At 51.0% G+C, this 70,512-nt stretch overlaps 4 protein-coding genes across 4 annotated transcripts; all 4 read right to left on the minus strand.

Annotated features, from left to right (window-relative positions):
- Positions 1–1,814: 1,814 nt before the first annotated feature.
- LOC141477717 (olfactory receptor 14A16-like) lies at positions 1,815–2,750 on the minus strand. The gene has a single exon (XM_074166968.1). The coding sequence runs from the start codon at positions 2,748–2,750 to the stop codon at positions 1,815–1,817; it is 936 nt and encodes a 311-aa protein (XP_074023069.1).
- A 6,666-nt stretch (positions 2,751–9,416) lies between these two features.
- On the minus strand, positions 9,417–10,471 carry LOC141477716 (olfactory receptor 14C36-like). The gene has a single exon (XM_074166967.1). It carries the CDS (start codon positions 10,469–10,471, stop codon positions 9,503–9,505), a length of 969 nt encoding a protein of 322 aa, XP_074023068.1. The 3' UTR covers positions 9,417–9,502.
- A 23,073-nt stretch (positions 10,472–33,544) lies between these two features.
- LOC141477715 (olfactory receptor 14A16-like) lies at positions 33,545–34,480 on the minus strand. The gene has a single exon (XM_074166966.1). It carries the CDS (start codon positions 34,478–34,480, stop codon positions 33,545–33,547), a length of 936 nt encoding a protein of 311 aa, XP_074023067.1.
- Positions 34,481–41,147: 6,667 nt separating this feature from the next.
- LOC141477718 (olfactory receptor 14C36-like) lies at positions 41,148–42,202 on the minus strand. The gene has a single exon (XM_074166969.1). The coding sequence runs from the start codon at positions 42,200–42,202 to the stop codon at positions 41,234–41,236; it is 969 nt and encodes a 322-aa protein (XP_074023070.1). The 3' UTR covers positions 41,148–41,233.
- Positions 42,203–70,512: the final 28,310 nt, after the last annotated feature.

Genomic DNA, 70,512 nt, shown 5'->3' on the forward strand with positions numbered 1-70,512 from the left:
GCAGGTTGATGATATCACACTGCCACAAACGCGTGAAGGCACTTGCCATGCGCTCACAATGGTGGAGGCAACCACCAGATGACTGGAGACATACCCCGTGCCCCATTCCACCACCCAGAAAAGCATCCTGGGCCTTGGAAAGCAAGTTTTATGGTGACACAGAACCCCGGAGAGAATTGAGTCAGACAACGGGACTCATTTCTGAAACAGCCTCATTGACACCTGGGCCAAAGGGCAGGGTCTGTCACATCCCCCATCACACACCCGCCTCTGGGAAGATCAAACGATACAATGGACTGTTAAAGACTACACTGAGAGCAATGAGTGCTGGGACCTTCAAACACTGGGATACACGTTTAGCCAAGGCCACCTGGTTAGTCAACACTGGGGCATCTACCAGTTGAGCTGGTCCTCCCCAATCAAAACTTCCATGTACTGTGGAAGGGGATAAAGCCCCCGTAGTGCACGTGAAGAATATGTGAAGGAAAACAGTCTGGGTTATTCCTGCCTCGGGCAAAGGCAAACCCATCCATAGGGTTACTTTTGCTCAAGGACCTGGGTGCTCTCGGTGGTTGATGCAGAAGAATGGTGAGGTCTGATATGTACCTCATGGGGATTTCAATTTGGGTGAGAATAACCAATAAACTAAATTGCATGAAGTTAGTTGTTTAATTACTCCTATATATATCGTCGCTGCTAGGGTTGCTATATGCCACATCAACGGTATTGCAATGAGAATTGCTGAAATGAATGAAGAATGAAGTTTGATGAAACCAAGTCAAGTGCAGCGATGATGGAACCAGAACTGGCCTCAGCAACTGGTACCTGGCAGTTTCCATGAGATCGACAGACCATGGGCATGGGCTGTGCCAGATACACCAGCTGCGAGCTCCAGGTGCAGCATACAACAGTTGTGCACCACCCCATCTCTCCTGCCCTGAAAGACTGTTCTGACAGATGGAGCCCAAAGTCATGGACCAAATGAACTCAGCGGACATTTCAGAGGAAGGGCCCATAGACTAAGGGAATGATATCTCTATGTGTGTATAAATATATATATCTATCTCTCATAGACAGGAAAAGTGTTGGTGATTTATTGAAAACTGCAAGACCTGAGCATGACGTAGATGGTAGTTTTCTTCCTTGTAGCTGCTCAGTTTTGGATTTAGTATGAGAATAATGCTGATAACATATTCTTGTTGCTAAAGAATATTTGTAATTAGTGAAGGACTTTTTTCAGCTTCCACAGAAGGTGGAGGGAGCACAGAGAGGACAAGCTGGCCAAGGGAATATTCCAAACCGTAGTAATCGTGCTCATGACTATATACATGGGGGCTGGTGGGGGGAAGCAATCTGCAATCACTGCTGAAGACAGGCTGTGCAATCGATCATTGGCTGGTGACAGCAATTTGTGTTGCATCGAATATTTTATATCTTCTTTTACCATTATTATTTTCCTCTTCCATTACTGTTCTATTAATCTGTTTTGTCTCAACCTATGAGTTTTTTTAAAACTTTTTCACCCTCTTCACCCTATTCTCCTAGGGATGGGGGGGTGAGGAGCGTGTGAAGGGCTGTGTTGTCCTAGTTGGCGGCAAGGGTTTAACCAAAACAACCTGGGAGATCCCATTTTATTGAAGAGCTGTTATCTGACAGGACACATCAGACACAGTGCTGTGCAAGAGTCAGGCAAAATAGGATCAAGCCTCAAGACAAGTAGCATAAACCCAGAAAATTATCAATACATAGGAATATCACAAGAGAGACAAAAAGCAAGACAAATGCTGGGGAATGTGCAGAGAAGCAGAGGCAGGTTATTGTTGGTGAAATAGCGTCCCTTGGGCCAGTTTCCAAAGGGCAGCCCTGAGCTCCTGGTTCTTCATGCTGTAGATGAGGGGGTGCATTGCTGGAGGCACCACTGAGTACAGAATTGCCACCACTGAGTCTGGAACTGTGGAAGAGATGGAGAGGGGCTTCACGTGGGCAAACACTCCAGGGCTGACAAACAAGGAAACCACGGCCAGGTGAGGGAGGCACATGGAAAAGGCTTTGTGCCGTCCCTGCTCAGAGGGGATCCTCAGCATGGCCCTGAAGATCTGCACATAGGACACCACAATGAAAACAAAACAACCAAATACTAAACAGGCACCAATCACAATAAGCCCAGCTTCCCTGAGGTAGGAGTCTGAGCAGGAGAGCTTGAGGATCTGAGGGACTTCACAGAAGAACTGATCCACAGCATTGCCCTGGCAGAGGGATAGTGAAAATGTACTGGCCGTGTGCAGGAGAGCAGTGAGAAACCCAGTGCCCCAGGCAGCTGCTGCCATGTGGACACAAGCTCTGCTGCCCAGGAGGGTCCCGCAGTGCAGGGGCTTGCAGATGGCAATGTAGCGGTCATAGGCCATGACAGTGAGCAGACAATACTCTGCTGTGATTAAGAAGAGAAAGAAGAAGAGCTGAGCAGCACATCCTGCATAGGAGATGGCCCTGGTGTCCCAGAGGGAATTGGCCATGGCTTTGGGGACAGTGGTGGAGATGGAGCCCAGGTCAATGACAGAGAGGTTGAGGAGGAAGAAGTACATGGGGGTGTGGAGGCGGTGGTCACAGGCGATGGCAGTGATGATGAGTGCGTTTCCCAGGAGGGCAGCCAGGTAGATGCCCAGGAAGAGCCAGAAGTGCAAGAGCTGCAGTTCCCGTGTGTCTGTGAATGCCAGGAGGAGGAACTGGGTGATGGAGCTGCTGTTGGACATTTGCTCTCCGCTGTGCATGGAGGACTGTCAACAGAAGGAAAGACAGAAGTTAGGGCAGACGCCTCTCAAAAAAGTCTCTTCAATTGCTCTTAGAGACCCATGGAACTGCCCCTCCCCTTTGGGGAAGACCTTTGGATGTCACTTTTGTACACACTGTGGTTGGTTCTGGCTCATTATTCTTCGGGGAGCTATACTGCCATAAGTAATTAGGAACACGGAGTGTCCTCAGATTAAATCCACTCATGGCATCAAAGGGCTTTTCAGCTTTGTCACATCCAATTCACCCAACCACAGAGCAGAGCTGAGGGCACTTGTTTGTTTGTTTGTTCTCTTCTAGTTTCCCCTCCACACCTCAGCAGTGTTTTTATGGCAGAAATACTTGACATTTCTGGTTTGCTGCATGGAAAACCTTGTGGTTCCTAAAAGCCAAGGGGACTGTCCCTCAGTGCAGAGTGAGGACAGCCCGTCTGTCCATCAGTATTGCTCTCAGCTGCCCTGTGCTGGTACCTCTCTAGCTAAAGGATGATCACAAGGAGAAAGCTCCTCTGAAAAAAAGTGCTGAGAGTAGGAGAGGCAAATTTACAATTGCAGGTCTCCCAATCGCTCATCCCCATCTCACTGGACCCGAGGAGCATCTCAGCTCTCCCCTCCCAGCCAGGGACACAGAGGCCCCACCACAGCTGCCTACATTCAGCCCTCCAGCAGGACTGACATGGCCTTGGCACTGTCATCTCTACTCTGTGGGGCTCCGAGAAAACACAGAGATGCCACAGGAAAACTGTGCCCTTCTGGTGGGCGGCGTGGCACCCAACAGGACCCTCCAAGGGAAGGGTAAACTGTCCTAATGATGGGGCATCCTGATGGGATGGTCAGCTTACTCCCAGCCCCACACACTGCAGCTCCCAGAGACCCCAAGGGCATTTGGAGGCTTTTCCTCCATGGACAGGACATGCAGCATCAGAGTCTGAGCTGCAGCTGAATCCTCACCCCCCACCACGGCCAAAAGAAGGGGAAGAACAAGGGCAGCAGGGCCAAGAGGGGAACAGGCCAAAGTTCTCCTGCCAAGAGAGGCAGGACAGGGAGACACAGTCAGACACTCGAGCATTTCTCCTCCTTGCTGGTTGGGATGCTGGGAAGGAGTCTCAGGACTAAGCCCCTGGGATATGAAGGGGTTGGGGGCTCTACTGTGTGGGAGAGGAGACCGGGAAGTTTCTGCAGGGAAGGCATCTGCGCTGCAGGGGATGGCAGGGAGGTGCTGGAATCCCCCCTCCCATCGCCTTTCCTGTAGCAGCTCCCTCTCACTCCCTGCCCATGGCTCTGCTGCCTGGACTGTCCCTGCCAGGGGCTGTTGCTTTGTCCCCAGGTCTCCTCCCTTTCAGTGCTCAGAGACTCCATCCCACCTGCTGAGGGCTCAGCTCTGCCCTGCAGACACCTTCTGCAGCAGGGAATGGCCCAGGGGCATCTCTGGGTGTGCACGGGGTAAGGAGAAGCTCACACAAGTGCTAACCAGAAGACTGAGGCAAAGAAGTTGTTCAGTAGCTCAGCCTTATCCATATCCTGGGTGGCCAGGTCTCCTGTTCCCTTCCGGAGATGGTCCACCACTTCCCGAGCCTTGCCTTTATCCCTGACATATCTATAGAAGTTTTTCTTATTGTCTTTCTTGACATCCCTGGCTAGATTTAGTTCTGCCTGGGCTTTCGCTTGCCTGATCTGGTTCCTGGCCACTCGGACAGTCTCTCTATATTTTGCCCAGTCCACCCATCCCTGCTTCCACCCTCTATGGGCCTCCTCTTTGGTCCTGAGCTTGTCCAGCAGCTCCTTGTTCAGCCACACAGCCCTGCTGGCTATTTTGCCCGACTTCTTCTTTGGGATGCACCTCTCCTGAGTTTGGAGGAGGCGATCCTTGAATGCCAAGCAGATTCCACCGCTTTGAATGCCAACCATTCCGGGATCCCCAGGCCCAGCCCCATAGATTCAGGAATCCCCCAGCCCCATAGACTCAGGAGTCCTCCAGCCCCAGCCCCATAGATTCAGGAATCCCCCATCCACAGCCCCATAGATTCAGGCGTCCTCTATGCACAGCGCCAAAGATTTAGGCGACTCCCAGCCCCACAGATTGTGGGCTCCCCCATCGCCAGCCCCATAGAATCCCAGAATCGTCTGGGTTGGAAGGAGCCTTTAAGATCATCGCCATGACCCATGTCATGGGGGGATCTATGGGTCCTGTGGGTTGAAGCTATGGGTCCTGTTGTTGGATCTGTGGGTTGGGCAGGGGGGGATGTATGGGTTCAGGAAGTCCCATGGGGGAATCTATGCGTCCCAAGGTGGATCTATGGGTGCCAGAAGGGATCTATGCGTCTTGGGGGGGGGGGTGGGGGTTTCGCGGAATCTATGAGTCCCAAGATACAGGTTGGATCAATGGGCCACGGCCAATGGGATGAGGTTTAATAAGGCCAAGTGCCGGGTCCTGCATTTTGGTCACAACAACCCCAGGAACGCTACAGGCTTGGGGAAGAGTGGCTGTAAGGCTGCCCAGCAGAAAAGGACCTGGGGGTGTTGGTGGACAGCCGGCTTAACGTGAGCCAGCAGTGTGCCCAGGCAGCCAAGAAGGCCAACGGCATCCTGGCCTGTATCAGGAATAGCATGGCCAGCAGGAGTAGGGCAGTGATGGTGCCTCTGTACTGGGCACTGGTGAGGCCTCCCCTCGAGTGCTGTGTTCAGTTCTGGGCCCCTCACTCCAGGAGGGACATTGAGCTGCTGGAGCGTGTCCAGAGGAGAGCCACCAAGCTGGTGAGGGGTCTAGAGAAGAAGTCATATGAGGAGAGGCTGAGGGAACTGGGCATGTTTAGTTTGGAGAAGAGGAGGCTGAGGGGGGACCTCATTGCCCTCTACAACTGCCTGAAAGGAGGGTGTAGAGAGGTGGGTGTTGGCCTCTTCTCCCAAGGGAATAAGTACAGGACCAGAGGAAATGGTCTAAAGTTGCAGCAGGGGAGGATTAGATTAGATATGAGGAAGAATTACTTTACTGAGAGGGTGGTCAGGCACTGGAACAGCCTGCCCAGGGAGGTGGTGGAGTCGCCATCCCTGAAGGTATTTAAGAACTGTGTAGACATGGCACTTCAGGGCATGCTCTAGTGCCCAAGATTGTTGCTTTGCGTCTGTTTGTGGGTGGGTGTGGGGTGTGGTTGTGCGTGTTTGTTTTGGTTTTGGTTTTTTTGTTTGTTTGGTGGGTTTTCTTTTGGGTTTTTTTTGTTGGTGTGACTCGATGATCTCAAAGGTCCCTTCCAACCAAGAAGATTCTGTGATTCTGTGAATGTATGAGGGTGATGAAAGGGAAGAACTTAGAAGCGGGAAAGAGAGAAAAGGAGAACCAAAGGTTCGGCTCAGCATGTGATGAGCCCAGTTGGGGGTTACCTGCCCAACAACCTTGAGTCAAGGACTTGAGTGGGCAAAAAAAAGCTCCAGCTGAGTGAACCAAACTTATGTCTGCTCATTTCTATGGTCACGGGGGACCTGAGCGATCTCCTTATCATTGTCAAGGGAGGAGCCATGGTGAATCATTCACTCATGCTGGATGGGGCCTTGGGAGGTCTCCACGGAGAGTTGGAGAAAGGAGAAACGTGGGTTGGGCTGTATGTATGCTGGCTATGTTAGTTTAGGCTGTGTACTTATAGACACGCAGAGTCTATAAGTTTCCCTTCAGGAGCTTGTCTTAGACCCTCTGTCTATCTGGGAGCTGGCCCCAGGATCCCCTCATTTCCCCAGTCCCCCCACGCACCTACAAACACACACGCAAATGGCTCTCTCCAGCGCAGACTCTCAGCCTCATTCAGGCTGGAAGGTGCCAGCTTCCGCTTTCTCTGTGCTTCCTCTTCATGCTGGATGTTAGTCAGGAGCTCCTTTCTCGCCCATTGCTGCCTCCTCCCACCCATTTTCTGCATCTCAGGGTGGACAATTCTATATCCTGAAGACGTGAGCCTTGAGCACAGAACACTCTCTGTGCACCTCTTTTCCACGAGGCTGCATCCCATAGCATTTTTGCAAGCAGGTCCTGCAGCAGGCCAAAGCCTGCTCTCCTGTGTCCTGCTCTTTGCCTTGTTCCTTTATGGAAGGGCCTGCAAACATGAGGCTTCTTCCAAATTGTCTGAAGAAGGGTTCATCTACCTCCTCTTCCAGATCAAGAGATCCATAGCAGACATCTACCCACCACAATGTTGCCCATGAGCGTCTGCCCTCTCGTGCCGCCCGCTGACTGCCCGTCCCCAGGCAGAGCTGCCTTCCTGCTGCTCTCTCACAGAAAGAGCAATTTCCCCCTCCACATCCAGACACGTGGCTTTATCAGTACCAGACCCCCAAGACCCTACCGCTTCTCCAGGAGGTGGTTTGGGCCACATTATCTACCCACAGCCAACCTGCAGACTTTCTGGGCTCTCCAGTATCCACTCCAGGCTTAGGGACTCAAAAATAACTAGCTCTCAGGCCTCTTCTGCTTGCTGGCTGCTCTGGGGTGATGTTTGCTAGTGGTTACACCTGCTGACACATACACCAACACGACATGCACACACACACAGGTCTCTCCAGTTGCTGCCCCCCCAGAGAATCACAGAATCATAGAATATCTCAAGTTGGAAGGGACCCATAAGGATCATAAAGTCCAACTCCCTGCTCCTCACAGGAGTACCTAGAACTAAACCATATGACGAAGAGTGTTGTCCAGATGCTCCTTGACCTCTGACAGGCTTGCTGCCGTTACCACTTCCCTGGGGAGCCGTTCCAGTGACCCACCACCCTCTCAGTGAAGAACCTTTTCCTCATGTCCAACCTGAACGTTCCTTGATGCAGCCACATTCCATTTCTTCATGTCCTACAGCTGGTCACCAGAGAGAGGAGATCAGCACCTCCCCTCCGCTGCCCTCCTTGAGAAAGTTGCAGACTGCAATAAAGTCACCCCTCAGCCTTCTCTTCTCCAAGCTGAACAAGAACGTGAGCCCCTGTGACTTGTGGTTCCCACTTGAGTGGCTACCACTTGGACCTCCATCCGTATGAAAAGAGAGAGCCCCCTCCTCCCAGCTTCCCACCCACCATACCATCCACTTCTTCAGCCTAGACAGCATGCATCTGGCTATAAGGACACTGTGGGAGATGATGTCAAAGGCCTTGCGAAAGGCCAGGTCCACAGCATTTGTTCCTGGAGTCACACACAGAAATGTCGGGGTGCTGCCAGGTGCCCACGTCTCAGCTGACCTTGTGCGCTTCTTATACACACGGGGGTGATCAGAGACGGGAGTCCTTTCCTTGCACACGCAGAGGCAGAGCACTGCAGCAGTCCCAGTGTCCCTCTGACCTCCTGCTGCCGCTCCTGGGGGCTGGGAGGCACTGCAGAGCTGTGGTGTATCGCCCTGCTCTGCACTTGCCCTGAGGAACGGACACGGGGACGTGGGTTCAAGGGAGCACATCCCAGTGCTGCATTCGGGTGTTTTGCCAGGGGAGTTACTCTCCAAGTGAAGTGACCTCCAGACACTGTCTGTCCCACAGGCCTTCATGGAACCCCCAGGAAGAGCTGATGGTGTTTGTGCTCACCCGGGTCCATCTCCCCACACGCACACAAAGTGCATGCTTAGGTCTCACCTGTACAATGCCAAGATGGATTCTGACCTCGTCATTCAATGTCCCTCAGTGGCGGGACAAACAACCTCTCCAAGCTGGGGTGGGAGGCTGGTACTGGAAACGGTGGTTGTTATTGGCCGGCCTGTGATGATGGCCCTGGGGCAGCTTCCCTGGGATGCCCAGGGAACACGAGCACAGCCCAGACCCTGCTCTGCTGCTCCTTCACGTCTCTCGCAGGAGCCTGGCAGTGGGAAGACACCGCTGTGTGCCCCCACCCTGCACGCTCCCACGCTTTAGCTGTTCACTGGGGTTTTCCCCTGGAGGACACTTGTCAGCTCAGCCATCCCAGACCCTCCATGGCTCTTGCCACCTCTTTGCCCTCTCCCCAGCCAAGCCCAGCAGAGCTTCCTATTAGAGGAAAAGGAAGCCAGTGAGAATGTCCACCCAGCTGGCATGCTGAGGAGATCTCCACCCCGGGCAGCTTGCAGCCTCAACTGCCAAACTTGTTCCCCAGGACAGCATGAGAGAATTGGCCCAGGAGATGCTCAGGCAGCTCCTTTTGCTCCAGGGACAGGGCAGCCTGCCCCGAGCTGCCACCCACAGCAAAGGGTTTCTCTTTCCATGTCTCCCCTGGACACACACGGTGCCCTGCTCTTCTCCTGGGACATCCCGTCTCCCCAAAGAGGCTTTTCCCTCAAGAGCTTATCTGTGCTGGCCTGGCCAGCCATTCTTGCACCCCTTCCCCAGGCTTCCCACAGCCCCCAGGCTGGTGGTGTTGCTCTGCAGAGCAAGTGGGCTGTGGTGCCCAGGGCCGTGCTGGTCAGGCTGGGAGGCAGACGCAGCTCAGGGTGGCTACTGAGCCCCCAGCTCAGCACCAAGACTCTGACCCTGCAGAAGATCTCGGACAAACACATCGGCACAGGGTCCTTTATTTTATTTAAACACAAAGAGAGAACAGCTCCTTATTTACACAGGCTCTGGGTCATGCAAGACAGGATTATAGTCACATAGAAACAGGAAAAAGAATTATTTCGTTTATTTTTTTTTATTTTTGGAGGGCATGAATACAACCAAGAAAAGATAAAACCAAATATACCAAACCAAAAAAGTCTACAAAAGATAGGTTAGGTGTGTAATGAGTTACATCACGAGTGATGTGCAAAAGAAGATGGGAATTTCACTGCTGCTTCTGAGAAGGAAGCGGTCATCAGTTTCCTTAGGGCATCATTGAGCTCCTTGTTCCTCAGGCTGTAGATGAGGGGGTTCAGTACTGGAGGCACCACTGAGTACTGAAATGATAGGAACAGGTTCAGGGATGGGGAGGAGATGGAGGGGGGCTTTGGGTAGGCAACCATGCCAGTGCTGATAAACAGGGAGACCACGGCCAGGTGAGGGAGGCACATGGAAAAGGCTTTGTGCCGTCCCTGCTCAGAGGGCATCCTCAGCACGGCCCTGAAGATCTGCACATAGGACACCACAATGAAAACAAAACAACCAAATGCTAAACAGACACTGACCACAAGAAGCCACACTTCCCTGAGGTAGGAGTCTGAGCAGGAGAGCTTGAGGATCTGGGGGATTTCACAGAAGAACTGGTCCACAGCATTGCCCTGGCAGAGGGGTAGGGAAAATGTATTGGCCGTGTGCAGCACAGTGTAGAGGAAAACACTGCCCCAGGCAGCTGCTGCCATGTGGACACAAGCTCTGCTGCCCAGGAGGGTCCCGTGGTGCAGGGGTTTGCAGATGGCAACATAGCGGTCGTATGCCATGATGGTGAGGAGAGAAAACTCTGCTGAAATGAAAAAGACAAACAGAAAGAGCTGGGCAACACATCCTGCAAAGGAGATGGCCCTGGTGTCCCAGAGGGAGTTGGCCATGGCTTTGGGGACAGTGGTGGAGATGCAGCCCAGGTCAATGACAGAGAGGTTGAGGAGGAAGAAATACATGGGGGTGTGGAGGTGGTGGTCACAGGCGATGGTGGTGATGATGAGTGCGTTTCCCAGGAGGGCAGCCAGGTAGATGCCCAGGAAGAGCCAGAAGTGCAAGAGCTGCAGCTCCCGTGTGTCTGCAAACGTCAGGAGGAGGAACCGGGTGATGGAGCTGCTGTTGGACATCTCCTGCCTCTGGGCATCGATCACTGAACAAAGAGGAAAGGACAGAGGCAAGGTTGGGGAGAATTGTATGAGCACAATCAAAGCCATTCCTCATCCTACACACTCCCTGCCACTTTGCCATTTCTATGAGATCATTCAGCTCTGTGCCTGGAGCTCTGACTGCTGCTGGCCGAGTGTGCCGGGAGAAGCAGGACGTCTGCCCACAGGCTGATGAGGAGTCAGCCCTGCTCTGCAACAGCAGATTCCTGGGAATGGTGTGGGCTGTCCTTGTTTTCAAATTTCTCAGATAAACCTCTCCTCATGCAAAAGGGCTCGTCACTATCTGCACCCCCATTGCCAAGAAACCATAGTCACAAAAGAGTTTGAGAGAGGCTCTTTTGCAGCTCTCTCCCATCTCAGCTGAAGATTTTCTTGCATTTCAGGAACCCTCATTATTTCTGCTACATTCAGGGACAACAAAGTGAGACCTTTGAGGCAGAGGATCACCTGTGGGTTAGTGCAGAGAGAGGGGAGATGGTCTGTCCCTCTATCTTGCTCCCAACAGCCCTCTCTGCTTGTGCCTTTCTGAGACAGGGGGTCATCACACTCACACGGTGACCTGAAAAGAACTGGGCACTGCTGAGAGCAGAGAAAGCCACCGCCGAGGGCTCGGTGTCTCCCCCTTCAAGGTCTCAGCACCCCACTTCTGGCCAAGGACGCACAGGGTTCATTTCACAAACCCAGCGGCATTTCCTTGGTCGTAGCATCTCTCCGCTTCTCCACAGGGCACTCAGGTAACACCAGGATGCTCTAGGACAGATTTGCATCCTGGAAGGCAGCTCAGTGCTTGGAAGGACACCCCATGGAGAAACCCAAGTGTCCTAATGATGGTGTCTCAGTAAGGGAGAGCCAGCTCGTTCCTCAGGGGATGACACAGCCCCACACCTCAGAGCCCACAGTCACATTGCCCACAGCCCCACAGGTCAGAGGAGAGCTTGGACACTTCGTTCCCATGGACACACCTGCCTGGGAGGAATCACAAGAGCAGTGCCTCACTCGGCTGCTGCAACTCCCATCCCCAGAGAGCCCGACTGAGAGAACAAGATGACAATATCAGAGACAAGTGGAGAAACAAGTTAAAATGCAGGGATGGTCTGGCTGAGAGAGACAAGTGGAGAGAGAGCCGGGCACTCAGGACAGCATTACCCTCACCCAGCTGGGCACACCACCTCCCCAGCAGGAACTTTGCTGGGCCGGTTCTCTCAGCTCCTGTGCTCTGGAGGGAAAAACGGACACACGCGGTTAGGGAGATGTCCCACAGCTCTGCTGGAGCTCTGGCTTCACAGGAGGGTTGTTCATGCCTTGGACCACAAAGCCTTGAGGACAGGGCTTTGCTGGGTGGGACAGGAGGCAAGGGGGCTTGCTCAGAGGAAGGGGTCTGCATTGGAGGGGATCACACAGAGAGTTCTGAATTCTCCCTCCCACAACATTTCTGGTTTAATTTCCTCTCCCTCCCTGATCATATCCCTTCTGCCAGGAGATTTTCCTCCTGGAAGGTGTTTCCCTGCCCCATGACTTTTCCCCATCAGTGCTCACAGATCCCACCCTGACCTCTGCGCACTCACCATGGCCCTACAGAAACCTGCCTGTTTGCAGGGCACTGCCTGGGCGCAGTTTGCATCCTGTTTGCAGGTGGAAAAGGGCTGTTGAGAGCAACCCTGATGGGTCCAGGAAAGGCGATGCTGGTGCTGTCGATGGGCAGAGGAGTGGCTGAAGGCACTCTAGGAGGTTCCTGGCAGACCTACTGATCTTTCAAAGTTACAGCTCCAGAGTCTCAGTGACTTCTTCCAACTTGAGAACTCCTTAAACATTTATCCCTTTTTCCACCTCCCCTCCCCCACAAGTCAAAAAATAAAAAATAAAATCAGGAAAGCTCTTTACCTAAAACTTAATCCCTGCCACGACCTTTGCCTTGAAAACTCCCCTCGGAAGTGTCCTATGGGCAATCTGCATCTGTGAGCAGCCCTGATGCACACAGTACCCTCTTGACAGCAGGACATTCTCCTGCCAGGTGTTGCCTCTTCCCCCCATGGCTTCTGACCACACTGCTGTGGGGAGCTCCCCAGGAAGGCTGAGAGCTGACCCTGCCAGGCGGAAGAGTCCCTGCCCCAGCACACAGTTCCCTGGGACACAGGGACCCTGCTCGGAAGGACAGCCCTCTTACCCCTGGGGAACATCCAGCTTCACACTCCCGGTGTGAAGCCATCCCTGGGAGAAGGCAGCTGATGTGCCCTCTCCCTTTGAAAGAGCCTTAGGAAAGCCGTGCTCCAAAGCAAGTCCTTTTTCTCTACTCTGAAAAAACGGTGAGAGATGTCCTGAGAGATGCCACAGGCTGAGGGATGTGCCATTTCAGGAACCGCAGCTGCATTGCCCTGCAGCCAGAGACTTACCCTGTCAAGGGCTGTGAAGATTTCTCCTCCAGTGAGCTCTCAGACATCCTCCCAGTCCTGACCACCTTTAAGCCCTCTCTCTGCCTGTCTCCTCTCCCTGAGATACCCTGGGAGTGCCCTCAGCCCTGCTGCGCTTGGCAGAGGAGCTGCTCCTGGGCAGAGCTGTCTCTCTGCAGCGCTGCCCCGTGGCCATGAGCTCCCTCCGTCCCAGGAGCCCGGCCCAGCTCAGCAGCAGAGGAACAGCCCAAGGCAGCGCTTTCTTTGCCCCCTCTGGGCTCCCTGGAGATGGCCCTGGGGCTCCAGGGGAACGTGCTGTGAAGCAGGCTGAAGTCATCACTGATGTTTCCTCTCTCAGCTGGGGAGAGGCGCTTCTTTCCAGAACTGTCAATTCTCCTCTCAAAGTTACTTCAAAGGTCACTGGTTTTGGTATCATTTAATAGTAAGACAGGACACCCAGACAGTGACAGGCAGGGATCTCCATTACTCCTGCTGAGAGAAGGCATTCCGCTGAGTCAATAAACCATCTCATCCTGCGTTTCTATTGCTGGCATTTGAAGGAGACTCAGCTCCCTCCCTTGCCTGTCCCAAACCCACTGGAGGTGGGATTCCTCTTGCCTCAGGGGTTCAGGTGGGCACAAAAATAGGCTCCTGCATGTGAGCTCCTTGTCTCAGCTCCCATCTTCATCCATGGAGATGGAGGGCAGGATTGGGCTGTTCAAACACAACACCTGGTGACACGGAAGGTCTCAGGGGTGGTCAAAGATAGGTGTAGGGAACCGCAAGCTCTAATGGAGCAGTTCTTAGAGACAGGGAAACATCTTGGAGATCTCATCTATGAGCCTGGTGGGAAATCCTTTGGCCAAGTGAAATGACAGCCGATGTCCCAAAAAAGCCAGGAGAATATTCTCCTACTCGTTATGTTCATGTCAGGTTTTAGAGGTATTCATATCAACGACTGCTGTCCTGTGCCATAGGGAGAGCAAGGTCCCTCTCTTTTCCATCAGCTGAATTTACCAGCTCTCAAGTGACTACAAGGGCATTTGTCCCACGTTCAGCTCCATATGGCCTGACAGAATTCAGGGCAGCTACTCAATTCAATGTTCAAATCCAGGGCCACAGAGGAACATGAGACTCCAAGGCTGGCCTGGACCACACGGGACCTGCAGGGAAGCAGTTCCCATTCAGGGTGGATGTGTCACAGATGGCCCAGACGGCATCGCAGAGAGTGCAGTAGGGTGTCTGTTCCCTTGACTGATGCCTTCTGTCAGAGGCGCCAGTCATCAGGTGGCATCAGAGAGGCAAGGTCTGTCCCTTCGCTACCCAAGAGCTGCAGGCATTGCATGGACATGGAACACATCACACAGGGATCTTTACTCACTCCCTTGAGGAAACAATCAATGGAAAGACCAATAATTGTCACTGTGGGCCTGGATACATCTTGTCCTCAAGGGCAGCATTGTCCTGGCTCAGCAACGGTCCATATCAGAACTCAATTGAAACTCCAAAGGGAGTTCCAGGGCACCAAGATGAGCTTTTGGTAATTCAGGAAGAGTTAAAGGAGAACAAGAGATAACATAGGGCCACTGCTGAATTTAGGAGGAGAAGGTGTAGATAAATCTGAGATACTCTATGTTCTCTTTCCCTGAGTTGCCACCAGCGAGGCCTCCCAGGTCTTTTTCTTTGAGGCAGGATGGTGGAGGAGAAGAATGAGCAGTGGATGGGGAACCAAGCCAGGGGTTACCTGAGCAAACTACACACTTACCAGACCATGGGACATGAGTGTTGGCATCCAAGGTTGTTGAAAGAGTGGTTATAACCAGGAGGTGCTGGTCTGCGCTGATCCCAGTAAGAAAGGCACTCGGACTCCACAAGGTCTCTTTTAAAATCCTGTTCATGAGGGGAGCACTATAAGGGCAGTATCCCAGAGGCAATCTTATGTCTGTTTAGATGGTGGGAACCCCAGGAGGTGTAGCATTGAATGGGCCTTCGACCCCAATGCAGCAAACCATGCAGACCCCACCCATAGAAGACAGTCTCCTGGTCTGGTCACTCAAGCAACTGTGAGAAATGAGCTAAGTTTTGCTTCAGCTAATTGATGCATTCCTGTTAGTATGTATATACTAACAAGAGAAGCTTAGTGATTCCTATCACAGTAGAGTCTAATCAATTGTAGCCAATTCATCTTCAGAGTTGCCCTTGGTCTGTCAAGGGACCCTTGTCTTGCAGAATGAAATCTAAGTGAAGAGAAACAGATTGGAATGGAACCTTCAACGCAGGAACCCAAGAGATAGAGGAGTAACACTAAGACCAAAGAAACCAGTCTTGGACGGTAAATCTGCCGAGTGGGCTGTGGAGACTGCCAAGTAGGCCGGGTTCATTTAGAGGACAGCTGATGAAGAGGAGGATACGACCACCTGATGAAGCAAACGACCACCAGAGTGCTTGTAGATTCTACTAATGGACAGTAGATGGCGGCAAAGACTGTGAAATAACGTGTAGCATAACCAAAGGCGTGTTTAGGATCATGATTCTTTGAAGTAGGTGTGTTTATGCCTTATACGGCGAAAAGAGGTGAACTAGACCTGTAATAAGTGAGGCGGTCAAGAAGAATGTGAGCTCCAACTTCTCAACCAATGAGAAGAGAGACAGAAACCCAGGCGGCTGGGATAGGCTATAAGTACCTGAAAACTGAGCGAGGGGGTGTGCCTCTGCTTTGAGATGCACCCAATTCAGCACTGTTTCGTATAATATTTTTAATAATTTTTTATTTTTTAAATCCTTGCTTCAGCGACTTTGTTCACTATTAAATTCTAATTGTGAGCAGGTGTTTCTCACCCAACTCTAGGATTTTCTTGCAAGGAAACCACGCTATTCATCATCTCAACAGTCAAAGAGAAAGGACGTTTTCACGAGAACTTCCTGCAGCAGTGCTGGATACAGGGAAGGCCACACAGGAGGCAAAATGTCTGGTATAGAGTGGGAGCTGTCTGCAGGCTCCTGTGTGACAATGTACTGCTGAGGCTGTCCTGTGGCCAAGGCATCTGTGCAGCACAGCCCAGGGGTGAAGGCCACACTGTACGTACAGCCCAGCCCAGCCAAGAAGGAACTGCTCCATGTACAATGGTTCTCCTGGGCAGCATCCCAGCTCAGGTTTCCCTGTGAGAAGTCAGCTGAGGTGCTGTGGCCCAAATGTGCACTGCCAGAAGGAGTCCCACGTCTTCCCAAAGAACTGGGATGTTTTTAGATTGAAGTGAGATGTGGTGGGACAGCTTGCTGAGCTGTGGTGTTGCAACGGAAGGATACGGGCTCTGCTGGAGGGAGTGACAGGGAGGATGAGGATGGGGTGATGCCACTTGTGTGAAGGAGAAGCTCAGATATATGGAACTCCTCAATGAGATGGACAAGAGGCTGAGTGAGCTTGTGTGAGTGAGGATGAGAGGAGAGGCCATTAAGGGTGGCCCTGTCTTGGCCGTTATAATCCACTTGATCAGGCACAGTAGGCACAATAAGTCTTTTAACACCAACCTGAAGAAGTCTCCAAGTAGTCAATGAGCAGGTTCCTATGGGGTACAGTAGTTGCCCTGGCATTCACTGGCCAGGCAAAGAAACAGGATGCCGGCAGCCTGCAGGACCTGCAGGACAACTTCTGAACACAGCTGCCGGGTGGGCAAACAAGGGTGATGCTCACCTGGACCTGGTCCTGGAAAGAAAAAAAAAAACAAAACCAAAAAGAGCTGGTCAGGGAGGTGAAAATCAGTGTCAGCCTTGGCTGTTGTGAGCAGGAACTAGTGGGGTCTCAGGTGCCAAAGAGGAGTGAGGAAGGCCAGCAGCAGAGCAAAAATGGGTGGACTCCAGAGAAGAAGACTTTGATGTACTTGGGACACTGATGCACGTGGTGCCATGGGAAGTAACTCTCACGCGTGAAGGATCATGGGAAATGTGATAAGCCTTTCAGGACAGCCTCCTCCAGGCACCAAAATGATCTCTCCAAATACCCTTGAAAAGAAGCAACCGCCTCAGGAGGCTGCTTGTCGGAACTGACTGAGGTCCTGCAGAAAGAGGCAGCACAGAGGAGGTGGAAGCAGGGAAGCTGCAGAGGAGGAATGGAGAAACCTTGTCCCAGGACATAGGGATGATGTCAAAGCCAAACCTGCCATATTCTTGACAGTTGAAGGGAAGGACAGCAAAAGCACAATGAGCTGATCCAGGCTTAGAGGGTCATGGGAATGAGTCACCCTCTGCCTGGAGGCCTGTAACAGATGCAGATATTTGCATCTTGACTGCCTGCCTCAGCCTGGGAGGTGGGGATCCCCCAGCTGGGGGTGGCTCTGCCAGTCCATCCACATGGGTCTAGGTGATGCAGGCTCTACTTGGAGACATTCCTGCAACCCAAATCCCTTGGCATTCACGCAGAATTGGCAATTTGAAATCAAGCATTTCATGCACTTGGCCTCTTTGCTTGGACATCTTTTCACGTGGACTCCACTCCTGAAAGCTCTCTAATTAATCGCAGAAGAATTGAAGACTAAAGGAAAACTATGCCCCCCGGCTTGGCTCCTCGGGGTGTTTTGCATGTTAATGAGCCCTCTGGTGCCGAGTTCCTGAACTGCAGATCTCTAAGACTGACCAAGCCTCTAGAAGCATAAGAGTCAGAAGCAAACGTCCAGGTTTCTGAGGGTGTTTGCAGGCCCTGCTGAAGTCCGTCACTGAAGAGACCATGGAGGGAATGAGCAGACAAGGGTCCTGTCCCTGGGGGCTTGTGAAGCCGGAAGTTGGAGGCACTTGGTACAGCAGGAAATTTAAATGTAGAGGTGACTGTGAAAGCCCTTGATGTGCTCCTCCAGGCAGGATGGCCACATCCTTACCCACATCCTCTACAGAGGATGGGGCTCCTTTCCTTTTCCTCTTGGAATGTTTGGGGCTCTTGCTGGGGGCAGTGTGATTGGGAGTGCGTGTTGCCAGGTGCAGGTCAGCAGTAGGACACCTCCCAGGATTTATAGAAGGTGGCTGAGGAGGCAAATAGCTGTTGAGTGAAGTGCCCAAAAGAACCAGGTGAGCTCCCCCCATGGCTTTGGCTTCCTGGCAAGGAGCCTGTCCTAAGAAGGGGATCCAGCCTCCGCCACTCTCTGGAGAGGGAAACCAGCAGTGTCCGTGCCACCTGGGGACACAAAGGGTGACTTTTGCAAGACCACCCTTCATCCGAATGGCTTTCAACATGTAATTCAGGATGGGAAATCATACCTTATATGGCAAATACTAATATAATTGGCATTGTCCGGAATTGGTGCTATGGAAGTAGATTGGTGCTATGGAAGTAAACTGTTACTTTTTAAATTTTATTATTATTATTATTCCTTTTTTTTTTTTTTTGCCACTCTAAGAGAAATCCCAGAAACACCAGAAGGACTATTGAAGTAGTGTCAACAGAAGACCCACCAGCTTTGCATCTCAAGAAATAGGATGCCAGAGGTCAAGGGAAAGGTGGTTTGGGCACAGTCATGAGATTTGGGAAACTGAAGCGTGTGCCCCTCTCCCTGAAACCCTGCCCTCCTCCGTGACCTGTGTGAGAAACTCCATCAACTGGGTCTGAACTCACACTCGTGTCAAGAAAGTGGTGTGTAACTGCAGCCAATGTTGTCCTGCCGGCTCAGGATTTGAGCTACTATTTGAGGCCAAGGAGAAATCCGGTTCCTATAGGCCAACTAATGAAAACATCCCATGGGCTGTGGGACTTCCTCTTTGCTGACAGAGAATTTGTGAACTTTTTTTTCCTCTCCCTTTGTAACTTGACTGTCACAATTCCTGTATTGAATCTGCATTAACGCTTTGAAACTGTCTCTGTGAAAAACTAACCCAGCATGACTTTTTTTTTTTTTTTAACAACTGTACTTGGAGAATTGAAGAGTGTCTCCAGATATGGAGCATTTTTTCAGAATGTCTGCTCCAAGAGGGAAAATATCTCAGCCTGCAATTGGAAATGGGTGAAGCTGAGTTGCTTCAGACAGTATTTGATACGCATACAATAAAAAAAGGTTGTGGAGGTGAGTGGGTGTGCAAGAAAGAGGAAAACTGCCCATCCAATGGAGCTCTGCAGGAGGAGGACGGAGCCGTACATGACATGAGGAGATACAAGTGGGATCAGCACAAAGAGAAGACTTTTGTAGGGAAAGCTGTGCAAGGGAGCACCCTGACTTCACCCAGCTGAGAGCAGAGACCAGGCAGTGTGCTGAAGGGATGGGGAGAAGCATCCTGGGTTAAAAGACTGTGGCTGGCAGAAAGCTGGAGAGATTGTGAGCCCAGTGACAAAGCTTAGGTGTTCTCGGGAATCTCAGGAGACATGGGGTACCAGTTCCCGGGTTCAAAGATCCAGTCAAATGAGTCATCTCTGTTTCTGCAATGATGGGATGGCTTCAATGCCCAGTTCATTTGGAGACTCTGTACATGGATGCTGACATTTACTGAGTACCTGCACTGAAAGGGTTAACAGGGTAGGCTGTTATTTTTGGCAGGTAGAAGGATAGTACAAGAGAAGAACTTGGCTTTGGGCAAATGGAAAGGGAAGCCAAGGATGTGGTCAGGCCTGTTTGGGGGCACCTGTGCAGCAGCCCAGCACCTGATGTGAATCACTTCTGGGGTCAGGGAGAAGCTGAGAGCTCTCCCTAATTTGGAAACATGAAAGGGAAAGGAGGATAGCCCCATTCAGGCCCAAAGGCAACTGGGGAGGTGTCTTGACCAACCTCCCACTCAAAATAGGGTCAGATACCGAAAATAGTCAGGGCTTTGTTCAAAGACGTCTTGATCCTTTTCCAGCACAGAGCTGTTGCACGCTCTCTGGGAAACACCTTCCAGTGCTTGACTATCCTCATGCTTGAAAAGTTGCTCCTTATCTGGCTTGACCGTCTCTTTTTTTCACCCATTGCCTCTTGTCCTTGTCTCTTCTACCATGGATGTGAGTCTGGCTCAGTCTTCCTGGTAACTGTGCAACGCTGCTCCATGTTCCCCCAAGGACCTCCTCTCCTCCAAGCTGAACAAGTCCAGCTCTCTAAGCCAATTCCCTCTGGGACACCAGGGCCATCTCCTTCCAAGGGTGTGCAGCACATTTCTTTGTGTTGGTCTTCTTAATGTCAGCAGAACTCTGTCTTCTCACCGTCATGTCTTACGACCGCTACGTGGCCATCTGCAAACCCCTGCACTACGGGACCCTTCTGGGCAGCAGACCTTGTGTCCACATGGCAGCAGCTGCCTGGGGCAGTGTTTTCCTCTACACTGTGCTGCACACGGCCAATACATTTTCCCTACCCCTCTGCCAGGGCAATGTCTTGGATCAGTTCTTCTGTGAAATCCCCCAGATCCTCAAGCTCTCCTGCTCAGACTCCTACCTCAGGGAAGTTGGGCTTCTTGTGGTCAGTGTCTGTTTAGGATTTGTTTGGTTGGTTTTCATTGTGGTGTCCTATGTGCAGATCTTCAAGGCAGTGCTGAGGATGCCCTCTGAGCAGGGACGGCACAAAGCCTTTTCCACGTGCCTCCCTCACCTGGCTGTGGTCTCTTTTTTTGTCAGCACTGGAGTATTTGCCCACCTGAAGCCCCCCTCCATCTCCTGCCCATTTCCAGACCTAACGGTGGCTCTGCTGTACTCAGTGCTTCCTCCAGCAGTGAACCCCTTCATCTACAGCTTGAGGAACTGGGAGCTCAAAGAGACCATTAGGACTCTGATATCATGGTCTTTTTTCAAGAGGGAGAAATTTGCCACCTCTCTCCATAAATGACTCCCACAGTCATTAATGACTCCTGCAGTATGATTCCTTCCTTTTTGTTAGTTTGTTTTGTATTTTTAATCATTTTTTTATCATTATTGCTGTTATTGTTTTTCATGGTTATTATGTTCCTACACAAATGTTTTCATTTGTGTCGCTACACCTGAGACATGTACCTATTTTGTGTCACCTTGTTCCCCTCTCAAACTGTGTTTAAAAGTGGCTCAGAGCTGGCCTCTTTTGTAGCATGTCTGTAAAAAAATGGGATCTCCCTGGTGCCGTACTTTCATGCCGGGATCTTTCTCCAAAGATCTGCACTCTGCAAGATTACAAAGGAGCCGAATTCTTCATGTTCCTCTGCCTCCATGTATTCGGGACTAAAATGCTCTATGTCTTTTTGTGACCTTTCAGAGACGTAGGATTGGGTTTCAGAGTCTCCAGTTGGTGTCTGGTGACAGGTAAGATGGTGAGTGGATCTGAGGGAAGTACCCAGGTGACATTAAGGAGACCCACCTTCTAGGAGGGGACTCTGGAGTGGTCTGGACAGCATGGTGGTCTTCTGGGTCAGCATGTTCCTGGGATTATGGAGGGAAGAAGTCGGCAAAGATGGGGCTTGGGACCTTAGGCAGATGACATGTGCAGACCTCCTCTGTATACTCACCAGGTCCTCCCACCTGTCCACAGCAGGAATTCCCAGAGAGGGACACACAAGTCAAGTGTGGCCCCAGCACAACTCACTGAAAGGGGGACGCAACTCAAGATTCCTGGGGTGGCCGCAATCCTCCTAATGCAGTCCCATATGCAGTTGACCTTGTTCATGGTGAGCATGCACCACTGGATCGTACGGTGTCCCTTGTGGTGTCTTTCTCCTCAGGGTCACTTTTCAGGCAGCCCTGATAGATGGGGTTATTCTTTGCCTTGATGCAGGACTGGCCACTTCCCTTTGTGAGATGTTAGAAGTACTTTTTGTCCAAATCCCAGGGTTTCTCAAGGTCCCCTGGACTTAAGCTCCATTTCGCCAGCTGTTAATGTTTGTGTGCAGATGGACCACCGTGACGGTGGTGAGCCATCACCTCAAGATAACAGCATAAAAAATTGCAGGACGCTACAGCTAATAAAAGAAGCTACTAGTTTTGTACTGACCAATGTAGGAATCGGCACAGCAACCCTCCTGGAAACAGAGAGCAAAGCCGGGGCAGTGGGGAAAGAGGCTCTTTGTTGAGGAATGTGTGAGGATGATGAAAGAGAAAAACTTGGAAGGGAAAAGAAGGAAAAAGAAAACCAAAGGTTAAGCGCAGATGTGATGAGGCCTCTTTGGGGTTACCTGCCCTGCAGCCCTGTGTCGATGACTTCAGTGGGACAAAAAGGACACAGCTGATCGCTCCAAACTTGTGTCTGCTTAATTTCATGATCACGGGGAACCTGAGTTCTCTCCCTGCCATACCAAGGGGAGGCCTGTGGTGGAAAAAATAACACACAATAACTCATCCTGGAAGTGACCTCAGGACGTCTCTAGGGCAAACAAAACCACCGTCAGTGGAGAAAGGAGAAATGAGGGTCGGGCCGTTTGTGTGCTGGGCTGTGTTAGTGCAAAACATAGGCCTATATAGACACACAGAGAGTAGCGATCCCTCCCGGAGCTGATCTTACACTCTCCATCTAGCCAGGAGCTGGCCCTGGGTTTCCTTCACCCCTCCACAGACAAACACACACACACAAATAGAGGTCTCCAGCCCAGAGCCACAGAACCACTGAGGCTGGAAAGTAGAGAGCTTACACTTTCTCTGTGCTTCCTCTTGATTGTTGCCAGGAGCTCCTTCCTCATCCATACCAGCTTCCTGCAGTAGTGCTTGACGTTGTGCATGTCCAGGTGTACTATGCTGGAGCTTGAAGAGGAGATCCTTGACCATCTAATAGCTCTCCTCTCTTCTCTGCAGGACCATATCCCATGGGATTGTGTCAAACAGGTCCCTCAGCAGGCAAAAGCCTGCTCTCCTCAAGTCCTGCTCTTTGCCTTCTCTCAGAAACTTCAACTCTGCTTTCTCCCCCCTGACTGTTACATCCCTGGCCTTGATTCTAAGTACGATGTCCTGCAGGATACCTCCCCTCACTGGCTCCTCGGTCACCCTTCTCAGGAAGACTTTGGTAATTACCTCCAAATTCTCGAGACTCAAGGTCAAGCCCTAGGCTTTTGGAGTCAGGTACAGAGAGGATTCAAAGCCAACTGTACTCCAACTGACAAAGAGATCTTGGAAGCATATGAAGGGGTTTGAGCTTCTTTGGCAGTGGTTGTCAATGAAGCACAGCTCATCTTGGCATCTCTACTGCCAGTGCTGGGATGGATGTAGAGGGTCTCCTCTACACATCATGCAACTGACGCCACGTGGAGAAAGTGGGTTGCACTGATAACATGAAGAGGAAGGAAGGACAGCAGCATTTAGGTTGGAAGGGAACCGAGGAGGTGTCTTGACCAATCTCTTTCTCATTGTGGGGCCAGAAGAGATTACTGAGGGTGTATCCAAACATGTTTTGGTGACTTTCTGGAACAGAGCTGCTGCACACCCCCTGGGAAACAGCTTCTGGTGTTTGACTATTCCCATGTGGGAAAAGTTTCTCGCTGTGTGTACCCTGCCTCTCTCTTGTTTCAGCCCTCTTGTCCTTGTATCTTGTACCACGGACATCAACCTGACGCAGTCTTCCTGGGACTGTGCAATGCTGCTCCAAGTTCCTGCCAAGACTGTCCTTTCTCCAGGCAGGTCAAGCCCAGCTCCCTCAGTCTCTCTTCACAGGGAAAGTGCTCCAGTCCCTGACCATCTTTGGAGCCCTTGGCTAAACCTGCCCCATGTTGCTGACATCTTTCCTGCATTGGGAATCTGAAATCTGCATACAGTAACCTGCGCAATCATAGAATCATAGAATGATCTATGATTCCCTTCATCGCCTGGTTGTGCTCCTGGTCATACAGCGCAGGATGCTGGTCACCTCCCTTGCTGCTAGGGCACAGGGCTGCCTCCTGTCCAGCTCCTTGCCCACCGAGACCTTTCCAACAGGGCTGCTCCCAGCCTGTGCCACTGGCAGGGTGAGTCCCCTGCAGGGGCAGACACTGACATTGGCCCTTGTAGGATTTCCTGAGATTCCTGCCAATAGGAGCTCTCCTCCTCCTTGAAGCCTTTCCCTGAGAACAGAGCCCCGGAGACCTTTTCAGGAAAGACTGAAGCAAAGAAAACATTGAGTGCCTCAGTCCCACCATGTCTCTGCTCTTGTTAACTAATCCTCCCCACTCAGCATGAACCTCAGGCCCTGAGAGGAAGTTGAAGATGACTCTCAACCAGTCCAAGTCAGATTCAAACTCCAAAGTTTCCTGGAGTGGTAATGGTCCCACTGAGGACCATTACTGACAAAGCCTCCTCAGTGGCTGCTTAGAGGAGAAAACTGGAGGCAGAGATGACAGGTAGACAAAGGGAATGTAAAGGTGGGAGAGATCTGAGTAAACCTGGCTGTGTTACATTAAGGCAAAGGGCCAAGCCGTGACCCCCAGCCCCTGGGAAGGGAGATCCTGTCCCTCCCACGTTACTCAGGGCTCTTCCTGGGGCAGTGTCATGTGCGGATGTTCGATGTCAAGGGCAGGACTACGGTGCGATACCTCCCACGCTCTCGGGTGGGGAAGGGGAGGCAATGAGACCCTGGCACTGTAAGGATAAGGTGCTTCCTCATAGGCATAGGTGGCAGAGACAACAGCCAGAACCGAGGGGAGAAAGAGCGCATCTCTCTTGGTGCTTCTCAGACTTCCTTCAGCCCTCTGTCTCTCCAAAATGGGGAGAAACGCACTGGCGCACACCAACGTGTGTGGGGCCACACCAGTGCTGAGGTGAGGGGGATGAGAACCCAGGCTGTCTGGGTGGCCCATGTGTCTCCTCATGCAGCCCCATAGGCACCTGACCTTGTTCGTAGTGTCCCTACTCTGCTGGCTCGTTGGGCATCCCCGTAGTGCCTAGGCCCTTCTCCTCAGAGTCACTGCTCAGCCTGTCAGGTCCCAGCCTCTCCGGATGTGTGCCGTTATTCTCCCCCTCGCTCCCTGCCACCCACCAACGCAGGACTGGCCACTTCTCCTTGAAGAACTTCAAGTGACTTCCGTTGGCAGAATCCCAGAGTTTCTCAAGGTCCCCATGGACTGAAGCACCTTTTGCTCATCTTTTAATGCTTACATGCAGCTGGCTCGTCTTGACTGGGGTGTCTCTCACAAGAGAACAGCATGAGGAGTTGCAGGGCACTACAAATATTTGCTCCTGGAGAAACTGTGGGTCTTGGGGGTCTGGTACCGGCTGAACAGAGAGCTCTGGCTGGAAGTCGAGGGAAAAAAGGAGTTTATGGCCTTTTGAAGCAGGGGGAGGCAACTCAGGAGGACTACGAGGATGTTGTGGGGTTATGCATGGAGAAAATTAGAAGGGCCAAAGCCCAACTAGAACTTAATGTGGCTACTGCTGTAAAAGACAATAAAAATGTTAAAATAAATACAATAGCAACAAAAGGAGGGCTAACGAGAGCCTCCATCCTTCACTGGATGCAGTGGGAAACATGGTGAGAAAGGGTGAGAAAAATGCTGAGGTACTTAATGACTTCTTTGCCTCGGTCTCTACTAGTGGGACCAGTTTGCCTCTGGGTACCCAGCCTCTTGAGCTGGAACACAGGGACGGGGAGCAGAGTGAAGCCCCCATAATCCAAGGGGAAATGGTAAGGGACCTGCTACTGTACTTAGACATACACGAGTCTATGGGGCCAGATGGGATCCTCCCAGAGCTACTGAGGGAGCTGTTGGAGATGCTCACCAAGCCCCTTTCCATTATTTATCAGCAGTCCTGGCTCACCAGGGAGGTCCCAGTTAACGGCAGGTTCGGAAAAGTGACGCCCTTCCACAAGAAAGGCCAGAAGGAGGATCTGGGGAACTAGAGGCCTGTCAGTCTGACCTCTGTGCCGGGGAAGATTGTGGAACAGATCACCTTGAGTGCCATCACAATGCACCTACAGGACATGCTGTAGCTTCTAGGCAGAAAAGGACCTCGGCGTGTTGGTCGACAGCGGCTGAACATGAGCCAGCAGTGTGCCCCGGTGGCCAAGACCAAGAGCATCCTGGCCTATATCAGGAACACTGTGGCCAGCAGGACTGGAGCACTGGTTGTCCCTCTGTACTGGGCACGGGTGAGGCCCCACCTTGAGCGCTGTGTCCAGTTTTGGGCTCCTCACTACAAGAAAGACATGGAGGTCCTGGAGCATTCCCAAAGATCAACAAAGCTGGTGGGGGGTCTGGAGCACAAGTCTTGTGAGGAGCGGCTGAGGGAACTGGGGTTGTCCAGCCTGGAGACAAGGAGGATGAGAACCTTGTTGCTCTCTACAACTACCTAAAGGAGGATATAACGAGGTTGGTGTTAGTCTCCGCACCCAAGCAAGGAGTGATAGGACCAGAGAAAATGGCCTCAAGTTTCTCCAGGGGAGATGTAGATTGGATATTAGGAAAAATTTCTTCACTGAAAGCTTTGTCAAGCACTGGAACAGGCTGCCCAGGGAAGTGGCTGAGTCACCATCCCTGGAGGTAATTCAAAGACATGTAGGTGTGGCACACAGGGACATGGTTTATTGTTGGACTTGGAAATGTGGGGTTTACAGTTGGACTCAATGATCTTAAAGGTCCTTTCCAACCAAAATGATTCTGTGACTCTGATTCCTTTGAGGCTTGGGATGTTGTTTCATGCTCGCCCCATCTTTGGGAGGCCAGGAGGTGTCACAGAATTTTCCTGCCCTGGGCACTGCTCACCCCCACATCCCACTGCCCCCAGGAAGAGCCCTGAGCCACAAGTGAGGGGCAGGATCTGCCTTGCCAGGGCCTGGGGGTGAGGGCTTGGCCTTTCTGCTTCATCAGACAAAGCCAGGCTTTCCTCAGCATTACAGCCACCTGCACTCTGCCTTTGCCTACCTGCAATCACAGCCTCCAATTCTCTGCTCTAACGAGGCCCTGGGGAGCCTTTGGCAGGAACTGCCCTCAGTGGGGCTCATTAACGCTTCCAGGAAATGTGGGGTTTGCTTCTGATTTCTTGAGCACTTTCTTCAATCTTCTCTCAGTATCTGAGGTTCATGGACTCAGCAGCAAATACCCCATGGGGCTCGTTAAAAGACAGAAAGCCTTCACAAGGAATTCATCTCTTTGTCATTTCCTTCAAGACTTGTACAGGTAATTGGGGAGGTTTTGTGGTGTAGTTAAGGAGGAAGATTTCAAAGTGCACCTAAAGAAAATGGCTTCTTGATTCTAAAGGATGTATTTTATCAGTGTTGAGTTTAAAGAGGAGGTGATAGAAGCATCCTTCAAGTGCTACTGAGGCAGAGTGTCTCCTCAGGAGGTCTGGACAGGTCAGGAAAAGCAGCCCCTTGAGGTCCATCACTGTATGGACAGCTTTGCTCCTCACCTCCCCAACCCCACGAGGTCTGACATTGTCCACCTGGGACTGACATCACCGTCCCTTGCATCAGACTTCTCCACTCCAGTCTGGATGTGACAGCTCCATTGCACCATCTCCCACCCGCTCTCCTCAGAGACCTGGCTGCTCACAGCCACAGGGGATTCTTCCTCTTCTTCAGAAAAGAAAAGTAAAGTACAATCAGTTTTCATAAACAATAAAACACTGTGTAATCATGTGCAAAGTACAAGCCACCTCTCATGAGGTTCCCTTTCTACAAGGGATACTCTTAGGAGAAATCTTTGAGGGAGGTAGATACATAAAGGTAGATATAAACATAATGAAAGTGCTGGCTAAGGAGACAATTAGATGACTGAAAGACAGGCAAGGTTTGACTCCCTGAAGGTGAAAGCAGCAGCAGAGGTGAGAGGTGTCTGAGTGAACAAAGAGTAAGGAGAGGAGAAAACCGGATGACAATGGAAATGGCCTTTTCCCAGACAGTCTGCGTCTGGAAAGATGACTTTGGAAATGATCATTGTATCAGGACAAGTGTAAATATATGAAATATTAGAGAAACACAATGCACCATGTAATGCACAAAATAGTTGTAGTGAAGTCACAAGGGAAGAGTGAGATTTCTTTGGAATGTCGCCTTTGAAAGGTGACAGGATTGGCAGAGCTCTCCTGTGAGTGAGGACGAGCCAATGTTGCCCCCACCTTTGAAAGTGCCCCTTGGAAGCTTAGGACGGAGCATTAAGAAAAATAAAATGGGCTGGGAGGAGCATTGCTGTGATGTCCACCTGCCCTGGTTCCAGCAGGGATAGGGTTAACCCTCCCCAGGCTCTGCCAGGGACACAGCTATTCCATCCCATGTGAGCCATGGCCAGTCTGTGTCCAGGAGCTGGCCAGGGGAGGGGGCAGGAAGTCACCACTTGGGAGCGGGATGGGGCGTCCTGGGTCTGGTGGGTGAGCGGTGGTACCATAATGGTGTCTGTACATCCCTCTGTCAGTGGGATTGCTGTTGTTTTCCTGTTCCCTTTGCTGTTCTGTTCAACTGCCTTTGTCTCAACCGGCGATTTTGCCTTTCTCTTCTGATTCTCCCCACAGCTGTGGGGGGTTGAGAGAGCGGCCGCGTGGTTCTTTGTTGCCATCTGAGGCTATCCACGACAGTCCCTTTTGGCGCCCAACATGGGGCATGAAGGGTTGACATAACGACAGATCTGACCTGAGCGTGCTAAAATGAATATGTTATATGCATTTATTATATTAGTTAAATAGTCGCTGGTCACCATGTTGTTTGGTCTGTCTCATGGCTGTTTTATGTAAATTCTTATATGCTCTATGTGCTCCCCATGATGATGTTTATCACGGGGTCACCTCTGGGAGAGGGATCAGGATTATCATGTTGCTGTCTTGTGTCATATCAACTTATGATACGATGACATCGCTGTTCAGACAGTTCAGTTGGGGTGTTTATGTGGTACATGTTGTCTTGTCCATACATTGGCTATCATGTCTCATAATTTATTAAGAATCAAACCCAATCTATTAGGAGAAAAGGAGGGGATACTTTCCCCAGTTCTTTGGCCTTCCTTTTCTCCTTGGGTCCAGGTTTCACAGCTTTTGAGTATTTTGCGTATCCTTTTTTGCATATCCTGAAACCAGCCTGGTCCTATTGGGCCTATTGCTGGGTCTCCTGAATGTGTTCCAGGTCTTGCTTAAGGATAAACAACTATTTCAGACTCCCACCCAGAGCTCTGCCTTGAGGCTGGATAGTCATGGGAGGCATGGCATGTGGGAGAATATGGGCAGGTATCTAGAGAGCTTCTCACCTCTAGACCCTGATGGAGGGATAGAATAGCTGAAAGGAAACGGCCGTGGCTGTTCCAGAGAGGCACAACTCAGCGCCCTGTGCTGGGCCCTGGCCAGTATCTACCAAACACTGCTCGATATTATGCAGCACCCTCAGGGGAAAGAGATGGAAACCAGACAGAGAGACACTGCAGTTACTGCAACCTCTGTGACAGACATTGTGGCTGGACCGGAAATCCAGCCCGTGCCGGTATCAGTTGCCCTTGTACAGAAGAAGAACTACACCAAGAAATCAGTTCACTCAGTGAGGGATGGTGACGGACCAGGGCCATCAGAACAGAAGGAAGAGGCAGAATCAGAGATAATCACCCCATCCCTGTCCCTGAGTGAGCTTTGGGAGATGAGAAGGCATTTCAGCCGACTTCTGGTCGGGCTAGATGCTGGGCTGCTCCGATGCTGGGATAACGGGGCCAGTATCCTGGAATCAGAGGGTAGGGAAGCCAGGCAGCCGGGATCTCGGTCTCGGGAAGGGGGCTTTGAGAAGGCGATTGGGAAAAAGACACAAACTCTCAGCTTCTGGAGGTGATTCCTGTCAGGCGTGAGGGAAAGGATCCCCTTCAGTGAAGATGTTGTATGCCATCCAAGCAAATGGAACACCATGGAGAGAGGTATCCAGTACCTGAGAGAATTACCCATGCAGGAGATGATTCAATATGACCTGGACAATGCACAGTTACCCACAGATCCAGAAGAGGTCCAATGCACAAGAAAGTCTCTCTTCCACCCTCATTGCGGCTGTGGAGAATTGCTAATGCGTTCTTCTCAATCCCTCTGGCAGCAGAGGGCAGGCCACAGTTTGCTTCCACCTGGAGAGGCTTCCAATGCCCCTGGAATCAACTGCCCCAGAGCTGGGAGCGCAGCCCCACCATTGGCCATGGGCTGATCCAGACTGCACTGGAACAGCGTGAAGCTCCAGAACATCATCATTACATTGATGACATCATTGCATGGGGCAACTCAGTAGAAGAAGTTTTTGAGAAAGGGAAGAAAATAATCCAAAGCCTTATGGAAGCAGATTTTTCCATAAAACAAAGTAAGGTCAAGGGACCTGTGCAGGAGATCCAGTTTTTAGGAGCAAAATGGCAAGATGGATGCCATCAGATCCCAATGGACATGATCAACAAAATTGCCGCAATGTCCCTACTGACTAGAAAAAAGGAAACACAAGCTTTCTTTGGCATTGTGGGTATTTGGAGGATGCATATCCCAGATTACAGTCTGATTGTGATCCCTCTGTATCAAGTAACCTGGAAGAAGAACGATTTTAAATGGGGCTCTGATCAAGAACAAGCTTTTGAACAAATTAAACTGTAAATAGTCCATGCAGTAGCCCTTGGGCCAGTCCGGGTGGGAAAAGGTGTTAAAAACATGCTCTAGACCGCAGCCGGGGAGAATGGCTCCACCCGGAGCCTCTGGCAGAAAGCACCAAGGGACACTTGTGGTTGACCCGTGGAGTTTTGGAGTGGGGGATATGGAGGATCTGAAGCCCACATAGGGACATGGGTTATTGTTGGCCTTGAAAATGTGAGATTTACCGTTGGAGTCAATGACTGTGAAGGTCCTTTCCAACCGAAATGATTCTATGAGTGTTTGCTTCTTTTGAGGCGCAGGACTGTTTCATCCTCGCCCCTTCTTTGGGAGGCCAGGAGGTGTCATAGAATTTTCCTGTCCTGGGCACTGCTCACCCCCACTTCCCCTGGGTGGACCCCTGGGGTTTTGGAGATGGGGATACAGAGGATCTGAAGCCCACTGTACTCCAACTGAAGAAGAGATATTGGCAGCGTATGAAGGGGTCTGAGCTGCTTCGGAAGTGGTTGGTACAGAAGCAGAACTCCTTGTAGCACCTCGACTGCCGGTGCTGGGCTGGATGTTCAAAGACAGGGTCCCTGCCACACATCATGCAACGGATGCCACGTGGAGAAAGTGGATTGCGCTGATCACACAGCGAAATGGGATGGGAAACCCCAGTCACCCAGGAATTCTGGAAGTGATCATGGACTAGCCAGAATGCAGGGATATCTAATTTTAACAGAGGAGGAGGTGACAAATGTGGAAGAGTCCCCACTGTATAATAAACTACCAGAAAGTGAGAAGTATGTCCTGCTCACTGATGGTCTTGATGGATTGTAGGAAACATGGAAAGCGGAAGGCTGCTGTGTAGAGTCCTACACAACAAGTTGCAGAAGGACAAGGTGAACCGAGCCAGTTTGCAGAGGTGAAAGCCATCCAGCTGGCCTGAGACGTTGCCGGAAGAGAGAAATGGCCAGTACTTTATCTCTGTACCAGCTCATGGATGGTGGCAAATGCTCTGTGGGGGAGGTTACAGCAGCGGAAGCAGAGCAACTGGCAGAGCAGAGGCAAACTCATCCGGGCAGCCGAACTGCAGCAAGATATTTCTGCCTGGATAGAGAATCTGGTTGTGAAAGTATATCATGTACCCAAGAGTCAGGGCACTCAGGAACAGCAGAACAACCAGCAGGTGGATCGGGCTGCTAAGATTGAAGGGGCTCAGGTGGATCTGGCCTGGCAGCATAAGGGTGAACTATTCATAGCTCGATGGGCCCATGACACCTCAGGAGGTGGTGAGGAAAAGACGCAACATATAGATGGGCTCATGATCGGGTGGTGGATCTGACCATGGACACTATCGCCAGGTTATTCATGAATGTGAGACACGAGCTGCAATCAAGCAAGCCAAGCAGTTAAAGCCTCTGTGGTGTGGAGGACGATGGCTGAAATACAAATCTGGTGAAGCCTGGCAGGTTGATGATATCACACTGCCACAAACGCGTGAAGGCACTTGCCATGCGCTCACAATGGTGGAGGCAACCACCAGATGACTGGAGACATACCCCGTGCCCCATTCCACCACCCAGAAAAGCATCCTGGGCCTTGGAAAGCAAGTTTTATGGTGACACAGAACCCCGGAGAGAATTGAGTCAGACAACGGGACTCATTTCTGAAACAGCCTCATTGACACCTGGGCCAAAGGGCAGGGTCTGTCACATCCCCCATCACACACCCGCCTCTGGGAAGATCAAACGATACAATGGACTGTTAAAGACTACACTGAGAGCAATGAGTGCTGGGACCTTCAAACACTGGGATACACGTTTAGCCAAGGCCACCTGGTTAGTCAACACTGGGGCATCTACCAGTTGAGCTGGTCCTCCCCAATCAAAACTTCCATGTACTGTGGAAGGGGATAAAGCCCCCGTAGTGCACGTGAAGAATATGTGAAGGAAAACAGTCTGGGTTATTCCTGCCTCGGGCAAAGGCAAACCCATCCATAGGGTTACTTTTGCTCAAGGACCTGGGTGCTCTCGGTGGTTGATGCAGAAGAATGGTGAGGTCTGATATGTACCTCATGGGGATTTCAATTTGGGTGAGAATAACCAATAAACTAAATTGCATGAAGTTAGTTGTTTAATTACTCCTATATATATCGTCGCTGCTAGGGTTGCTATATGCCACATCAACGGTATTGCAATGAGAATTGCTGAAATGAATGAAGAATGAAGTTTGATGAAACCAAGTCAAGTGCAGCGATGATGGAACCAGAACTGGCCTCAGCAACTGGTACCTGGCAGTTTCCATGAGATCGACAGACCATGGGCATGGGCTGTGCCAGATACACCAGCTGCGAGCTCCAGGTGCAGCATACAACAGTTGTGCACCACCCCATCTCTCCTGCCCTGAAAGACTGTTCTGACAGATGGAGCCCAAAGTCATGGACCAAATGAACTCAGCGGACATTTCAGAGGAAGGGCCCATAGACTAAGGGAATGATATCTCTATGTGTGTATAAATATATATATCTATCTCTCATAGACAGGAAAAGTGTTGGTGATTTATTGAAAACTGCAAGACCTGAGCATGACGTAGATGGTAGTTTTCTTCCTTGTAGCTGCTCAGTTTTGGATTTAGTATGAGAATAATGCTGATAACATATTCTTGTTGCTAAAGAATATTTGTAATTAGTGAAGGACTTTTTTCAGCTTCCACAGAAGGTGGAGGGAGCACAGAGAGGACAAGCTGGCCAAGGGAATATTCCAAACCGTAGTAATCGTGCTCATGACTATATACATGGGGGCTGGTGGGGGGAAGCAATCTGCAATCACTGCTGAAGACAGGCTGTGCAATCGATCATTGGCTGGTGACAGCAATTTGTGTTGCATCGAATATTTTATATCTTCTTTTACCATTATTATTTTCCTCTTCCATTACTGTTCTATTAATCTGTTTTGTCTCAACCTATGAGTTTTTTTAAAACTTTTTCACCCTCTTCACCCTATTCTCCTAGGGATGGGGGGGTGAGGAGCGTGTGAAGGGCTGTGTTGTCCTAGTTGGCGGCAAGGGTTTAACCAAAACAACCTGGGAGATCCCATTTTATTGAAGAGCTGTTATCTGACAGGACACATCAGACACAGTGCTGTGCAAGAGTCAGGCAAAATAGGATCAAGCCTCAAGACAAGTAGCATAAACCCAGAAAATTATCAATACATAGGAATATCACAAGAGAGACAAAAAGCAAGACAAATGCTGGGGAATGTGCAGAGAAGCAGAGGCAGGTTATTGTTGGTGAAATAGCGTCCCTTGGGCCAGTTTCCAAAGGGCAGCCCTGAGCTCCTGGTTCTTCATGCTGTAGATGAGGGGGTGCATTGCTGGAGGCACCACTGAGTACAGAATTGCCACCACTGAGTCTGGAACTGTGGAAGAGATGGAGAGGGGCTTCACGTGGGCAAACACTCCAGGGCTGACAAACAAGGAAACCACGGCCAGGTGAGGGAGGCACATGGAAAAGGCTTTGTGCCGTCCCTGCTCAGAGGGGATCCTCAGCATGGCCCTGAAGATCTGCACATAGGACACCACAATGAAAACAAAACAACCAAATACTAAACAGGCACCAATCACAATAAGCCCAGCTTCCCTGAGGTAGGAGTCTGAGCAGGAGAGCTTGAGGATCTGAGGGACTTCACAGAAGAACTGATCCACAGCATTGCCCTGGCAGAGGGATAGTGAAAATGTACTGGCCGTGTGCAGGAGAGCAGTGAGAAACCCAGTGCCCCAGGCAGCTGCTGCCATGTGGACACAAGCTCTGCTGCCCAGGAGGGTCCCGTAGTGCAGGGGCTTGCAGATGGCAATGTAGCGGTCATAGGCCATGACAGTGAGCAGACAATACTCTGCTGTGATTAAGAAGAGAAAGAAGAAGAGCTGAGCAGCACATCCTGCATAGGAGATGGCCCTGGTGTCCCAGAGGGAATTGGCCATGGCTTTGGGGACAGTGGTGGAGATGGAGCCCAGGTCAATGACAGAGAGGTTGAGGAGGAAGAAGTACATGGGGGTGTGGAGGCGGTGGTCACAGGCGATGGCAGTGATGATGAGTGCGTTTCCCAGGAGGGCAGCCAGGTAGATGCCCAGGAAGAGCCAGAAGTGCAAGAGCTGCAGTTCCCGTGTGTCTGTGAATGCCAGGAGGAGGAACTGGGTGATGGAGCTGCTGTTGGACATTTACTCTCCGCTGTGCATGGAGGACTGTCAACAGAAGGAAAGACAGAAGTTAGGGCAGACGCCTCTCAAAAAAGTCTCTTCAATTGCTCTTAGAGACCCATGGAACTGCCCCTCCCCTTTGGGGAAGACCTTTGGATGTCACTTTTGTACACACTGTGGTTGGTTCTGGCTCATTATTCTTCGGGGAGCTATACTGCCATAAGTAATTAGGAACACGGAGTGTCCTCAGATTAAATCCACTCATGGCATCAAAGGGCTTTTCAGCTTTGTCACATCCAATTCACCCAACCACAGAGCAGAGCTGAGGGCACTTGTTTGTTTGTTTGTTCTCTTCTAGTTTCCCCTCCACACCTCAGCAGTGTTTTTATGGCAGAAATACTTGACATTTCTGGTTTGCTGCATGGAAAACCTTGTGGTTCCTAAAAGCCAAGGGGACTGTCCCTCAGTGCAGAGTGAGGACAGCCCGTCTGTCCATCAGTATTGCTCTCAGCTGCCCTGTGCTGGTACCTCTCTAGCTAAAGGATGATCACAAGGAGAAAGCTCCTCTGAAAAAAAGTGCTGAGAGTAGGAGAGGCAAATTTACAATTGCAGGTCTCCCAATCGCTCATCCCCATCTCACTGGACCCGAGGAGCATCTCAGCTCTCCCCTCCCAGCCAGGGACACAGAGGCCCCACCACAGCTGCCTACATTCAGCCCTCCAGCAGGACTGACATGGCCTTGGCACTGTCATCTCTACTCTGTGGGGCTCCGAGAAAACACAGAGATGCCACAGGAAAACTGTGCCCTTCTGGTGGGCGGCGTGGCACCCAACAGGACCCTCCAAGGGAAGGGTAAACTGTCCTAATGATGGGGCATCCTGATGGGATGGTCAGCTTACTCCCAGCCCCACACACTGCAGCTCCCAGAGACCCCAAGGGCATTTGGAGGCTTTTCCTCCATGGACAGGACATGCAGCATCAGAGTCTGAGCTGCAGCTGAATCCTCACCCCCCACCACGGCCAAAAGAAGGGGAAGAACAAGGGCAGCAGGGCCAAGAGGGGAACAGGCCAAAGTTCTCCTGCCAAGAGAGGCAGGACAGGGAGACACAGTCAGACACTCGAGCATTTCTCCTCCTTGCTGGTTGGGATGCTGGGAAGGAGTCTCAGGACTAAGCCCCTGGGATATGAAGGGGTTGGGGGCTCTACTGTGTGGGAGAGGAGACCGGGAAGTTTCTGCAGGGAAGGCATCTGCGCTGCAGGGGATGGCAGGGAGGTGCTGGAATCCCCCCTCCCATCGCCTTTCCTGTAGCAGCTCCCTCTCACTCCCTGCCCATGGCTCTGCTGCCTGGACTGTCCCTGCCAGGGGCTGTTGCTTTGTCCCCAGGTCTCCTCCCTTTCAGTGCTCAGAGACTCCATCCCACCTGCTGAGGGCTCAGCTCTGCCCTGCAGACACCTTCTGCAGCAGGGAATGGCCCAGGGGCATCTCTGGGTGTGCACGGGGTAAGGAGAAGCTCACACAAGTGCTAACCAGAAGACTGAGGCAAAGAAGTTGTTCAGTAGCTCAGCCTTATCCATATCCTGGGTGGCCAGGTCTCCTGTTCCCTTCCGGAGATGGTCCACCACTTCCCGAGCCTTGCCTTTATCCCTGACATATCTATAGAAGTTTTTCTTATTGTCTTTCTTGACATCCCTGGCTAGATTTAGTTCTGCCTGGGCTTTCGCTTGCCTGATCTGGTTCCTGGCCACTCGGACAGTCTCTCTATATTTTGCCCAGTCCACCCATCCCTGCTTCCACCCTCTATGGGCCTCCTCTTTGGTCCTGAGCTTGTCCAGCAGCTCCTTGTTCAGCCACACAGCCCTGCTGGCTATTTTGCCCGACTTCTTCTTTGGGATGCACCTCTCCTGAGTTTGGAGGAGGCGATCCTTGAATGCCAAGCAGATTCCACCGCTTTGAATGCCAACCATTCCGGGATCCCCAGGCCCAGCCCCATAGATTCAGGAATCCCCCAGCCCCATAGACTCAGGAGTCCTCCAGCCCCAGCCCCATAGATTCAGGAATCCCCCATCCACAGCCCCATAGATTCAGGCGTCCTCTATGCACAGCGCCAAAGATTTAGGCGACTCCCAGCCCCACAGATTGTGGGCTCCCCCATCGCCAGCCCCATAGAATCCCAGAATCGTCTGGGTTGGAAGGAGCCTTTAAGATCATCGCCATGACCCATGTCATGGGGGGATCTATGGGTCCTGTGGGTTGAAGCTATGGGTCCTGTTGTTGGATCTGTGGGTTGGGCAGGGGGGGATGTATGGGTTCAGGAAGTCCCATGGGGGAATCTATGGGTCCCAAGGTGGATCTATGGGTGCCAGAAGGGATCTATGCGTCTTGGGGGGGGGGGGTGGGGGTTTCGCGGAATCTATGAGTCCCAAGATACAGGTTGGATCAATGGGCCACGGCCAATGGGATGAGGTTTAATAAGGCCAAGTGCCGGGTCCTGCATTTTGGTCACAACAACCCCAGGAACGCTACAGGCTTGGGGAAGAGTGGCTGTAAGGCTGCCCAGCAGAAAAGGACCTGCGGGTGTTGGTGGACAGCCGGCTTAACGTGAGCCAGCAGTGTGCCCAGGCAGCCAAGAAGGCCAACGGCATCCTGGCCTGTATCAGGAATAGCGTGGCCAGCAGGAGTAGGGCAGTGATGGTGCCTCTGTACTGGGCACTGGTGAGGCCTCCCCTCGAGTGCTGTGTTCAGTTCTGGGCCCCTCACTCCAGGAGGGACATTGAGCTGCTGGAGCGTGTCCAGAGGAGAGCCACCAAGCTGGTGAGGGGTCTAGAGAAGAAGTCATATGAGGAGAGGCTGAGGGAACTGGGCATGTTTAGTTTGGAGAAGAGGAGGCTGAGGGGGGACCTCATTGCCCTCTACAACTGCCTGAAAGGAGGGTGTAGAGAGGTGGGTGTTGGCCTCTTCTCCCAAGGGAATAATGACAGGACCAGAGGAAATGGTCTAAAGTTGCAGCAGGGGAGGATTAGATTAGATATGAGGAAGAATTACTTTACTGAGAGGGTGGTCAGGCACTGGAACAGCCTGCCCAGGGAGGTGGTGGAGTCGCCATCCCTGAAGGTATTTAAGAACTGTGTAGACATGGCACTTCAGGGCATGCTCTAGTGCCCAAGATTGTTGCTTTGCGTCTGTTTGTGGGTGGGTGTGGGGTGTGGTTGTGCGTGTTTGTTTTGGTTTTGGTTTTTTTGTTTGTTTGGTGGGTTTTCTTTTGGGTTTTTTTTGTTGGTGTGACTCGATGATCTCAAAGGTCCCTTCCAACCAAGAAGATTCTGTGATTCTGTGAATGTATGAGGGTGATGAAAGGGAAGAACTTAGAAGCGGGAAAGAGAGAAAAGGAGAACCAAAGGTTCGGCTCAGCATGTGATGAGCCCAGTTGGGGGTTACCTGCCCAACAACCTTGAGTCAAGGACTTGAGTGGGCAAAAAAAAGCTCCAGCTGAGTGAACCAAACTTATGTCTGCTCATTTCTATGGTCACGGGGGACCTGAGCGATCTCCTTATCATTGTCAAGGGAGGAGCCATGGTGAATCATTCACTCATGCTGGATGGGGCCTTGGGAGGTCTCCACGGAGAGTTGGAGAAAGGAGAAACGTGGGTTGGGCTGTATGTATGCTGGCTATGTTAGTTTAGGCTGTGTACTTATAGACACGCAGAGTCTCTAAGTTTCCCTTCAGGAGCTTGTCTTAGACCCTCTGTCTATCTGGGAGCTGGCCCCAGGATCCCCTCATTTCCCCAGTCCCCCCACGCACCTACAAACACACACGCAAATGGCTCTCTCCAGCGCAGACTCTCAGCCTCATTCAGGCTGGAAGGTGCCAGCTTCCGCTTTCTCTGTGCTTCCTCTTCATGCTGGATGTTAGTCAGGAGCTCCTTTCTCGCCCATTGCTGCCTCCTCCCACCCATTTTCTGCATCTCAGGGTGGACAATTCTATATCCTGAAGACGTGAGCCTTGAGCACAGAACACTCTCTGTGCACCTCTTTTCCACGAGGCTGCATCCCATAGCATTTTTGCAAGCAGGTCCTGCAGCAGGCCAAAGCCTGCTCTCCTGTGTCCTGCTCTTTGCCTTGTTCCTTTATGGAAGGGCCTGCAAACATGAGGCTTCTTCCAAATTGTCTGAAGAAGGGTTCATCTACCTCCTCTTCCAGATCAAGAGATCCATAGCAGACATCTACCCACCACAATGTTGCCCATGAGCGTCTGCCCTCTCGTGCCGCCCGCTGACTGCCCGTCCCCAGGCAGAGCTGCCTTCCTGCTGCTCTCTCACAGAAAGAGCAATTTCCCCCTCCACATCCAGACACGTGGCTTTATCAGTACCAGACCCCCAAGACCCTACCGCTTCTCCAGGAGGTGGTTTGGGCCACATTATCTACCCACAGCCAACCTGCAGACTTTCTGGGCTCTCCAGTATCCACTCCAGGCTTAGGGACTCAAAAATAACTAGCTCTCAGGCCTCTTCTGCTTGCTGGCTGCTCTGGGGTGATGTTTGCTAGTGGTTACACCTGCTGACACATACACCAACACGACATGCACACACACACAGGTCTCTCCAGTTGCTGCCCCCCCAGAGAATCACAGAATCATAGAATATCTCAAGTTGGAAGGGACCCATAAGGATCATAAAGTCCAACTCCCTGCTCCTCACAGGAGTACCTAGAACTAAACCATATGACGAAGAGTGTTGTCCAGATGCTCCTTGACCTCTGACAGGCTTGCTGCCGTTACCACTTCCCTGGGGAGCCGTTCCAGTGACCCACCACCCTCTCAGTGAAGAACCTTTTCCTCATGTCCAACCTGAACGTTCCTTGATGCAGCCACATTCCATTTCTTCATGTCCTACAGCTGGTCACCAGAGAGAGGAGATCAGCACCTCCCCTCCGCTGCCCTCCTTGAGAAAGTTGCAGACTGCAATAAAGTCACCCCTCAGCCTTCTCTTCTCCAAGCTGAACAAGAACGTGAGCCCCTGTGACTTGTGGTTCCCACTTGAGTGGCTACCACTTGGACCTCCATCCGTATGAAAAGAGAGAGCCCCCTCCTCCCAGCTTCCCACCCACCATACCATCCACTTCTTCAGCCTAGACAGCATGCATCTGGCTATAAGGACACTGTGGGAGATGATGTCAAAGGCCTTGCGAAAGGCCAGGTCCACAGCATTTGTTCCTGGAGTCACACACAGAAATGTCGGGGTGCTGCCAGGTGCCCACGTCTCAGCTGACCTTGTGCGCTTCTTATACACACGGGGGTGATCAGAGACGGGAGTCCTTTCCTTGCACACGCAGAGGCAGAGCACTGCAGCAGTCCCAGTGTCCCTCTGACCTCCTGCTGCCGCTCCTGGGGGCTGGGAGGCACTGCAGAGCTGTGGTGTATCGCCCTGCTCTGCACTTGCCCTGAGGAACGGACACGGGGACGTGGGTTCAAGGGAGCACATCCCAGTGCTGCATTCGGGTGTTTTGCCAGGGGAGTTACTCTCCAAGTGAAGTGACCTCCAGACACTGTCTGTCCCACAGGCCTTCATGGAACCCCCAGGAAGAGCTGATGGTGTTTGTGCTCACCCGGGTCCATCTCCCCACACGCACACAAAGTGCATGCTTAGGTCTCACCTGTACAATGCCAAGATGGATTCTGACCTCGTCATTCAATGTCCCTCAGTGGCGGGACAAACAACCTCTCCAAGCTGGGGTGGGAGGCTGGTACTGGAAACGGTGGTTGTTATTGGCCGGCCTGTGATGATGGCCCTGGGGCAGCTTCCCTGGGATGCCCAGGGAACACGAGCACAGCCCAGACCCTGCTCTGCTGCTCCTTCATGTCTCTCGCAGGAGCCTGGCAGTGGGAAGACATCGCTGTGTGCCCCCACCCTGCACGCTCCCACGCTTTAGCTGTTCACTGGGGTTTTCCCCTGGAGGACACTTGTCAGCTCAGCCATCCCAGACCCTCCATGGCTCTTGCCACCTCTTTGCCCTCTCCCCAGCCAAGCCCAGCAGAGCTTCCTATTAGAGGAAAAGGAAGCCAGTGAGAATGTCCACCCAGCTGGCATGCTGAGGAGATCTCCACCCCGGGCAGCTTGCAGCCTCAACTGCCAAACTTGTTCCCCAGGACAGCATGAGAGAATTGGCCCAGGAGATGCTCAGGCAGCTCCTTTTGCTCCAGGGACAGGGCAGCCTGCCCCGAGCTGCCACCCACAGCAAAGGGTTTCTCTTTCCATGTCTCCCCTGGACACACACGGTGCCCTGCTCTTCTCCTGGGACATCCCGTCTCCCCAAAGAGGCTTTTCCCTCAAGAGCTTATCTGTGCTGGCCTGGCCAGCCATTCTTGCACCCCTTCCCCAGGCTTCCCACAGCCCCCAGGCTGGTGGTGTTGCTCTGCAGAGCAAGTGGGCTGTGGTGCCCAGGGCCGTGCTGGTCAGGCTGGGAGGCAGACGCAGCTCAGGGTGGCTACTGAGCCCCCAGCTCAGCACCAAGACTCTGACCCTGCAGAAGATCTCGGACAAACACATCGGCACAGGGTCCTTTATTTTATTTAAACACAAAGAGAGAACAGCTCCTTATTTACACAGGCTCTGGGTCACGCAAGACAGGATTATAGTCACATAGAAACAGGAAAAAGAATTATTTCGTTTATTTTTTTTTATTTTTGGAGGGCATGAATACAACCAAGAAAAGATAAAACCAAATATACCAAACCAAAAAAGTCTACAAAAGATAGGTTAGGTGTGTAATGAGTTACATCACGAGTGATGTGCAAAAGAAGATGGGAATTTCACTGCTGCTTCTGAGAAGGAAGCGGTCATCAGTTTCCTTAGGGCATCATTGAGCTCCTTGTTCCTCAGGCTGTAGATGAGGGGGTTCAGTACTGGAGGCACCACTGAGTACTGAAATGATAGGAACAGGTTCAGGGATGGGGAGGAGATGGAGGGGGGCTTTGGGTAGGCAACCATGCCAGTGCTGATAAACAGGGAGACCACGGCCAGGTGAGGGAGGCACATGGAAAAGGCTTTGTGCCGTCCCTGCTCAGAGGGCATCCTCAGCACGGCCCTGAAGATCTGCACATAGGACACCACAATGAAAACAAAACAACCAAATGCTAAACAGACACTGACCACAAGAAGCCACACTTCCCTGAGGTAGGAGTCTGAGCAGGAGAGCTTGAGGATCTGGGGGATTTCACAGAAGAACTGGTCCACAGCATTGCCCTGGCAGAGGGGTAGGGAAAATGTATTGGCCGTGTGCAGCACAGTGTAGAGGAAAACACTGCCCCAGGCAGCTGCTGCCATGTGGACACAAGCTCTGCTGCCCAGGAGGGTCCCGTGGTGCAGGGGTTTGCAGATGGCAACATAGCGGTCGTATGCCATGATGGTGAGGAGAGAAAACTCTGCTGAAATGAAAAAGACAAACAGAAAGAGCTGGGCAACACATCCTGCAAAGGAGATGGCCCTGGTGTCCCAGAGGGAGTTGGCCATGGCTTTGGGGACAGTGGTGGAGATGCAGCCCAGGTCAATGACAGAGAGGTTGAGGAGGAAGAAATACATGGGGGTGTGGAGGTGGTGGTCACAGGCGATGGTGGTGATGATGAGTGCGTTTCCCAGGAGGGCAGCCAGGTAGATGCCCAGGAAGAGCCAGAAGTGCAAGAGCTGCAGCTCCCGTGTGTCTGCAAACGTCAGGAGGAGGAACCGGGTGATGGAGCTGCTGTTGGACATCTCCTGCCTCTGGGCATCGATCACTGAACAAAGAGGAAAGGACAGAGGCAAGGTTGGGGAGAATTGTATGAGCACAATCAAAGCCATTCCTCATCCTACACACTCCCTGCCACTTTGCCATTTCTATGAGATCATTCAGCTCTGTGCCTGGAGCTCTGACTGCTGCTGGCCGAGTGTGCCGGGAGAAGCAGGACGTCTGCCCACAGGCTGATGAGGAGTCAGCCCTGCTCTGCAACAGCAGATTCCTGGGAATGGTGTGGGCTGTCCTTGTTTTCAAATTTCTCAGATAAACCTCTCCTCATGCAAAAGGGCTCGTCACTATCTGCACCCCCATTGCCAAGAAACCATAGTCACAAAAGAGTTTGAGAGAGGCTCTTTTGCAGCTCTCTCCCATCTCAGCTGAAGATTTTCTTGCATTTCAGGAACGCTCATTATTTCTGCTACATTCAGGGACAACAAAGTGAGACCTTTGAGGCAGAGGATCACCTGTGGGTTAGTGCAGAGAGAGGGGAGATGGTCTGTCCCTCTTTCTGGCTCCCAACAGCCCTCTCTGCTTGTGCCTTTCTGAGACAGGGGGTCATCACACTCACACGGTGACCTGAAAAGAACTGGGCACTGCTGAGAGCAGAGAAAGCCACCGCCGAGTGCTCGGTGTCTCCCCCTTCAAGGTCTCAGCACCCCACTTCTGGCCAAGGACGCACAGGGTTCATTTCACAAACCCAGCGGCATTTCCTTGGTCGTAGCATCTCTCCGCTTCTCCACAGGGCACTCAGGTAACACCAGGATGCTCTAGGACAGATTTGCATCTGGAAGGCAGCTCAGTGCTTGGAAGGACACCCCACGGAGAAACCCAAGTGTCCTAAGGATGGTGTCTCAGTAAGGGAGAGCCAGCTCGTTCCTCAGGGGATGACACAGCCCCACACCTCAGAGCCCACAGTCACATTGCCCACAGCCCCACAGGTCAGAGGAGAGCTTGGACACTTCGTTCCCATGGACACACCTGCCTGGGAGGAATCACAAGAGCAGTGCCTCACTCGGCTGCTGCATCTCCCATCCCCAGAGAGCCCGACTGAGAGAACAAGGTGACAATATCAGAGACAAGTGGAGAAACAAGTTAAAATGCAGGGATGGTCTGGCTGAGAGAGACAAGTGGAGAGAGAGCCGGGCACTCAGGACAGCGTTACCCTCACCCAGCTGGGCACACCACCTCCCCAGCAGGAACTTTGCTGGGCCGGTTCTCTCAGCTCCTGTGCTCTGGAGGGGAAAACGGACACACGCTTAGGGAGATGCCCCACGGCTCTGCTGGAGCTCTGGCTTCACAGGAGGGTTGTTCATGCCTTGGACCACAAAGCCTTGAGGACAGGGCTTTGCTGGGTGGGACAGGAGGCAAGGGGGCTTGCTCAGAGGAAGGGGTCTGCATTGGAGGGGATCACACAGAGAGTTCTGAATTCTCCCTCCCACAACATTTCTGGTTTAATTTCCTCTCCCTCCCTGATCATATCCCTTCTGCCAGGAGATTTTCCTCCTGGAAGGTGTTTCCCTGCCCCATGACTTTTCCCCGTCAGTGCTCACAGATCCCACCCTGACCTCTGCGCACTCACCATGGCCCTACAGAAACCTGCCTGTTTGCAGGGCACTGCCTGGGCGCATGTTCCTGTTTGCAGGTGGAAAAGGGCTGTTGAGAGCAACCCTGATGGGTCCAGGAAAGGTGATGCTGGTGCTGTCGATGGGCAGAGGAGTGGCTGAAGGCACTCTAGGAGGTTCCTGGCAGACCTACTGATCTTTCAAAGTTACAGCTCCAGAGTCTCAGTGACTTCTTCCAACTTGAGAACTCCTTAAACATTTATCCCTTTTTCCACCTCCCCTCCCCCACAAGTCAAAAAATAACATATAAAATCAGGAAAGCTCTTTACCTAAAACTTAATCCCTGCCACGACCTTTGCCTTGAAAAGTCCCCTCGGAAGTGTCCTATGGGCAATCTGCAGCTGAGAGCAGCCCTGATGCACGCAGCACCCTCTTGACAGCAGGTCATTCTCCTGCCAGGTGTTGCCTCTTCCCCCCATGGCTTCTGCCCACACTGCTGTGGGGAGCTCCCCGGGAAGGCTGAGAGCTGACCCCGACAGGTGGAAGAGTCCCTGCCCCAGCACACAGTTCCCTGGGACACAGGGACCCTGCTCTGAAGGACAGCCCTTGTACCCCTGGGGAACATCCAGCTTCGCACTCCCGGTGTGAAGCCATCCCTGGGAGAAGGCAGCTGATGTGCCCTCTCCCTTTGAAAGAGCCTTAGGGAAGCCGTGCTCCAAAGCAAGTCCTTTTTCTCTACTCTGGAGAAACCGTGAGAGATGTCCTGAGAGATGCCACAGGCTGAGGGATGTGCCATTCCAGGAACCGCAGCTGCATTGCCCTGCAGCCAGAGACTTACCCTGTCAAGGGCTGTGAAGATTTCTCCTCCAGTGAGCTCTCAGACATCCTCCCAGTCCTGACCACCTTTAAGCCCTCTCTCTGCCTGTCTCCTCTCCCTGAGATACCCTGGGAGTGCCCTCAGCCCTGCTGCGCTTGGCAGAGGAGCTGCTCCTGGGCAGAGCTGTCTCTCTGCAGTGCTGCCCCGTGGCCATGAGCTCCCTCCGTCCCAGGAGCCCGGCCCAGCTCAGCAGCAGAGGAACAGCCCAAGGCAGCGCTTTCTTTGCCCCCTCTGGGCTCCCTGGAGATGGCCCTGGGGCTCCAGGGGAACGTGCTGTGAAGCAGGCTGAAGTCATCACTGATGTTTCCTCTCTCAGCTGGGGAGAGGCGCTTCTTTCCAGAACTGTCAATTCTCCTCTCAAAGTTACTTCAAATGTCACTGGTTTTGGTATCATTTAATAGTAAGACAGGACACCCAGACAGTGACAGGCAGGGATCTCCATTACTCCTGCTGAGAGAAGGCATTCCGCTGAGTCAATAAACCATCTCATCCTGCGTTTCTATTGCTGGCATTTGAAGGAGACTCAGCTCCCTCCCTTGCCTGTCCCAAACCCACTGGAGGTGGGATTCCTCTTGCCTCAGGGGTTCAGGTGGGCACAAAAATAGGCTCCTGCATGTGAGCTCCTTGTCTCAGCTCCCATCTTCATCCATGGAGATGGAGGGCAGGATTGGGCTATTCAAACACAACACCTGGTGACACGGAAGGTCTCAGGGGTGGTCAAAGATAGGTGTAGGGAACCGCAAGCTCTAATGGAGCAGTTCTTAGAGACAGGGAAACATCTTGGAGATCTCATCTATGAGCCTGGTGGGAAATCCTTTGGCCAAGTGAAATGACAGCCGATGTCCCAAAAAAGCCAGGAGAATATTCTCCTACTCGTTATGTTCATGTCAGGTTTTAGAGGTATTCATATCAACGACTGCTGTCCTGTGCCATAGGGAGAGCAAGGTCCCTCTCTTTTCCATCAGCTGAATTTACCAGCTCTCAAGTGACTACAAGGGCATTTGTCCCACGTTCAGCTCCATATGGCCTGACAGAATTCAGGGCAGCTACTCAATTCAATGTTCAAATCCAGGGCCACAGAGGAACATGAGACTCCAAGGCTGGCCTGGACCACACGGGACCTGCAGGGAAGCAGTTCCCATTCAGGGTGGATGTGTCACAGATGGCCCAGACGGCATCGCAGAGAGTGCAGTAGGGTGTCTGTTCCCTTGACTGATGCCTTCTGTCAGAGGCGCCAGTCATCAGGTGGCATCAGAGAGGCAAGGTCTGTCCCTTCGCTACCCAAGAGCTGCAGGCATTGCATGGACATGGAACACATCACACAGGGATCTTTACTCACTCCCTTGAGGAAACAATCAATGGAAAGACCAATAATTGTCACTGTGGGCCTGGATACATCTTGTCCTCAAGGGCAGCATTGTCCTGGCTCAGCAACGGTCCATATCAGAACTCAATTGAAACTCCAAAGGGAGTTCCAGGGCACCAAGATGAGCTTTTGGTAATTCAGGAAGAGTTAAAGGAGAACAAGAGATAACATAGGGCCGCTGCTGAATTTAGGAGGAGAAGGTGTAGATAAATCTGAGATGTTCTATGTTCTCTTTCCCTGAGTTGCCACCAGCGAGGCCTCCCAGGTCTTTTTGCTTTGAGGCAGGACTCCGGAGGAGAAGAACGAGCAGTGGATGGGGAACCAAGCCAGGGGTTACCTGAGCAAACTACACCCTTACCAGTCCATGGGACGTGAGTGTTGGCATCCAAGGTTGTTGAAAGAGTGGTTATAAACAGGAGGTGCTGGTCTGCGCTGATCCCAGTAAGAAAGGCACTCGGACTCCACAAGGTCTCTTTTAAAATCCTGTTCCTGACGGGAGCACTATAAGGGCAGTATCACAGAGGCAAGCTTATGTCTGTTTAGATGGTGGGAACCCCAGGAGGTGTAGCATTGAATGGGCCTTCGAGCCGAATGCAGCAAACCATGCAGACAACCATGCAGACCCCACCCATAGAAGACAGTCTCCTGGTCTGGTCACTCAAGCAACTGTGAGAAATGAGCTAAGTTTTGCTTCAGGTAATTGATGCATTCCTGTTAGTATGTATATACTAACAAGAGAAGCTTAGTGATTCCTATCACAGTAGAGTCTAATAAATTTTAGCCAATTCATCTTCAGAGTTGCCCTTGGTCTGTCAAGGGACCCTTGTCTTGCAGAATGAAATCTAAGTGAAGAGAAACAGATTGGAATGGAACCTTCAACGCAGGAACCCAAGAGATAGAGGAGTAACACTAAGACCAAAGAAACCAGTCTTGGATGGTAAATCTGTCGAGTGGGCTGTGGAGACTGCCAAGTAGGCCGGGTTCATTTAGAGAACAGCTAATGGAGAGGAGGATACGACCACCTGATGAAGTAAACGACCATCCAGAGTGCTTGTAGATTCTACTAATGGACAGTAGATGGCGGCAAAGACTGTGAAATAACGTGTAGCATAACCAAAGGCGTGTTTAGGATCATGATTCTTTGAAGTAGGTTGTGTTTATGCCTTATACGGCGAAAAGAGGTGAACTAGACCTGTAATAAGTTAGGCGGTCGAGAAGAATGTGAGCTCCAACTTCTCAAGCAATGAGAAAAGACAGAAACCCAGGCGGCGGGGATAGGCTATAAGTACCTAAAAACTGAGCGAGGGGGTGTGCCTCTGCTTTGAGACGCACCCGATTCAGCACTGTTTCGTATAATTTTTTTAATAAATTTTTATTTTTTAAATCCTTGCTTCAGCGACTTTGTTCACTATTAAATTCTAATTGTGAGCAGGTGTTTCTCACCCAACTCTAGGATTTTCTTACAAGGAAACCACGCTATTCATCATCTCAACAGTCAAAGAGAAAGGACGTTTTCACGAGAACTTCCTGCAGCAGTGCTGGATACAGGGAAGGCCACACAGGAGGCAAAATGTCTGGTATAGAGTGGGAGCTGTCTGCAGGCTCCTGTGTGACAATGTGCTGCTGAGGCTGTCCTGTGGCCAAGGCATCTGTGCAGCACAGCCCAGGGGTGAAGGCCACACTGTACGTACAGCCCAGCCCAGCCAAGAAGGAACTGCTCCATGTACAATGGTTCTCCTGGGCAGCATCCCAGCTCAGGTTTCCCTGTGAGAAGTCAGCTGAGGTGCTGTGGCCCAAATGTGCACTGCCAGAAGGAGTCCCATGTCTTCCCACAGAACTGGGATGGTTTTGGATTGAAGTGAGATGTGGTGGGACAGCTTGCTGAGCTGTGGTGTTGCAACGGAAGGATACGGGCTCTGCTGGAGGGAGTGACAGGGAGGATGAGGATGGGGTGATGCCACTTGTGTGAAGGAGAAGCTCAGATATATGGAACTCCTCAATGAGATGGACAAGAGGCTGAGTGAGCTTGTGTGAGTGAGGATGAGAGGAGAGGCCATTAAGGGTGGCCCTGTCTTGGCCGTTATAATCCACTTGATCAGGCACAGTAGGCACAAGAAGTCTTTTAACACCAACCTGAAGAAGTCTCCAAGTAGTCAATGAACAGGTTCCTATGGGGAACAGTAGTTGCCCTGGCATTCACTGGCCAGGCAAAGAAACAGGATGCCGGCAGCCTGCAGGACCTGCAGGACAACTTCTGAACACAGCTGCCGGGTGGGCAAACAAGGGTGATGCTCACCTGGACATGGTCCTGGAAAGAAAAAAAAAAAACAAACCAAAAAGAGCTGGTCAGGGAGGTGAAAATCAGTGTCAGCCTTGGCTGTTGTGAGCAGGAACTAGTGGGGTCTCAGGTGCCAAAGAGGAGTGAGGAAGGCCAGCAGCAGAGCAAAAATGGGTGGACTCCAGAGAAGAAGACTTTGATGTACTTGGGACACTGATGCACGTGGTGGCATGGGAAGTAACTCTCACGCGTGAAGGACCATGGGAAATGTGATAAGCCTTTCAGGACAGCCTCCTCCAGGCACCAAAATGATCTCTCCAAATACCCTTGAAAAGAAGCAACTGCCTCAGGAGGCTGCTTGTCGGAACTGACTGAGGTCCTGCAGAAAGAGGCAGCACAGAGGAGGTGGAAGCAGGGAAGCTGCAGAGGAGGAATTGAGAAACCTTGTCCCAGGACATAGGGATGATGTCAAAGCCAAACCTGCCATATTCTTGACAGTTGAAGGGAAGGACAGCAAAAGCACAATGAGCTGATCCAGGCTTAGAGGGTCATGGGAATGAGTCACCCTCTGCCTGGAGGCCTGTAACAGATGCAGATATTTGCATCTTGACTGCCTGCCTCAGCCTGGGAGGTGGGGATCCCCCAGCTGGGGGTGGCTCTGCCAGTCCATCCACATGGGTCTAGGTGATGCAGGCTCTACTTGGAGACATTCCTGCAACCCAAATCCCTTGGCATTCATGCAGAATTGGCAATTTGAAATCAAGCATTTCATGCACTTGGCCTCTTTGCTTGGACATCTTTTCACGTGGACTCCACCCCTGAAAGCTCTCTAATTAATCACAGAAGAATTGAAGACTGAAGGAAAACTGTGCCCTGGCTTGGCTCCTCGGGGTGTTTTGCATGTTAATGAGCCCTCTGGTGCCGAGTTCCTGAACTGCAGATCTCTAAGACTGACCAAGCCTCTAGAAGCGTAAGAGTGAGAAGCAAACGTCCAGGTTTCTGAGGGTGTTTGCAGGCCCTGCTGAAGTCCGTCACTGAAGAGACCATGGAGGGAATGAGCAGACAAGGGTCCTGTCCCTGGGGGCTTGTGAAGCCGGAAGTTGGAGGCACTTGGTACAGCAGGAAATTTAAAAGTAGAGGTGACTGTGAAAGCCCTTGATGTGCTCCTCCAGGCAGGATGGCCGCATCCTTACCCACATCCTCTACAGAGGATGGGGCTCCTTTCCTTTTCCTCTTGGAATGTTTGGGGCTCTTGGTGGGGGCAATGTGATTGGGAGTGCGTCTTGCCAGGTGCAGGTCAGCAGTAGGACACCTCCCAGGATTTATGGCAGGTGGCTGAGGAGGCAACGAGACACTGGAACTGTAAGGACCTCATGTTCTCCTGTGGCTCTCAGTGGAAGAGACAGAAGCCATAGCCAAGGGAACAAGGGTCTCAGATTTGTTGGGGTGTCAGAGCCCCAGCAAGGCCATTGGACATCCCCACCACATTACCCTGTCCTGAGCCTGCGCCTGCTTCCTTGCTTCCAAAACCAAGATGTGGGTTTCTGAGGATTTACCAGTTTGAATTCCCCACATCTCACCTGGTTTCTTCCAAAGCCTTGTTAATGCTCATTTATCCCCCGATTTCCAAGCTCCAGAATGCTGGAGAATCCGTGCCAGAATCCTCTCTTTAGCTCCACATCCCAGCACTGAACTGCACACCCCCAATAGCTCATTCCTTTTTCCCATCTTTAACGCACTCACTGCTACCCCCACACTGCTCTCTCCCTGCACGCCCACGTGTCTCACAAACCCTTCCTCTGCCCCTGCAGGGATGGGACCTCAGCCCAGGAGGTCTGTGCATCCTCCAGGCTCATGGCTCTTTCCTCAGGTCCATCCAAGTGTGGGGAGAGAAGGAGGATAAAAGAGCAAGGTCAGCTCATGGGCCATTCCTAAGAACAGCCACCCCCAGCAGTGGGCATTCCCCATCTGCCAGGCTGAGGCAGGCACACAAGAGGTGAATGTCTGTATCACCCCGGGTTTGCACAGGAGGAGCTTTCCTTCCTACCATCGTCCCAGGACAATCCTCTTCCTCAGGCTCCACCCACAGACATCCATTACTTCCCATGGCTGCCTTCAGACGTGGTTGTAAGGATAGGCTAAAGCCATCAGCCATCCCCTTGTTTCTCGCTGTCACCCCTTGACCCTCTCTCCCCTCGACCTACACTTGGCCAATCACTACTGCTCCGGTCCATTCACTCTTTGGAAGAGCATTTTGGACATTCCTGGTGCTTTTTATAATCATCCTTGCTCCCTCCAGAGCTCATGGTAAGCTTGCTTGGCTATAACAGGGCCTTTTCCACCCTCTCTTAAGAAACAGCTGTCTTTCTATGAGCCTCTGTGCAGGAACAGTAATCCCAGAAAAGCACCAAATATATCCAATTAGCTGTTGAGTGAAGTGCCAAAAAGAACCAGGTGAGCTCCCCCCATGGCTTTGGCTTCCTGGCAAGGAGCCTGTCCTAAGAAGGGGATCCAGCCTCCGCCACTCTCTGGAGAGGGAAACCAGCAGTGTCCTTGCCACCTGGGGACACAAAGGGTGACTTTTGCAAGACCACCCTTCATCCGAACGGCTTTCAACATGTAATTCAGGATGGGAAATCATACCTTATATGGCAAATACTAATATAATTGGCATTGTCCGGAATTGGTGCTATGGAAGTAGATTGGTGCTATGGAAGTAAACTGTGACTTTTTAAATTTTTTTATTATTATTATTATTATTACTTTTTTTTTTTTTTTTTTTTTTTCCACTCTAAGGGAAATCCCAGAAACACCAGAAGTACTATTGAAATAGTGTCAACAGAAGACCCACCAGCTTTGCATCTCAAGAAATAGGATGCCAGAGGTCAAGGGAAAGATGGTTTGGGCAGAGTCATGAGATTTGGGAAACTGAAGCGTGTGCCCCTCTCCCTGAAACCCTGCCCTCCTCCGTGACCTGTGTGAGAAACTCCATCAACTGGGTCTGAACTCACAGTCTTGTCAAGAAAGTGGTGTGCAACTGCAGCCAATGTTGTCCTGCTGGCTCAGGATTTGAGCTACTATTTGAGGCCAAGGAGAAATCCGGTTCCTATAGGCCAACTAATGAAAACATCCCATGGGCTGTGGGACTTCCTCTTTGCTGACAGAGAATTTGTGAACTTTTTTTCCTCTCTCTTTGTAACTTGACTGTCACAATTCCTGTATTGAATCTGCGTTGATGCTTTGAAACTGTCTCTGTGAAAAACTAACTCAGCATGGCTTTTTTTTTTTTTTTTTAACAACTGTACTTGGAGAATTGAAGAGTGTCTCCAGATATGGAGCATTTTTTCAGAATGTCTGCTCCAAGAGGGAAAATGTCTCAGCCTGCAATTGGAAATGGGTGAAGCTGAGTTGCTTCAGACAGTATTTGATACGCATACAATACAAAAAGGTTGTGGAGGTGAGTGGGTGTGCAAGAAACAGGAAAACTGCCCATCCAGTGGAACTCTGCAGGAGGAGGACGGAGCCGTACATGACATGAGGAGATACAAGTGGGATCAGCACAAAGAGAAGACTTTTGTAGGGAAAGCTGTGCAAGGGAGCACCCTGACTTCACCCAGCTGAGAGCAGAGACCAGGCAGTGTGCTGAAGGGATTGGGAGAAGTGTCCTGGGTTAAAAGACTGTGGCTGGCAGAAGGCTGGAGAGATTGTGAGCCCAGTGACAAAGCTTAGGTGTTCTCGGGAATCTCAGGAGACATGGGATACCAGTTCCCGGGTTCAAAGATCCAGTCAAATGAGTCATCTCTGTTTTTGCAATGATGGGATGGCTTCAATGCCCAGCTCATTTGGAGACTCTGTACATGGATGCTGACATTTACTGAGTACCTGCACTGAAAGGGTTAACAGGGTAGGCTGTTATTTTTGGCAGGTAGAAGGATAGTAAAAGAGAAGAACTTGGCTTTGGGCAAATGGAAAGGGAAGCCAAGGATGTGGTCAGGCCTGTTTGGGGGCACCTGTGCAGCAGCCCAGCACCTGATGTGAATCACTTCTGGGGTCAGGGAGAACCTGAGAGCTCTCCCTAATTTGGAAACATGAAAGGGAAAGGAGGATAGCCCCATTCAGGCCCAAAGGCAACTGGGGAGGTGTCTTGACCAACCTCCCACTCAAAATAGGGTCAGATACCGAAAATAGTCAGGGCTTTGTTCAAAGACGTCTTGATCCTTTTCCAGGACAGAGCTGTTGCACGCTCTCTGGGAAACAGCTTCCAGTGCTTGACTATCCTCATGCTTGAAAAGTTGCTCCTTATCTGGCTTGACCGTCTCTTTTTTCGCTCATTGCCTCTTGTCCTTGTCTCTTCTACCATGGATGTGAGTCTGGCTCAGTCTTCCTGGTAACTGTGCAACGCTGCTCCATGTTCCCCCCAAGACCTCCTCTCCTCCAAGCTGAACAAGCCCAGCTCTCTAAGCCAATTCCCTCTGGGACACCAGTGCCATCTCTTTCCAAGGGTGTGCAGCACAGGTCTTTGTGTTGGTCTTTTTAATGTCAGCAGAACTCTGTCTTCTCACCGTCATGTCCTACGACCGCTACGTGGCCATCTGCAAACCCCTGCACTACGGGACCCTCCTGGGCAGCAGAGCTTGTGTCCACATGGCAGCAGCTGCCTGGGGCAGTGGGTTTCTCCACGCTCTGCTGCACACGGCCAATACATTTTCCCTACTCCTCTGCGAGGGCAATGTCTTGGACCAGTTCTTCTGTGAAATCCCCCAGATCCTCAAGCTCTCCTGCTCAGACTCCTACCTCATAGATTCATAGATTGGTCCAGGCCGGAAGGGACCTCCAACGGTCATCTAGTCCGACCTCCCCGCAGTCAGCAGGGACACCCCCAACTAGACCAGGTTGCCCAGGGCCTTGTCGAGCTTCACCTTGAATATCTCAAGGGAAGGGGCCTCAACCACCTCCCTGGGCAACCTGTTCCAGTGCTCCACCACTCTCATGGTAAAGAACTTTTTCCTAATATCCAATCTAAATCTCCCCTTCTCCAACTTAAAACCATTGCCCCTCGTCCTGTCACTGCAGGCCTTTGTAAACAGACCCTCTCCAGCCTTCCTGTAGGCCCCCCTCAGGTACTGGAAGGCCACTATGAGGTCTCCCCGGAGCCTCCTTTTCTCCAAGCTGAACAACCCCAGCTCCCTCAGTCTGTCCTCATAGGAGAGGTGCTCCAGCCCCCTGATCATTTTGGTGGCCCTCCTCTGGACCCGCTCCATCAGGTCCATGTCCTTTCTATATTGAGGGCTCCAGACCTGCACACAGTACTCCAGGTGAGGTCTCACCAGTGCAGAGTAAAGTGGCAGAATCACCTCTCTGGATCTGCTGGCAACACTTCTTTTGATGCAGCCCAGGATGTGATTGGCCTTCTGGGCTGCGAGAGCACACTGCCTGCTCATGTCCAGCTTCTCGTCCATCAGCACCCCCAAGTCCCTTTCCTCAGGGCTGCTTTCTAATACCTCATCCCCCAGTCTGTATTTATACTGAGGATTGTTTCTTCCCAGGTGCAGAATCCTGCACTTGCTTTTGTTGAACCTCATGAGGTTCAACTGGGCCCACCTCTCCAGCCTGTCCAGGTCCCTCTGAATGACATCCCATCTCTCTGGTGTATCGACAACACCACACAGCTTGGTGTCATCTGCAAACTTGCTGATGGTGCTCTCAATCCCTCTGTCTATGTCTTAGATAAAAATGTTAAACAGTACTGGTCCCAGCACGGACACTTGAGGGACACCACTTGTCACTGCTGAGAATCCCCTCTGAGCAGGGACGGCACAAAGCCTTTTCCATGTGCCTCCCTCACCTGGCTGTGGTCTCTTTTTTTGTCAGCACTGGAGTATTTGCCCACCTGAAGCCCCCCTCCATCTCCTGCCCATTTCCAGACCTAACGGTGGTTCTGCTGTACTCAGTGCTTCCTCCAGCAGTGAACCCCTTCATCTACAGCTTGAGGAACTGGGAGCTCAAAGAGACCATTAGGACTCTGATATCATGGTCTTTTTTCAAGAGGGAGAAATTTGCCACCTCTCTCCATAAATGACTCCCACAGTCATTAATGACTCCTGCTGTATGATTCCTTCCTTTTTGTTGGTTTGTTTTGTATTTTTAACCATTTTTTTATCATTATTGCTGTTATTGTTTTTCATGGTTATTATGTTCCTACACAAATGTTTTCATTTGTGTCGCTACACCTGAGACATGTACCTATTTTGTGTCACCTTGTTCCCCTCTCAAACTGTGTTTAAAAGTGGCTCAGAGCTGGCCTCTTTTGTAGCATGTCTGTAAAAAAATGGGATCTCCCTGGTGCCGTACTTTCATGCCGGGATCTTTCTCCAAAGATCTGCACTCTGCAAGATTACGAAGGAACCGAACTCTTCATGTTCCTCTGCCTCCATGTATTCGGGACTAAAATGCTCTATGTCTTTTTGTGACCTTTCAGAGACGTAGGATTGGGTTTCAGAGTCTCCAGTTGGTGTCTGGTGACAGGTAAGATGGTGAGTGGATCTGAGGGAAGTACCCAGGTGACATTAAGGAGACCCACCTTCTAGGAGGGGACTCTGGAGTGGTCTGGAGAGCATGGTGGTCTTCTGGGTCAGCATGTTCCTGGGATTATGGAGGGAAGAAGTCGGCAAAGATGGGGCTTGGGACCTTAGGCAGATGACATGTGCAGACCTCCTCTGTATACTCACCAGGTCCTCCCACCTGTCCACAGCAGGAATTCCCAGAGAGGGACACACAAGTCAAGTGTGGCCCCAGCACAACTCACTGAAAGGGGGACGCAACTCAAGATTCCTGGGGTGGCCGCAATCCTCCTAATGCAGTCCCATATGCAGTTGACCTTGTTCATGGTGAGCATGCACCACTGGATCGTACGGTGTCCCTTGTGGTGTCTTTCTCCTCAGGGTCACTTTTCAGGCAGCCCTGATAGATGGGGTTATTCTTTGCCTTGATGCAGGACTGGCCACTTCCCTTTGTGAGATGTTAGAAGTACTTTTTGTCCAAATCCCAGGGTTTCTCAAGGTCCCCTGGACTTAAGCTCCATTTCGCCAGCTGTTAATGTTTGTGTGCAGATGGACCACCGTGACGGTGGTGAGCCATCACCTCAAGATAACAGCATAAAAAATTGCAGGACGCTACAGCTAATAAAAGGAGCTACTAGTTTTGTACTGACCAATGTAGGAATCGGCACAGCAACCCTCCTGGAAACAGAGAGCAAAGCCAGGGGCAGTGGGGAAAGAGGCTCTTTATTGAGGAATGTGTGAGGATGATGAAAGAGAAAAACTTGGAAGGGAAAAGAAGGAAAAAGAAAACCAAAGGTTAAGCGCAGATGTGATGAGGCCTCTTTGGGGTTACCTGCCCAGCAGCCCTGTGTGGGGCCTCAGTGGGACTAAAAGGACACAGCTGATCGCTCCAAACTTGTGTCTGCTTAATTTCATGATCATGGGGAACCTGAGTTCTCTCCCTGCCATACCAAGGGGAGGCCTGTGGTGGAAAAAATAACACACAATAACTCATCCTGGAAGTGACTTCAGGAGGTCTCTAGGCCAAACAAAACCACTGTCAGTGGAGAAAGGAGAAATGAGGGTCGGGCTGTTTGTGTGCTGGGCTGTGTTAGTGCAAAACATAGGCCTATATAGACACACAGAGAGTAGCGATCCCTCCCGGAGCTGATCTTACACTCTCCATCTAGCCAGGAGCTGGCCCTGGGTTTCCTTCACCCCTCCACAAACACACACACACAAGTAGAGCTCTCCAGCCCAGAGCCACAGAACCACTGAGGCTGGAAAGTAGAGAGCTTACACTTTCTCTGTGCTTCCTCTTGATTGTACCCAGAAGCTCCTTCCTCATCCATACCAGCTTCCTGCAGTAGTGCTTGACGTTGTGCATGTCCAGGTGTACTATGCTGGAGCTTGAAGAGGAGATCCTTGACCATCTAATAGCTCTCCTCTCTTCTCTGCAGGACCATATCCCATGGGATTGTGTCAAACAGGTCCCTCAGCAGGCAAAAGCCTGCTCTCCTCAAGTCCTGCTCTTTGCCTTCTCTCAGAAACTTCAACTCTGCTTTCTCCCCCCTGACTGTTACATCCCTGGCCTTGATTCTAAGTACGATGTCCTGCAGGATACCTCCCCTCACTGGCTCCTCGGTCACCCTTCTCAGGAAGACTTTGGTAATTACCTCCAAATTCTCGAGACTCAAGGTCAAGCCCTAGGCTTTTGGAGTCAGGTACAGAGAGGATTCAAAGCCAACTGTACTCCAACTGACAAAGAGATCTTGGAAGCATATGAAGGGGTTTGAGCTTCTTTGGCAGTGGTTGTCAATGAAGCACAGCTCATCTTGGCATCTCTACTGCCAGTGCTGGGATGGATGTAGAGGGTCTCCTCTACACATCATGCAACTGACGCCACGTGGAGAAAGTGGGTTGCACTGATAACATGAAGAGGAAGGAAGGACAGCAGCATTTAGGTTGGAAGGGAACCGAGGAGGTGTCTTGACCAATCTCTTTCTCATTGTGGGGCCAGAAGAGATTACTGAGGGTGTATCCAAACATGTTTTGGTGACTTTCTGGAACAGAGCTGCTGCACACCCCCTGGGAAACAGCTTCTGGTGTTTGACTATTCCCATGTGGGAAAAGTTTCTCGCTGTGTGTACCCTGCCTCTCTCTTGTTTCAGCCCTCTTGTCCTTGTATCTTGTACCACGGACATCAACCTGACGCAGTCTTCCTGGGACTGTGCAATGCTGCTCCAAGTTCCTGCCAAGACTGTCCTTTCTCCAGGCAGGTCAAGCCCAGCTCCCTCAGTCTCTCTTCACAGGGAAAGTGCTCCAGTCCCTGACCATCTTTGGAGCCCTTGGCTAAACCTGCCCCATGTTGCTGACATCTTTCCTGCATTGGGAATCTGAAATCTGCATACAGTAACCTGCGCAATCATAGAATCATAGAATGATCTATGATTCCCTTCATCGCCTGGTTGTGCTCCTGGTCATACAGCGCAGGATGCTGGTCACCTCCCTTGCTGCCAGGGCACAGGGCTGCCTCCTGTCCAGCTCCTTGCCCACCGAGACCTTTCCAACAGGGCTGCTCCCAGCCTGTGCCACTGGCAGGGTGAGTCCCCTGCAGGGGCAGACACTGACATTGGCCCTTGTAGGATTTCCTGAGATTCCTGCCAATAGGAGCTCTCCTCCTCCTTGAAGCCTTTCCCTGAGAACAGAGCCCCGGAGACCTTTTCAGGAAAGACTGAAGCAAAGAAAACATTGAGTGCCTCAGTCCCACCATGTCTCTGCTCTTGTTAACTAATCCTCCCCACTCAGCATGAACCTCAGGCCCTGAGAGGAAGTTGAAGATGACTCTCAACCAGTCCAAGTCAGATTCAAACTCCAAAGTTTCCTGGAGTGGTAATGGTCCCACTGAGGACCATTACTGACAAAGCCTCCTCAGTGGCTGCTTAGAGGAGAAAACTGGAGGCAGAGATGACAGGTAGACAAAGGGAATGTAAAGGTGGGAGAGATCTGAGTAAACCTGGCTGTGTTACATTAAGGCAAAGGGCCAAGCCGTGACCCCCAGCCCCTGGGAAGGGAGATCCTGTCCCTCCCACGTTACTCAGGGCTCTTCCTGGGGCAGTGTCATGTGCGGATGTTCGATGTCAGGGGCAGGACTACGGTGCGATACCTCCCAGGCTCTCGGGTGGGGAAGGGGAGGCAATGAGACCCTGGCACTGTAAGGATAAGGTGCTTCCTCATAGGCATAGGTGGCAGAGACAACAGCCAGAACCGAGGGGAGAAAGAGCGCATCTCTCTTGGTGCTTCTCAGACTTCCTTCAGCCCTCTGTCTCTCCAAAATGGGGAGAAACGCACTGGCGCACACCAACGTGTGTGGGGCCACACCAGTGCTGAGGTGAGGGGGATGAGAACCCAGGCTGTCTGGGTGGCCCATGTGTCTCCTCATGCAGCCCCATAGGCACCTGACCTTGTTCGTAGTGTCCCTACTCTGCTGGCTCGTTGGGCATCCCCGTAGTGCCTAGGCCCTTCTCCTCAGAGTCACTGCTCAGCCTGTCAGGTCCCAGCCTCTCCGGATGTGTGCCGTTATTCTCCCCCTCGCCCCCTGCCACCCACCAACGCAGGACTGGCCACTTCTCCTTGAAGAACTTCAAGTGACTTCCGTTGGCAGAATCCCAGAGTTTCTCAAGGTCCCCATGGACTGAAGCACCTTTTGCTCATCTTTTAATGCTTACATGCAGCTGGCTCGTCTTGACTGGGGTGTCTCTCACAAGAGAACAGCATGAGGAGTTGCAGGGCACTACAAATATTTGCTCCTGGAGAAACTGTGGGTCTTGGGGGTCTGGTACCGGCTGAACAGAGAGCTCTGGCTGGAAGTCAGGGGAAAAAAGGAGTTTATGGCCTTTTGAAGCAGGGGGAGGCAACTCAGGAGGACTACGAGGATGTTGTGGGGTTATGCATGGAGAAAATTAGAAGGGCCAAAGCCCAACTAGAACTTAATGTGGCTACTGCTGTAAAAGACAATAAAAATGTTAAAATAAATATAATAGCAACAAAAGGAGGGCTAACGAGAGCCTCCATCCTTCACTGGATGCAGTGGGAAACATGGTGAGAAAGGGTGAGAAAAATGCTGAGGTACTTAATGACTTCTTTGCCTCGGTCTCTACTAGTGGGACCAGTTTGCCTCTGGGTACCCAGCCTCTTGAGCTGGAACACAGGGACGGGGAGCAGAATGAAGCCCCCATAATCCAAGGGGAAATGGTAAGGGACCTGCTACTGTACTTAGACACACACAAGTCTATGGGGCCAGATGGGATCCTCCCAGAGCTACTGAGGGAGCTGTTGGAGATGCTCATCAAGCCCCTTTCCATTATTTATCAGCAGTCCTGGCTCACCAGGGAGGTCCCAGTTAACGGCAGGTTCGGAAAAGTGACGCCCTTCCACAAGAAAGGCCAGAAGGAGGATCTGGGGAACTAGAGGCCTGTCAGTCTGACCTCTGTGCCGGGGAAGATTGTGGAACAGATCACCTTGAGTGCCATCACAATGCACCTACAGGACATGCTGTAGCTTCTAGGCAGAAAAGGACCTTGGCGTGTTGGTCGACAGCGGCTGAACATGAGCCAGCAGTGTGCCCCGGTGGCCAAGACCAAGAGCATCCTGGCCTATATCAGGAACACTGTGGCCAGCAGGACTGGAGCACTGGTTGTCCCTCTGTACTGGGCACGGGTGAGGCCCCACCTTGAGCGCTGTGTCCAGTTTTAGGCTCCTCACTACAAGAAAGACATGGAGGTCCTGGAGCATTCCCAAAGATCAACAAAGCTGGTGAGGGGTCTGGAGCACAAGTCTTGTGAGGAGCGGCTAAGGGAACTGGGGTTGTCCAGCCTGGAGACAAGGAGGATGATGGACCTTGTTGCTCTCTACAACTACCTAAAGGAGGATATAACGAGGTTGGTGTTAGTCTCCGCACCCAAGCAAGGAGTGATAGGACCAGAGAAAATGGCCTCAAGTTTCTCCAGGGGAGATGTAGATTGGATATTAGGAAAAATTTCTTCACTGAAAGCTTTGTCAAGCACTGGAACAGGCTGCCCAGGGAAGTGGCTGAGTCACCATCCCTGGAGGTAATTCAAAGACATGTAGGTGTGGCACACAGGGACATGGTTTATTGTTGGACTTGGAAATGTGGGGTTTACAGTTGGACTCAATGATCTTAAAGGTCCTTTCCAACCAAAATGATTCTGTGACTCTGATTCCTTTGAGGCTTGGGATGTTGTTTCATGCTCGCCCCATCTTTGGGAGGCCAGGAGGTGTCATAGAATTTTCCTGCCCTGGGCACTGCTCACCCCCACATCCCACTGCCCCCAGGAAGGGTCCTGAGCCACAAGTGAGGGGCAGGATCTGCCCTTGCCAGGGTCTGGGGGTGAGGGCTTGGCCTTTCTGCTTCATCAGACAAAGCCAGGCTTTCCTCAGCATTACAGCCACCTGCACTCTGCCTTTGCCTACCTGCAATCACAGCCTCCAATTCTCTGCTCTAACGAGGCCCTGGGGAGCCTTTGGCAGGAACTGCCCTCAGTGGGGCTCATTAACGCTTCCAGGAAATGTGGGGTTTGCTTCTGATTTCTTGAGCACTTTCTTCAATCTTCTCTCAGTATCTGAGGTTCATGGACTCAGCAGCAAATACCCCATGGGGCTCGTTAAAAGACAGAAAGCCTTCACAAGGAATTCATCTCTTTGTCATTTCCTTCAAGACTTGTACAGGTAATTGGGGAGGTTTTGTGGTGTAGTTAAGGAGGAAGATTTCAAAGTGCACCTAAAGAAAATGGCTTCTTGATTCTAAAGGATGTATTTTATTAGTGTTGAGTTTAAAGAGGAGGTGATAGAAGCATCCTTCAAGTGCTACTGAGGCAGAGTGTCTCCTCAGTGTGCCCAGGTGGCTAAGAAGGCCAACAGCATCCTGGCCTGTATCAAGAACAGTGTGGCAAGTAGGGACCGAGAGGTGATCGTCCCCCTGTACTCGGCACTGGTGAGACTCCACCTCGAGTACTGTGTCCAGTTTTGGGCCCCCTACCACAAGAGGGACATTGAGGTGCTGGAGCGGGTCCAGAGAAGGGCAACGAAGCTGGTGAGGGGTCTGGAGCACAAGTCTTACGAGGAGAGGCTGAGGGAGCTGGGGTTGTTCAGTCTGGGGAAGAGGAGACTGAGGGGAGACCTTATTGTTCTGTACAAGTACCTGAAAGGAGGCTGTAGAGAGACGGGGGTCTCTTCTCCCAAGTCACAGATGATAGGACAAGGGGTAATGGCTTCAAGTTGCGCCAGGGGAAGTTCAGGTTGGATATTAGGAAACATTTATTTACTGAAAGGGTTATCAGGCATTGGAATGGGCTGCCCAGGGAGGTGGTGGAGTCACCATCCCTGGAGGTATTTAAGAAACATGTAGACATGGTTCTTCAGGGCATGCTCTAGTGTCCAAGATTACTGGTTTGTGGTGGGGTGCTGTGTGGGTGGGTGATGGTTTTTGGTTTGGTTGTTGTTGTTGTGTGTTCAGGTGGTGGGTGGTGGTTTTGTTTGTGGTGTTTTTTTTTTTTTTTTTTTTTTTACTGTTGGTTGGACTCGATGATCTCTGAGGTCCCTTCCAACCACTACGATTCTGATTCTGATTCTGTGATTCTGAAAAGGAGGGCTAACGAGAGCCTCCATCCTTCACTGGATGCAGTGGGAAACATGGTGAGAAAGGGTGAGAAAAATGCTGAGGTACTTAATGACTTCTTTGCCTCGGTCTCTACCAGTGGGACCAGTTTGCCTCTGGGTACCCAGCCTCTTGAGCTGGAACACAGTGACGAGGAGCAGAATGAAGCCCCCATAATCCAAGGGGAAATGGTAAGGGACCTGCTACTGTACTTAGACACACACGAGTCTATGGGGCCAGATGGGATCCTCCCAGAGGTACTCAGGGAGCTGTTGGAGATGCTCACCAAGCCCCTTTCCATTATTTATCAGCAGTCCTGGCTCACCAGGGAGCTCCCAGTTAACGGCACGTTCGGAAAAGTGACGCCCTTCCACAAGAAAGGCCAGAAGGAGGATCTGGGGAACTAGAGGCCTGTCAGTCTGACCTCTGTGCCGGGGAAGATTGTGGAACAGATCACCTTGAGTGCCATCACAATGCACCTACAGGACATGCTGTAGCTTCTAGGCAGAAAAGGACCTCAGCGTGTTGGTCGACAGCGGCTGAACATGAGCTAGCAGTGTGCCCCGGTGGCCAAGACCAAGAGCATCCTGGCCTATATCAGGAACACTGTGGCCAGCAGGACTGGAGCACTGGTTGTCCCTCTGTACTGGGCACGGGTGAGGCCCCACCTTGAGCGCTGTGTCCAGTTTTGGGCTCCTCACTACAAGAAAGACATGGAGGTCCTGGAGCATTCCCAAAGATCAACAAAGCTGGTGAGGGGTCTGGAGCACAAGTCTTGTGAGGAGCGGCTAAGGGAACTGGGGTTGTCCAGCCTGGAGACAAGGAGGATGATGGACCTTGTTGCTCTCTACAACTACCTAAAGGAGGATATAGCGAGGTTGGTGTTAGTCTCCGCACCCAAGCAAGGAGTGATAGGACCAGAGAAAATGGCCTCAAGTTTCTCCAGGGGAGATGTAGATTGGATATTAGGAAAAATTTCTTCACTGAAAGCTTTGTCAAGCACTGGAACAGGCTGCCCAGGGAAGTGGCTGAGTCACCATCCCTGGAGGTAATTCAAAGACATGTAGGTGTGGCACACAGGGACATGGTTTATTGTTGGACTTGGAAATGTGGGGTTTACAGTTGGACTCAATGATCTTAAAGGTCCTTTCCAACCAAAATGATTCTGTGACTCTGATTCCTTTGAGGCTTGGGATGTTGTTTCATGCTCGCCCCATCTTTGGGAGGCCAGGAGGTGTCATAGAATTTTCCTGCCTTGGGCACTGCTCACCCCCACATCCCACTGCCCCCAGGAAGAGCCCTGAGCCACAAGTGAGGGGCAGGATCTGCCCTTGCCAGGGCCTGGGGGTGAGGGCTTGGCCTTTCTGCTTCATCAGACAAAGCCAGGCTTTCCTCAGCATTACAGCCACCTGCACTCTGCCTTTGCCTACCTGCAATCACAGCCTCCAATTCTCTGCTCTAACGAGGCCCTGGGGAGCCTTTGGCAGGAACTGCCCTCAGTGGGGCTCATTAACGCTTCCAGGAAATGTGGGGTTTGCTTCTGATTTCTTGAGCACTTTCTTCAATCTTCTCTCAGTATCTGAGGTTCATGGACTCAGCAGCAAATACCCCATGGGGCTCGTTAAAAGACAGAAAGCCTTCACAAGGAATTCATCTCTTTGTCATTTCCTTCAAGACTTGTACAGGTAATTGGGGAGGTTTTGTGGTGTAGTTAAGGAGGAAGATTTCAAAGTGCACCTAAAGAAAATGGCTTCTTGATTCTAAAGGATGTATTTTATTAGTGTTGAGTTTAAAGAGGAGGTGATAGAAGCATCCTTCAAGTGCTACTGAGGCAGAGTGTCTCCTCAGGAGGTCTGGACAGGTCAGGAAAAGCAGCCCCTTGAGGTCCATCACTGTACGAACAGCTTTGCTCCTCACCTCCCCAACCCCACCAGGTCTGACATTGTCCACCTGGGACTGACATCACCGTCCCTTGCATCAGACTTCTCCACTCCAGTCTGGATGTGACAGCTCCATTGCATCATCTCCCACCCGCTCTCCTCAGAGACCTGGCTGCTCACAGCCACAGGGGGATTCTTCCTCTTCTTCAGAAAAGAAAAGTAAAGTACAATCAGTTTTCATAAACAATAAAACACTGTGTAATCATGTGCAAAGTACAAGCCACCTCTCATGAGGTTCCCTTTCTACAAGGGATACTCTTAGGAGAAATCTTTGAGGGAGGTAGATACATAAAGGTAGATATAAACATAATGAAAGTGCTGGCTAAGGAGACAATTAGATGTCTGAAAGACAGGCAAGGTTTGACTCCCTGAAGGTGAAAGCGGCAGCAGAGGTGAGAGGTGTCTGAGTGAACAAAGAGTAAAGGGAAGAGAAAACTGGATGATAATGGAAAGGGCCTTTTCCCAGACAGTCTGCGTCTGGAAAGATGACTTTGCAAATGATCATTGTATCAGGACAAGTGTAAGTATAGGAAAGATCAGAGAAACACAATACACATTGTAATGGACAAAACAGTTGTAGGGAAGTCACAAGGGAAGACAGATTTCTTTGAAGTGTCGCCTTTGAAAGGTGACAGGATTGGCAGAGCTCTCCTGTGAGTGAGGACAAGCCAATGTTGCCCCCACCTTTGAAAGAGGCCCAGCCCAGGGACCCACAGGCTGTACAAGCTCCATGTGGTGGTTAGTGTGCCATCAATGAGAGTCCTCTTGGGTGACATTTCTGGGCGCCTGAAAGAGAAGAATGTGTGCCAAGGCAGTCAGCATGGACTTGCCAAGGGTAAATCATGGCTCAGGAAGGAAGTGGTGACAGCAGGGAAAGCTCTTGGGTTTCCTGTGCCCATGGAAGTCAGTCAGATGTTGGTAGAGTGAGAGCAGCTGCAGCTTTCTTGTCCTGCTCCAGGCAGGGTTGCTCAGATGCAGGGATAATTAAAGGGTATCCACAAACAGCCCTGATCATTTCCTTTGCTTAACCTTTCATTCCCATTTCACTATTTTCCCACCTCTCAAGTCCTACTCTTGAACCCACTTTATCCTCTCCCTTCCAAAAGGCCAACCCCTCTTCACCATTTCCCCACTGGCGCTGCGTTTCCTCACTTTGCTCCCACCTTTGGTGTTTCTGAGAAGCTATCACAGTGCTTTCTGCCTTGATTAGCAACTCCATTACACTAGTACTCTCTTCTTATCTGTAGTGTCCCGCAGTGTGGAGGAATAGCTGAGTGAAAAAGGGCACGACTTGATTGCAATGAGCAACCCAGTCTTTGATAGGGATGAAAGCCCGGAGGAGGCTGTGAACTCTCCTTGAAAAACAGAAGTATGAAGAAGTAGCTACATGATAAACAAAGATAAGTGGTACTGCCTCCGGGAGATAGAGAAACATCTGCTGCGCGTGGACAAGAAGTCTGCGCTAATTGTGTGAGCACTCTAGGCGCGTGAACAGAGACTGTAAACCAATCGTATAGCTGTCGCTAGCGCGTGCTCTGCTTGTCTGTCTTTATATACTCTGTGAGAACTTGAATGAAGTGAGAACGACCATACTCATATTGAGACTCATCGTTACTCCGGGTCCGTCTCCCACTCCGACATCTGGTAGCAGAGGATGCCCAGAGATCCATAGCTCAGCAGGACTGAGTTCTCTGAGTCTGCGGTAAGCAGCTAGAGGAGGGGAGTGGGAAACCACGGCTGGGAGAAGTGCTGCTCGGGCGCAAAGGCAGGAGCAGACAACAGTGCGAGGTGGCCTCTCGCCTCCCAGGCGCAGTGATGCAAGTAGAAGCTGCGGCCACGCTACTTGCTGGAATCCTCTCTAAGAGAGGGAATGAAGTACCGGCGAAACTGTTGATAAAGTTAATTAAATTAGGACAGCGATGGGGTCATTTTTCTGACACACCTATGCTGTTTTCTGTTTCGGAATGGCGGAACTTTGGAGGGACGATGTGGCAAAAAACAATCGAGGGGGATGAAAAAGAGAAGGAGATAAAGACCGTCCATGGGTTGTGGCATACTGTGCTAGAGACTTTAGAAGCGATGAAAGCGGAGCGGGAAGTAGCCTGTGCAGCTGCTCAAATGTTAGGTCCAGGAGCAGCCGCCTTAAAACCTCAAAGTAAGCCTGGACCTATTGCGCGGTTCTTTGGGCTGCCCGCGGTAAAGGGAATGACCGGGACTGTGTGTAAAACTGTTGCTGAAATTCGAGCTAATGAGGACTCTGACCCTCCTGAGAAAGGAAAAGACTTACCGCTGAACCCCTTGCAAAACTCGGGAAAAGCGGAAGTGAGTGATGCGAAACCAAAACAGAAAAGTAATGCAAATGCGGAAGCGCTTCCTCAGAAAACTCCAGCAGAGGAGGGGCCTGAAACGTCTACTGATCTCATCGATTTGGGAGGAGCAGCGTGTCGGCCTCCGCCCACAGCACCTCCTCCAGCAACTCCGCCTCTCTTGTATCCACCGTTACCCTCCTCCAGTGACTCGTCTGCTCCGCCAACTCCACCTGCCGACAAGAGTCGTAAACTGTCCACAGACAAAATGTTACAGACAGTTTTAAGGCGCCTCGACGAGTTAGATTTACGTGTGGCGAGGAAGGATGATAACATGCCTCCATGGCTAGTGAATCCCTCAACACCTCCGAGAACTGCACGCTGGAGTGGCATTATTAGAGACGCTATATTAGCAGGACAGTGGGGAGCAGCCGCTAGTCTGGGCGGAACTCCACCTCTCGCGTGTCCCGTCGTACATGTAAACAATACTGGCAAATGGGAGCCACATGATTGGAAAATTTTACAACAAGCTCGCACCCTCATCTCAACTTATGGAGTAAAATCTGAGGCTACCCGACAAATTGTCAGCTGGATTTTTTCTGCTGATCTGATGTGTCCATATGACTGTCGTAACCTAATGAGACTGTTGCTTACTCCAACACAATATTTGTTGTGGGAATCCTCCTGGCAACAACGAGCCATGAATGAAGCAGCTCGAAGACAAGGGGAGGGAGACACCCTCCGTGGAGTCACGGCAGAGATGTTCACAGGGCACAGAAAATTTAGTGACTTGCAAGTACAGTTGACGTTTCCAGCAAACCTATTACAGCGATCGGCGCAACTTGCCCTAGAGGCGTTTCTCGGCCTCCCAGGATCTACTATTCCGTCATTTGGTACCATGATGCAAGGAACTACAGAAAAATATAGTAACTTTGTTGACCGACTGTGGGAAGCGATCATGAATCACCCTGATTTAGATGACAGCAGCAAACAACAGATGTTCAAAGTATTGGCTTTTGACAATGCCAATAAGACCACCAAGCAAATTCTAGCCAGTCTACCAAAAGGAGCAGGCGTTGAAGAAATGTTATTGAGAGTAGAAAGGGCTGAAGCTCAAAAACAAAGCACCACAGTCGCTGCAGCAGTTCAAGGAGCTGTCTGAGAACTCATGCAGCCCTTGGCCGCAATCGTCCAGCAGAAGCAAGTACAGCCACCTGGACAACCCTTCCATTGAAGTTGTTTCCGCTGTGGTGAGTCTGGCCATGTTAGAACCAACTGTCGCGGTGCCATATGGTGCGACAAGTGTCAAAAGAATACTCATGCCACGAAAGTCTGTACGGGAAACTGGAAGCCGAGCACGGGGAGAGGCCGCGTGCAGAAACAAATAAACCCTCAAAACAAGACAAAGATTTTCTACAACAGCACCAACCAGCAACCCGAAGGAGCATGGGAATCGACGTGGAAACCACAATAGATGTTACCCTCATTGACTCTAATGTCCAGAAAGTTCCTAGCAACGCTGTAGGGCCTTTATTTCATCAAACCAGTGCTATTGGAGGACTGTTACTAGGCCGGTCGTCAGCAGGAATCAAGGGACTGATTGTACTGCCTGGAGTGATTGACGCAGATTATACTGGTCGTGTCCACATTATGGCCTACACCGTTTGTCCGCCTTTATTTATTCCAAAAGGTAGCAGAATTGCACAAATAGTCGCTATTGACAATCCATTGGGTTATCCGCCAGAATCAGATGTCTATCGTGGTGATCGTGGCTCTGGGTCCACTGGGCCTGCGGTGTGTTTTACCACAAAAATGGACCAGCGCCCCACGATGACTGTAACCATTTCACAGCATGGCGTGTCTAAGCGAATTATGGCAATGCTAGATACCGGAGCCGATGTTACAATTATAAGCTGAGCTATATGGCCTGTAAGTTCGTCAGTAGAGCTACCAACGTCATCCATTGCAGGCGTTGGAGGACAGTCTACACCTTATATCAGTAAACAGCCAATACATTTGCAATTTCCAGAAGGCCAACAAGTAAGTCTCAAGGTATACGTGCTACCCTTACCTGGGACATTAGAAGCCTTAATTGGCCATGATGTTCTCAGCCAAATTGGAGCAGTTTTAACTACAAGCCATTTTTAGTCATGGGCACTGGAGAGCAGTCGCCCAACCCGCCGTTAACTTGGACCTCCAATGAACCCGTGTGGGTTGACCAGTGGCCCATGACTGAAGAGCGACTGCAGATCGCTAAACAGCTAGTTGCCGAGCAACTTGCAGCTGGCCACATAAAACCTTCTGTTCGCCCATGGAATACGCCCATCTTTGTAATCCCAAAAAAGAGTGGGAAATGGCGACTTCTGCATGACCTATGAAAGGTTAATGCACAAATGCAATCTATGGGTGCATTACAACCTGGAATGCCTTCCCCTAGTATGTTACCAGATAGATGGCATATATTGATAGTGGACTTGAAAGACTGTTTCTTTACCATTCCCTTACACCCTCAAGATACACAGCGATTTGCCTTTTCTATACCAGCAGTAAATAAAGCCTCACCTGCAGACCGCTATGAATGGGTTGTTTTACCACAAGGGATGAAAAATTCACCCACGCTATGCCAACTTTACATAGCATAGGCACTACAACCACTTCGGAACCAATGGTCGAACACAATAATCTATCATTATATGGATGATATTCTCTGTTGTCAAAAGGAGCCTTTCACTGAAGAGTCTTTGCGGCAATTAACCGACATATTATCAAGAAAAGGGCTTGTTATCGCACCCGAAAAGGTGCAGCGCACAGCTCCCTGGAAATATCACGGATGGTCCATCATCATAGACTCCAAAATTCGACCACAAAAAACCGAGCTCGCAACTCAATTGCGCACACTGACTGATGTCCAAACCCTGCTTGGAGACATTCAATGGGTGCGGAACTGTGTTGGCATCTCCAATACTGACATTGCACCCTTAACAGAATTATTGAGAGGCAATCATCCAGCCGACAGCGTTACTCTGACGGCGATGCAGCAAGCAGCGCTACAACAAATTGCATAAAAACTGCAATCGACGTAGTCATCTCGACGCATTTTAATGTTGCCAGTGTCTCTGATAATATGTAATGTGAAAGATTCTCCATATGCAGTCATTTGTCAGTGGCAAAACAAAAAGGGGGAACTTGCTACTCCCTTCTCCTTCTTTGGTGATGCCACTGACAAATGCGAAGGGAAGGTAACAAAAGAGAATGTGTTCAATATCTTAGAATGGGTGTTCTTAAGTGTACAACCAAAAACGAGCATTCAAACGCGAACTGAAGCAGTAGGTGAATTGATACGAAAAGGAAGATCACGAATCATGGAAATCAGTGGTAAAGAACCAGAGGATATTAGCATACCTGTTAACGCTGTAGATTTAGAATGGTGGCTGCGCAATGACGCTGCCATGCAAGAGGCCTTGTTAGGCTACAGTGGGAGAGTGCATTCACAACAGCCACAAGGGAAATTGTGGCAAGTTCTAAAAAGAAATCAGTGGCTAGAAAGACCCAAGGTACGGAAAGACCCATTGTCAGATGGTATCACTGTATACACAGATGCGGGCAAACGCTTGCGGCGTGCAGCCTGTGTTTGGCAGGAAGAAAATCAATGGTGTCAGCATGTTATAGAGGGACAACCTCGAGATTCCCTTCAAACATTGGAACTAACCGCAGTAGTATGGGCCTTGAACAATTGGCTAAGCACTCCCTTGAATGTAGTAACAGACTCATTGTATGTGGCTGGAATAGTGCCACGCCTGGAAGATGCTCTACTTAGACAGACAGCTAATCCTAGGCTGGGGAGTTTATTTATTCGGTTGCGATCTATACTTGACCAAAGAACAGCTGCCTGTTGTGTTATCCATATTTGTAGTCATCAGCTAGACCTTGGACTAGGCCAGGGCAATCAACTTACTGACAGCCTGGTTAGCTCAGTGTGTCATGTGCCCCCTGTGGATAAATTTCAACAAGCTAGGCAGAGTCATGAGAATTGTCACCAAAATGCAAAAAGGCTAAAAAGACAATTTAACAGAAAATGAGGCTCGAGGCATTATCCAAGCCTGCCCGAAATGTGGGAGCCATGGCCCAGGAATAGGGTTAGGAGTGAATCCAAAAGGATTAAAGACGTTAGAGTTATGGCAGATGGATGTCACACATATCCCAGAGTTTGGTCACTTGAAGTATGTACATGTGACCATTGACACCTTTTCAAAAATGATCTGGGCAACTGCATTGCCCGGCGAAAAGGCACATCATGTCTGTAAACACTTGCTTGCTTTGCTGTATTAGGAGTGCCTGAATGCATTAAAACTGATAATGGGCCTGCTTATGTTAGTCAAAAGGTTAGAAAGTTTTTGCTAAGATGGGGGGTTGATCACACGACAGGGATCCCACATTCGCCTACGGGACAAGGATTAGTGGAATGCACTCATCAAGTATTGAAGTACTATCTAGGTAAACAAAAGGGAGTAGAGACAGATGCTCAGCAAAGGTTACATCGTGTGCTCTTTACGTTGAACTTTCTCTGTCTCATGGGTGATCGAGAGGAACCGCCAGTGATGATTCACCATCAAAACCTTAAGTTCAATAGTACAACAATACTCCCGCAACTCAAAGTGATGTATAAAGATCCAGTCTCTGGAATTTGGATGGGGCCTGTTCCTGTTATATTTAATGGTCGAGGTTATATGTGTGTCTCCACAGA

The sequence above is a fragment of the Numenius arquata genome, unplaced genomic scaffold (genome assembly GCF_964106895.1).
Source record: "Numenius arquata unplaced genomic scaffold, bNumArq3.hap1.1 HAP1_SCAFFOLD_398, whole genome shotgun sequence".
In the NCBI taxonomy this organism is placed as follows: domain Eukaryota; kingdom Metazoa; phylum Chordata; class Aves; order Charadriiformes; family Scolopacidae; genus Numenius; species Numenius arquata.

Excerpts from the sequence above, each read along its gene's own strand:
- LOC141477717 (XM_074166968.1), bottom strand. The coding sequence starts at position 2,750 with ATGTCCAACAGCAGCTCCATCACCCAGTTCCTCCTCCTGGCATTCACA.
- LOC141477716 (XM_074166967.1), bottom strand. The coding sequence starts at position 10,471 with ATGTCCAACAGCAGCTCCATCACCCGGTTCCTCCTCCTGACGTTTGCA.
- LOC141477715 (XM_074166966.1), bottom strand. The coding sequence starts at position 34,480 with ATGTCCAACAGCAGCTCCATCACCCAGTTCCTCCTCCTGGCATTCACA.
- LOC141477718 (XM_074166969.1), bottom strand. The coding sequence starts at position 42,202 with ATGTCCAACAGCAGCTCCATCACCCGGTTCCTCCTCCTGACGTTTGCA.